The sequence below is a fragment of the Pan troglodytes genome, chromosome 13, assembly GCF_028858775.2.
Source record: "Pan troglodytes isolate AG18354 chromosome 13, NHGRI_mPanTro3-v2.0_pri, whole genome shotgun sequence".
Lineage (NCBI taxonomy): Eukaryota > Metazoa > Chordata > Mammalia > Primates > Hominidae > Pan > Pan troglodytes.
In genome coordinates this window covers 71,508,401-71,569,348 of record NC_072411.2, presented here as the reverse complement: position 1 = coordinate 71,569,348, position 60,948 = coordinate 71,508,401, and the positions used below count along the sequence as shown (strand labels likewise).

At 36.6% G+C, this 60,948-nt stretch overlaps 2 protein-coding genes across 5 annotated transcripts; both read right to left on the bottom strand.

Annotated features, from left to right (window-relative positions):
* Positions 1-1,830: 1,830 nt before the first annotated feature.
* KLHL41 (kelch like family member 41) lies at positions 1,831-18,378 on the bottom strand. Of its 2 annotated transcripts, XM_009443713.5 has the most exons (7): positions 17,178-18,378; positions 13,327-13,484; positions 13,097-13,204; positions 9,667-9,852; positions 7,075-7,221; positions 2,388-2,504; positions 1,831-2,075 (listed from the first exon to the last, which is right to left on the bottom strand). In XM_009443713.5, the coding sequence occupies exons 1-6, from the start codon at positions 18,285-18,287 to the stop codon at positions 2,393-2,395; spliced, it is 1,821 nt and encodes a 606-aa protein (XP_009441988.1). In that variant the 5' UTR covers positions 18,288-18,378; the 3' UTR covers positions 1,831-2,075; positions 2,388-2,392. The 2 variants fall into 2 exon arrangements, with proteins under 2 accessions (XP_009441988.1, XP_001135383.1); XM_001135383.6 differs by having other exon boundaries at positions 1,831-2,504; positions 17,178-18,377.
* Positions 18,379-21,413: 3,035 nt separating this feature from the next.
* On the bottom strand, positions 21,414-46,651 carry BBS5 (Bardet-Biedl syndrome 5). Of its 3 annotated transcripts, XM_515883.7 has the most exons (12): positions 46,531-46,651; positions 43,843-43,925; positions 39,047-39,112; positions 38,291-38,340; positions 38,032-38,159; positions 33,174-33,309; positions 32,344-32,439; positions 28,622-28,684; positions 26,689-26,823; positions 23,126-23,209; positions 21,980-22,003; positions 21,414-21,825 (listed from the first exon to the last, which is right to left on the bottom strand). In XM_515883.7, exons 1-12 carry the CDS (start codon positions 46,587-46,589, stop codon positions 21,724-21,726), a joined length of 1,026 nt encoding a protein of 341 aa, XP_515883.2. In that variant the 5' UTR covers positions 46,590-46,651; the 3' UTR covers positions 21,414-21,723. The 3 variants fall into 3 exon arrangements, with proteins under 3 accessions (XP_515883.2, XP_009441986.1, XP_054535917.1); XM_009443711.5 differs by lacking the exon at positions 28,622-28,684; XM_054679942.2 differs by lacking the exons at positions 43,843-43,925; positions 46,531-46,651 and adding an exon at positions 42,530-42,649.
* Positions 46,652-60,948: the final 14,297 nt, after the last annotated feature.

Genomic DNA, 60,948 nt, shown 5'->3' with positions numbered 1-60,948 from the left:
TGAATTTCCTCATAGTCATATTAGTGGAAATGCTAAATTCAGTGTTTAATTTCCATGAAATGTGTTCTATTTCTCAAGCAAGTGATAACAAGAACTAAACCACTGAATAGGTTAAAATATTTTACTATGCAACTTTAGAATAAAATAATTAGGCTGATGAGGGTTATAAAGGGTTTCCTTTGGATATAAATCATTAAAAATTTAGTCATTATATACTTGTGGTACATGGAAATCTTGATTGAATAACCCTGGTATACTTTCACTAGTTGTTACACATGATCTAACTTTTTACCTGTCACATCTCCTACTCTCTCTAGGCCAGCAGTCCCTAACCTTTTTGCGGAAGACAGTTCTTCCATGGACAGCAGTTGGGGGATGGTATGATTTCAGGATGAAACTGTTCCACCTCAGATCATCAGGCATTAGTTAGATTCTCATAAGGAGCATGCAACTTAGTTCCCTCGCATGTACAGTTCACAATAGGGTTTGTCCCCCTATGAGAATCTAAGGTAGCTGCTGATCTGACAGGAGGTGGAGCTCAAGTGGTAATGCTCACTTGCCTGCCCACTGTTCACCTCTTGCTGTGTGGCCCAGGTGGGGACCCTTGCTCTAGGCTATCTGATTCAAATGGTTTTCTTTATATAGATACTCTTATTTTTTGATTGATGATTTTTCTATCTAAATAACTTAGATTGTTATAAACAAAAGCATTTTTTATTGAGATATAAATCCCATACTATAAAATTCACCCTTTAAAAGTGTATAATTCAGTGGTTTTTAGTATATTTGTGCAACCATCACCCATATCTGATTCCAGAACATCATCATCCTCAAACCCTGGAAGAAGCATTGTTTTTACAACTTAATTTTACATCTATGTAGATTGGCATTCTCTCCCTAAAATTAACCTCAATCCTGATTTTATAGTAAGTACTTCTTACAGTTTTATCACCCAGATGTACATTTCCGAACACCGTTATCCCTGTGGCCCCCTCTTCCTCTACACTTTTGAGTCTGTCTTTATAAGTGCCCCTTCCTCTTCCTAACAGTTTATTTGTTGAAGAACCTGTAGGATTTTCCACTTTGGGAATTTCTTGATTCCATATTCATGCTATAATTAAGAAAAGTATTTTTCAATATAGAAAAGTAATCAGGATTCTACTTTAAATACCCAAAATAAAACTTGTTTCTGTTAAATATATTTCTGTATTTATGGTAGAGAAAAAAAAGTGTATGGACACTTAGATCTGTTCTTTATGCAACTCCTTGACAAATAATCATGAATGTTCCAAATTAGTCCCAAGTCAGGTTTTTCAGAAAATAATATGGGTAAGGATAGAAGTCAAATATATGTCTATGAAAGCTATGTGAGACTCATAAGTTGGTGTGTGGCTAAAAGTGATGATTAATTGATGACTTGCACAGAGTTGAATGTGATGGTTATGAGCAGATTGAGGAGTCAACTTACTATCTGCACTAAGAAGGAACAGTGAATGGAGGATATCACATCCCAGAAAATGAAATAATACAGTCACCTTCCTTGCTGTCAGAAATTTAGCAAATAGGTAGCCCTTTCATGGAGTGTAGCCAAAATTTAAACCAGTGAATACACTTCCTCCTCCACATCACCCACTGACCCCAACTTCTGTCCCAGCAGTTTAAAGAATCAATCCATTTCCTAAGGGTGCTCCCTCACCCTCCTGCCACAGATGCTGTAGTTAATGGCTTGAAGACTGTGATTTACTGGTTTTAAATTAAAATTTTAAAAATTTGATTTGGAAACCACAAATAATACGCCAGTGTCGCAAAAAGAATGGAGAGAAAAGGCCATTTGAATTTGACTACTTTTACTTACAAGAGACTTTTCCCCATCAAACGATTTCCCCATCCATTTATTACACTTCTGAAGTAGGATTTCTGAAGTCATCTTACGGCATGTAATTCTTAGTATAATGCACAGGATTCCTGTCATTTTGAAGCACGAGGAGAGGTTTTTGATATTTTAAACATTTTTTTAGTGTAGATGCACATATTCTCCACTTCCAATTGTAATAGAAAATCAGTGTAAGGATACCCTAATGATGCAAATGAAATGATTAGCAAACAACTCAAATTTAGGAGCCTTCTTTACAATCCATTGAGTGAAACAGATTCACAAAATAATTTGTTCAACTGAAGATTTAATTTATTATTAGAAAATGGTTTTAAACTCTGATCATTACATTGAAGAGTCAATGACTGAGGTTTTGTTACCTACTGCTCATCTCTTAGACAATAACTTCTTGAATAATTTCTACATGAGTGTCTGTACAAGCTTTTAAAAAACAGAATAAATTAAAGCCCCATTCACCAAACAAACCACCTCCCAATCTATTATGTTTTGTCACCTTGTTCACAGTTTAGACAGTTTGAAGAGATTTAAACGTGTTGCTAGGCAACTAGCTCCTGAAGCATAACGTATTTCCTTCAACATCCCAGCCCATTCTTTTTTATCATCTTCATACCTGATGGAGGAAAAAAAAGTAATCAATAAGCAGCTTTAGTTCCATAGGTTTCCCTGTGTTCAGAATACAAATGTGGATCTTTGAAAAAACCCTAGTGGCTCTTACTCAGAAGAAGATGCACCTGCCTGGTAGAACAGAACTTAAATATCTCCCAAATATGCATTGTCTGGATGAGCATGTGCCTGAACTACTGCCACAGTATTTAATCTGGATGCCTAGGCAGTTCAGCATTCTCTGGGAATCAAAGACTGCAGAGAAGAGGAATAAATAGCTAAGCAGTTAAACATTCATTCACCTTTGAATTGATGAAGATGGCTGGTCTCTGAGTCAAAGTAAGCAGACTCTTGCTTAAGAGAAAGAACTGAGGAAGAGCAGGGACTATCGGTAGACTTAATTATGCCTTCAATTGTTCCTATACACTAGTGCCTAGCATGGCACCTGATACACAGCCGTCACTTTATGAAAATTTGTTCCCCTTCCCCTTTATTGTTCTGTTTGAGGACTACTCTTAGACTTTGCACTTGACTTAGGTAAGAACTGGTCTTCATCTCTGAATATTCAAGGTTATAAAGATACAGACAACTTGAATTCCCTTGTACGATGTGTGCTGAACATGTCTGCTCTGCCTGGTGCCTGGAATATTTTCTTTGTGTGGGAAGCTTCTAAATGCCACCTTCTCTCTGAAACCTTTCTCACCTTCCTTAAGCACAGTTTGTTGCTTTCTCTTTCTCATATCATCCTTTATATGGTATTATAGCAATTATCACTCCATTTTAATTCCCCCCCCCCATGTCCTCAAGCCTCAAAGGCATCTGAGGACAAATAATATATTAATATCTCTCCACAAATTGTCAAGACCTGGCACAAGACAACCCCAAATCAGCCAGGTGTGGTGGCTTACGCCTGTGATCCCAGCACTTTGGGAGGCCGAGGGGGGCAGGTCACCTGAGATCAGGAGTTTGAGACCAGCCTGGCCAATATGGCAAAACCCCGTCTCTACTAAAAATATAAAAATTAGCCAGGCATGGTAGTGTGCGCCTGTAATCCTAGCTACTCTGGAGGCCGAGGCAAGAGAATTGCTTGAACCCGGGAGGCGGAGGTTGCAGTGAGTCAAGATTGCACAGCAAGACTCCATCTCAAAAAAAAAAAAAAGATTTACCCCAAATCATTCTGTGATGAATGGAGATTTAAAATAATTATTAAAATTAGCTTGTACCTACATAAGACATGCTCTGACTTAATTTCATCAATGTTCCAAATTAGTTCTCAATAATTGTACCATGCACTGATTTTTATGTAGAGGAAAGCATACAAAAAATATTTTGCTACTAATAAAGGGAATAACCTTAATTACATAAAATTCAGGGCAACAAATTAAGAGATAAATAATAGTTTTAAATGACCTAAAGAAAGTGACCACATTTAAACAATATGAGGTTAAGGTTAAATGAGGTTTAAAAATGTTTGCTTCCTGGCAGTTATATTTACTTTCAGCTTGGTCAGTCCTAAATAATGGAATGATTTCAAGAAAAAAATACAAGAATGGAATTTTTTTTTTTTACATATCATAGTAAGAGGGTCTATGTTGAGAATGTTGTATACTGAGAGTTTTCACCTCTGCATGTGTGATTAGGGAGGTTCACTAGGAAATTGAGGGCAAATAGGCAGCCAGGTTTCTCTAGATCGGCGGCCTTCAACTTTAACACACATCTAAGTCACCTGGAGGGTTTGTGCAAACACAGATCGCTGGCCCTATCACCCCCAGAGTTTCTAATTTAACAGATTTGAAGTGAGACCTGAGAATCTGCCTTTCTGATAAGTACCCAGGTGAGGCTGATGCTGCTTTGGGAACCACTGTAGTAGATTACAGGTTCTCAAACTTAATTGCCAATAGAACCAGCTGGAGATGTTAAAGATACTGATGCCTAGGTCCTACTCTCAGAGATTGAGTTAATTGGTATGAAGGGTGGCCTGGGCATCAGGATTTTTTAAAGCTCCCCAAGTGTTTCTAATATGCAGTAAAGTTTGAGAATCATGCTCCAGATCCTACCCCAAATTAGGAAATACCAGTCTCAAAATAGCCAAGCAGATAGTGATGAATGCCCCCCTCTTCTCTTTACCCAATCCAGTGGTTCCCAAACTTGTCTACACATATAGAAACATCCATGGATCTTTTAAAATTTCCAAAGCCCAGGCCATACTTCAGACCAATTAAATCACAGTCAATATGAGTGGGATAGAGGTGTTAGTATTTTTTGAAGCACCCTGGTGATTCGAATGTGCAGGCAACTTTGGGAACCACTGCTCTAATCGCAAAATAAACCACAATCAGAGAGGATCCCTCTTTTAGGTTCCCTAAACAATGTCAGGGCCACTTTTATAGCAGGAGATTCTGTACTTTCTTTTGCTGCCTATAACTTTTCCCTGCAGGGGCAGCATGACTTTTGATAACCCTTAGGAACCAGGAGGGCTTCAGGGAGGTCCCACTGATTGACAGCACAATGACTTAATATCAGTGTTTCTCAACCCTGGCTGCTGATTAGAATCATCTGGGGCTGGGCTCGGTGGCTGACGTCTGTAATCCCAGCACTGTGGGAGGCTGAGGTGGGTGGATCACCTGAGGTCAGGAGTTCAAGACCAGCCTGGCCAATATGGTGAAACCCCATCTCTACTAAAAATACAAAAATTAGCCGGGCATGGTGGTGCACACCTGTAGTCCCAGCTACTCCAGAGGCTGAGGCAGGAGAATCGCTGGAGATGGAGGTTGCAGTGAGCCGAGATCACATCACTGCACTACAGCCTCGGTGACAGAGTGAGACTCTGTCTCACCAAAAATAAAATAAAATAAAATAAAAAAATAAAAAATAAAAAAATCACTGGGAAGGTTTTAGGAACTAGGGATGCTCAATTCTACCTCCAGAAATTTTGATATAATTGGTCTGTGTTAAGGCCCAGACACTGGTATATTTTAAAAGCATCCCAGATGATTGTAACATACAGCTAAGGTTGAGAATCACTGCCCATTTATATATTTGGTACCTGGCCCTGTTTTCCAAAAAACCCTAACCTTCCCAGCCTTCATTAGTTCATCCTTTTTTCCTACTGCTTCCAGCTTTTCCCCATCTCACTGTCTTGCTAATTCTAGCCTCTTTGCTCCGTGGAAATCTCATTTTTTTTCTCTTTCTCCCTCTTTTTTGGGGGGAGGAGGGAAAGTAGTTAATTTCCTTGCATAGCCACTTTTTTTCTTGCCCTCTACACAGCTAGTTAATATTACAACATGGGGAAATGATGTCTAATGCACAAATCATTGTTTGGTTAAGGTACCAGCTTTTCAGCCTTTTTAGTTCAGCATCTGGGAATAAAGCATCTGCTGGTTAAGGTATAGAACAAATAATATCCACTTTTCACTCTCAGGCTTAGTGGTATGCCTTCACTGATTAAGTATAAATGGCACTCTTCCAAAACTGTACTTATAAACTTAAATGTGCAAACAATTCACCTAAGAATCTTGTTAAAAAATACAGATTCTCATTCAGTAGGGTCTGGGATTCTGTGTTTCTTTTTTCTTTTTTTTTTTCTTTTAAGACTCGCTCTGTTGCTGAGGCTGGAGTGCAGTGGCACGATCTCAGTTCAAAATAAAATAAAAACATACTTTTTTAAAAATAGCCTCACTAAAATGTTCAATTGAGTAACAGTTTCAAGTGTCATACTTAGGAGAACTGCCTGGCACCTCCAGGCAGGTAAAATGGATTGCTATTTTGACTTTTTTCATTTTAAAAAGGCATTTATTAGCTGAATCCTCAAACAATTGGAAAGCTGTTTAAATTAGATTGAAAACAGAACTAATGAAGTAGTGGAAAGCTCAAGAGGTTAAATGTTTCTTTGGGCTGGGTACGTGGCTCACGCCTGTAATCCTAGCACTTTGGGAGATTGAGGCGGGTGGATCACCTGAGGTCAGGAGTTCAAGACCAGCCTGGCCAACATGGCGAAATGCCGTCTCACTAAAAATATAAAAATTAGCTGGGCGTGGTGGCATATGCCTGTAATCCCAGCTACTCGGGAGGCTGAGGCAGGAGAATCACTTGAACCTGGGAGGCCGAGGTTGCAGTGAGCTGAGATCCTGCCATTGTACTCCAGCCTGGGTGACAGAAACTCTGTCTCAAAAAAATAAAAATAAAAAAGTAAAAAACATAAAATTTTTTTTTAGAACTCTGTTTTGTTAGGAAATAAACTACTCTGGAGCAAAGAGGCTTTCACTCTACTGGATGCCTACAGCATTATACTCTTAGAGCTGGAATGAAGCTGAGAGTATCAAAGGTCCAACTCTCATTTTACAGTAAGAAACAGGCCCGCCCAGATAATTTCTTTATCAGGCTCAGAGCTAACTAGAAGTAGATACTTGTTCAAGTAAGTGGCATGTACAAAAGTTCAATTAGGTTTGAAGTGTTTAGTCTACTACCAAGAAGTAGCTTGCATGTTGGGAAAATCTGGCTTATTATTTACTACAAAATAGTTTATCAGTCATCTGATTTAATATGTGATTCTGAAAATTGAAGTGATGAGAACTTACTTCCATATGTCATTGACTTCAGTGGGTGCAAATTCTTTAGACTCCAGTTGAATCATAGCAAAACCACCAATTGCATACAGAGATCCAGCCAGGCTGACCAAACTGATGGAGCTTCTTTCTTGGGGAAATTCGGTCATTACATCCCATCTAGGTATCATTAAAAATATAGTCAATGTAAAACTTAAAGAAATGCCAGATGTACTTACTGAGCAATTATAGGAAATAATAATGTAAAAATTCAAGTAGTGGCCAGGCAGCCAGGCGCGGTGGCTCATGCCTGTAATCCCAGCACTTTGGGAGGCTGAGACGGGTAGATCACCTGAGGTCAGGAGTTTGAGACCAGCCTGACCAACATGGTGAAACCCCACCTCTACCAAAAATACAAAAAATTAGCCAGGCACGGTGGCGCGCACTTGTAACTTCAGCTATTTGGGAGGCTGAGGCAGGAGAATCACTTGAACCTGGGAGGCGGAGGTTGCAGTGAGCTGAGATTGTGCAACTGTACTCCAGCCTGGGCAACAGAGCGAGACTCTATCTAAATAAAAAATAAATATTCAAGTAGCGGCTGGGTTCGGTGGCTCATGCCTGTAATCCCAGCACTTTGGGAGACTGAGGCAGGAGGATTGCTTGAGCCCAAGGAGTATGCGACCAGCCTGGGCAACAAAATGGACTGCCTCCACACACACACACACACACACACACACACACACACACACACACTGAGGCAGGAGGATTGCTTGAGCCCAAGGAGTATGAGACCAGCCTGGGCAACAAAATGGACTGTCTACACACACACACACACACACACACACAGAGCCAGGCCTGGTGGTATGTCCCTATAGTCCCAGCTACTTGGGAGGATCTCTTGAGCCCTTGAGGTCAAGGCTGCGGTGAGCTATGATCGCATTGCTGCATTCCAGCCTGGGTGATAGAGCAAAACCCTGTCTTTAAGGGGGGAAAAAAAAATTCAAGGAGCACAGGCATCTAAAAGTAAATGACTAAGTTTGCTACTAGAAAATATTTGAAAGATGTAACTTCATTAAATATAAAGCCTTCAATATGGCAACCCTAAGGCCAGGCACGGTGGCTCATGCCTGTAATCCTAGCACTTTGGCAGGCCTAGGTGGGTGGATCACCTGAGGTCAGGAGTTCGAGACCAGCCTGACCAACATGGTGAAACCCCATCTCTACTAAAAATACAAAAAATTAGCCGATTTTTTTCTAATTATAAAAATAATATATGTACATTATAGAAAATCTGTACTCCAGCCTGTGTGACACAGTGAGACCCTGTCTCAAAAAAAAAAAAAAAAGTTTGAGAAAATCTGGAAAGTACAGAAAGGTATACAAGCAGATATCTCCATAATCATACCTTACAGACATAATCACAAGCAACAATTTGGTGTAATTTTGTCATCTTTTTAAAAAGCATGTACATTTAAGCTTCCATACATATAAATGAAACTAAGAAGATATTTACAGTTTTTGTGTGTTGCTTCTTAACTTACATCATGAGTGTTTACCCACATTACAGTCTTCAAAAACATTATTTTTAATGATAATTTAAATCGTGTTCCACAAAAGTTCCTTGTAATTTTCAGATACTAAAGTCTGTTTTGTAGTCAGGCATACATGTTTCTAAAAAAAGTAATAATATTTCTCTTTTTTCTTCATTGCTAAACTAGGAATATAAAAGGTACATACTCATCCAGATGTGTGAGCTCAAAAATTTTAAAAAGACCAATTTTATATGAAGAATAGCTGTCAAATATCTTTTCACATTAAGTCAATAAAAGCTTAAAAATGAAATTTTTAATAAAATTATAAACAGCGTAAAGGAATGAAAACTTCGGAAGCATTCATACTTTACAGATATTAATCATTAACAAGTTAAGTGAAGATCTTTTCATAAAGAAACTACATTTAAAATCAAATGATTCCACAGAGACATGTATATCCATCTACACATAGACAATTATTCAGGGCCAGGTGTGCTGGCTCACACCTATAATCCTAGCACTTTGGGAGGCCACCGTGGGAGGATCATTTGAAGCCAGGAGTTAGAGACCAGTATGGACAACATAGTGAGACCCTGTCTGTACCAAAAACAAAAACAAAAACAAAAATTAGCTGGGCATAGTGGTAGTCCTAGCTACTCAGGAGCCTGAGGTGAGAGGATCACCTGAGCCCAGGAGTTTGAGGCAGCAGTGAGCTATGATTGTGCCACTTCACTCCAGCCTGGGTGACAGAGCCAGACCTTGTCTCTTAAAAATAAAAAAATCAAAATTATTCACAAGTATTACCTTTGCATTTCTAAATTCACAAAGTTAATAACAAGGACAAATAGAGCATGACAACACTGACTTAAGGGTCATATGTTCCAGATTACAGACATGTAATGCATCAGAATGTTAGACAAGATTTACATCCAGTAACAACAAAAGAAACCCAGATGAAAATACTTCCTTTGTAATCTGTGGCTCTGTACCCTCCCATCCCCACATCCTAATTAGAAAGATAACTTTTTATCCAAAGTTAACAATTAAAATGTATAGTTGTTCACATGCTATATACTAAGATGTGGCAACTCACTTATTTGTTGTAAGGTCAAAAGCTTCAACTGAAGCTGAAAGACCATCTTCAGTGACACCTCCTGCAATCACAATTTTGCCTTTATGGACTGCTACTCCAAACATGGAACGAGGAATTTTCATTGGAGCCAGATCTTTCCAATCTCCTTTTTTGGGGTTGAAGATAAACACCCTGTTTGTACATTTTCTGTAAACAGAAAAACAAATGTTCCTTTTAGAACCTTCTTTTTTTGACAGCACCTTCACTAATAATTTGGCTTTGCTTGTCATGAAAAATATATAGTAAGGCAGAAGATCAGAAAACTCCAAAGAATTCTTAATTTGAACATATGCCACTAAACAAAGGACAAGCCCAAATGTGGGGACCAAAACTATAACTTAATTATACTATTGGAAGATAGGGTACCTTTACTTCTGGATAGCTGCTTAGAACCCCAGGCACAGCTGATTTTAATCGTATCTACTAAATTCAATTGAAGTTTTTTTACTCTATTTGAGTAAAAAATAAAATCATAAACCTTTTATTGCACCTCAATGACAAATGGTAAGTTTATTTATTATCTGAATATCCTAGGAACGAATCAGTTAACTTAAAAAATAATTAGGTGCAAATATACCTACTTTAAATTTTATATGATAGATCATTTTATTTTATATTAGCACTAACATACCAGTGCATTTTAAGAAATCTGGGACTATGGATTAGACAACAAATCATCTGAGCTGATGAATCATGAGAACAGTTTTACATGCTAAATGCTACCAGAAAGACCTGGACTCATCTGAATTATTATTCACTCTGCCACCCAGGCTGGAGTGCAGTGGTACGATCTTGGCTCACCGCAACCTCCGCATCCAGGGCTCAAGTGATCCTCCCATCTCAACTTCCCAGGTAGCTGGGAACACAGGCATGTGCCATCGCACCCAGCTAGTTTTTTGTATGCTTGGTAGAGACAGGGTTTCGCCATGTTGGCCAGGCTGGTCTCGAATTCCTGAGCTCAAGTGATCCTCCAGCCTCAGCCTCCCAAAGTGCTGGGATTACAGGTGTGAGCCACCATGCCCCGCCCTTAGTATGTTTTTTATGGTTCCTTGAAGTTATCTATAATTTGATGGGAGTTCAGAATTTCAAATAATAATTGATTAACTGGATATATTTGGTGATGAAAAACACCTTAACTTTTTTGTGAGGACAATTTTTTTCTTAATTGTGTAAAAGACCAGTTATCTGGAGTAGAAGCATTTCCTCTAATATTTGACTATTGGTATCATTTGAACACTTCTTGATAAGAACATTATCCAAAATCATGTTCTTCAAATTCATTAGTGGGAACTGGTGCAATTCAGCACTTACTTTTATTTATTTATTTATTTCTGGAGACGGAGTTTTGCTCTTGTTGCCCAGGCTGGAGTGCAGTGGCGCGATATCAGCTCACTGTCTCCCGAGTTCAAGTGATTCTCCTGCCTCAGCCTCTCTAGTAGCTGGGATTACAGGCAAACGCCACCACGCCTGGTTAATTTTGTATTTTTAGTAGAGACGGGGTTTCTCCACGTTGGACAGGCTGGTCTCAAACTCCCGACCTCAGGTGATCTGCCTGCCTTGGTCTCCCAAAGTGCTGGGATTACAGGCATGAGCCACTGCACCCAGCCCAGCACTTACTTTTAGATAATGACTCATTTCAAAGTTCTTGACTTTGACATTTGTCAAGCAGTGTTGTGTTAGTTAATCATATTCTCAAGATTGATATATTCCTACTGACAAGAACTGTATGCTTCTTACTGACATATCAATTTCCTAGTTACTAATGCTGCTTGAAGGAAACAATTTAAATCATTTGGCAGGGTTCCTGTGTTTCCAAAGTCAGAATGCTCTTTAGTAGTGATTTTCCATTCAGTTTACTCAGGAAAAATGCCCAAAATAAGATCTGGCACCAGGTGAGCATATAATATACCTTCCTTTAAATTTGATAGGAATAGCTGGGATTAGGGAGGATATAAAAATTTTAGAATATGTTATCTTTGAATACAGGTAGATGTTTAAAAACCATTGCTTTTTAAAATCGCCTTTTCTGTGCTATATTTACCATTTAAATTGACTAATACCCAATAATCATTAACTCCAGAATAGAGTTCTTGACATCTAACACATTTCTATATTTTACTCTCCTTTCCTGCTTTGCCCTTACAATTCTAAATTTTGGCTCCCTTTTCAGGGTTGGACATCACTATTAATTCAATGGCCTGGGCAAATGATGACAAGCCAAATCAGGTAGATTTTTCAGGGGCAGAATATTAGTTCTCACCATCTAAACTGAAAATGCTTATTTTACTAGACAGGTTATACTGGTTTGACTGTCTCTGAAGCATTCGGAGCTCACTTCTCCTCTCTCTGGGTTATAACATCTCTTTCCTGATTACAGGTTCCTTAAGAATTGACTGGAAATCAAGTTAGGTTTATATATGAAACCTCATCCTGGTTTTCTCACAAGATACTGGGTGCTACTGGGAGCTCAGTTTTGAACAGTTGGAAGCCATTTTGAATATTACCTCTGTCAGGGAGTAAATATGTGGAAGAACACTGCTGAGGAAATAACTGCCTTAATTTTTTGTTTTTATTTTGTCTTTTTTACTTCCCTCTTTTCAATCACCATGCTTTTCTTTCAAACTGACCTATCTAAAGTCCCTCTTATGAATGTAAAGTACAAATCCATGATATTTTTTATGCACAGTTGTCTTAGAAGATATATTTTAAATACTACTTTAAAGATACATTTCAATTTTTATCTACTTATGGCTAAATGAATAAGAAAACCCATTGGTTTTAATGTAGTAAAATGCAATTATAAATCAGTGAAATACAGGACTTGATTATGCTCCTAGATACTGCCTGGACTGTAAGGATGCTTATGATTGGGGTATTAGGCTCATTCCTAGCAGTATGCTGAGTATCTACATGTTTACTTCAGCGACTTGAAATTTTAAGATTTTCCCTCCACAATATGATAGGTGAGAACCATGTCCCATTTTAGTGTGCAGATCCAAAGGAAAAGAGGAAGAGACCGGGCGTGATGGCTCACACCTATAATCCTAGCACTTTGGGAGGCTGAAGCGGGCAGATCACCTGAGGTTGGGAGTTCAAGACCAGCCTGACCAACATGGAGAAACCCTGTCTCTACTAAAAATACAAAATTAGCCAGGCGTGGTGGAGCATGCCTGTAATCCCAGCTACTCAGGAGGCTGAGACAGGAGAATCGCTTGAACCCAGGAGGCGGCGGTTGCAGTGAGCCGAGATCACACCACTGCACTCCCGCCTGGGCAACAAGAGTGAAGCTCCATCTCAAAAAAAAAAAAAAAAAAAAAAAAGAAAAAAGAGGAAGAAACCCTTCTAATAAAAAGTCATTTTGACATAAATCATGAGAGTTCAGGGTACTTACTTGTCATCTGTCTTTCCTCCTAGACAATATATCATCCCTTTATGTGAAATCACATTATGGCCATAGACTTTGATAGGGAGTTTTTTTACTTCGTTCCATTTTGCAGCCCTAAAATTAAACAAGACAGAATTTATATACCTTCAGTAAATTCCAGGTTCTGAAAATATGAATATGTTGTAGGCACGCATACACTTGAATGCTTAGGGAACAGGAATATCATGCCAACTTACACAGGATCATAGCATAATACTGAATCCAGCGAAGCCTCTGTTTGAAGGTCTTTGCCTGCAACTACATAGATTTTATCATCCACCTCTCCCAGACCGAAGAGACACCTGGCTGAAGGCAGAGGTGGAAGTCCAACCCATTCAGATGCTATGCTATCGAGCTGAAAAAAACATATATGAGAGATTGTGGAGCCTGTTAGAAAAAAATTAGAAGTACACCAAAAAAAGTTATACTTTATATGTTGTTTAGAAGTCGAGATAGTCAAATATCTCACAAGTAAATAAAACTACAACCCCAAAGTATCACATTGTAGCTCATAATTACCAAGAAGAATGAGTAAATCTACTTGGCCTACCAGATAAAGATATCAAAATCTTCAAGGCTTCAAGAAAAGAAAAAATAGAATAGAATCACCAGAGGTTAATTACAACTGTGAGGTTTCTTGTCAAATTTTTTCCCATATTGCCTTGTTCAGCTTTGAAACAGGAGATCCTCATACTTTTAGGACACTGGGGAAAGAAAGGTTGTCATAACAAGGAGGGTCACAGAATGTGAATGACCCCTGCGTGCTATATTTAACATGCTCCCCATGCCGGCAGCTGGGACAGCTGGACCTGTCACTCAGTCCACAAACAACTGGGATGTTGGGCAATATCTTTTTTTCTTTCTTTAAAAACATTTTAGGTTCTCTGTGTTTTGCTTTATTATTCCTGATACAGGCAGGCGTTAAAGTGAATTTCCTAGTGTGTTGTTGGGAGTCACTTGAAATACTCTTCTCTTTTTTTAAAAATTTATATTAATAAGTAACTGCTCATTTTTGGTCACCACCACTTCTGCAAGCTTAAGATTTTCCCAAGGAGGAAAATCTCCTTGTGCCCATGCCCTGGGGTAGATGATGGTGGCATCTGTTTCATCACTTACTTTTGGTAATTTAAATATTTTACACTTTGCATTTTAGCACACTAAGGCACAAGAAAACTGTTTTCTGCAAGAGTACAGTTGCAGATTTGTTGTTCTCTCTGGTACCACTTCTAGATTGCAAAAATAAAATGAATAAAACCCAGTTTCACTGGATACTAAGAATAGATGTGCATACAAATGGCTGTGGTATAGACAGGGGTGTCTGTGGAAGCCTATCTATATGTGGTCTAGTAACCTCAGTTAAACAAAGTGCTAATTAAGACTAGATGACATGATAAGTTTAATCTCCACATGTGCATTCTTAGCTTTGCATTCACTAATTTCAACAGCTAGATTTTGATCCCTTATGTTTTCACTTTTGAAAGAAATTCTTTGATCATGAAGGTGGTGTGTAATATAGTAGAAATAATAATGAACATTTATGGGGTTTTGACTGTTGTCATAGTCTTTGAACTAAATGCTTTACACAGGTAACCTCATTTAGTTCTCCAGGATAGGCATTTCTATCATCCCCATTTTACAGATGAGGAAACCGAGGCACAGGAAGATTAAATAATTTTCCCAAATACAGAGAACTTTTAGGTGATATTCAAACTCAAGCCATGTACATTCACAGTTGGTTTTAAAAAATGGAAACAGCAGCCATCATAATCCCATACCTGTGGGCTTAACTCTCATACTGTACAGTACTGCCTACCTTCCCATATTACCTGTTAGAGGGCACTTTCTCTAGCAGATGGAACAGTAGACTACCTACCAGTCTCTTTTATAGAGGAACTATCAAGCTATTTAACTTCTCTGAGTTCAACTTTCCTCATTGTTAAAATTAGGGTTTGGACCTAGATTACTTTAAGACCTGTTCAAAGATTTGATGAATCTATTAATTCAAATTAATGAGTGGGGGAAAAAAACCTCCCTTACCAAGGTAAAAAATTCTCACAATCTATTTACAGCATACAATCAAAGGTCAAATTACTCCTAAATTAATGCATTTTAAATAGATGTGACCAAGCAGAAAAATATAAAACCTGAAATTCTCATGTAAATATTGTCTGATGAGTCACAACCCTCTTTTATGGTGAAGTGTTTTTATCCTGGCATACCGTTCTATTAGTGCCTTTTAAAAGCAGCAAGGCATTTGCAGTGAGAGGGAGCTGACCTTCCAACTTTGTATAACTGTTATTGTTAATGTTCTGTTATACAGAACATTAAGTAGGTTTCTTGAACCAAAAATGAGAAGCTGCGTCAGTAAAAGTAAGGGTTTTATTAGGCTGGAAGAGAAGGACAAAGATTAAACTGAACACTTGAAAGTAAAAAGGACTGTGTTATAGATATATTCAATAAATTAAATATGAAATGAAATTTAAAACTCCAGCAATTTTGGAGAATCATTCCATAGCAACAACTATTCCGTGGATCTGTCATTTGTAGGTATCTACCTATATGTCTGTCATCTGTCTATCTGTGTTTTTATAACATTCTTACTTCCTGGATATATTTATAGCCTTTTTCATTGACTTTGCCACTTTTGAAGTTTATTTGACTTTAAAATTAGGGCTTGGGAAATTTTCTGACCCACATTCAAATACTTATAACATTCTTCACTGGAACTTTGAAAATTAAGAAACATGATTAATATGTATTATCACAACTACATTTTTCAAGATTAGAAAAAGTTGATTAAAGGTATAATAGTATTTTGTGAATGCAAAGTATGTCACACACTTTGAGAGCATACTGTGACTGTGGTATGACATTGTATACTTGCTTATCTTTGGCCTTTCCAAGTAAAGTGCCCATAAGCCCCGGCCATGATTAGCTATGACCTAAACAAACTCTTTTGAGCCAGTTGTAAGCTATAAAGTTTCGGTATTGGCATTATGGAAGACAAAGGTTAAGCCAACTCCTTCATAAACTGATAAAGTATAACACATTGATAATATAAGACAAATTCCTTTCAAACAACTAAGGGTATATTGGTTTAGGAGAATTAATTTTCTTGGAAAATTCTGTGGTTTCACAAAACAGATTGTTAAGTTCTAATAATGTCTAAGTGTATCTCTGATCCAAATAAATGTGATATAATAAAAATTTCTAACTATAATTAATTCAAATTAGCAACTTTTGTGTAGACAGTTTTTCCTAGAAGATAATCCAAAGTGTGTGGAATATGTACACAAGTTTTTTTCATTTTCAACAAAATTATATTTTAGGCAGTAACCATAAATAAGAGATGAAGGGCTACCTCCAAGAACTTCAAATGAAGTTCAGGGAAACTTGGAAGAAGGTAGAAAATCTGACCAATTTAGAGCTGCCAGCAGATGAAGAAGAAAAAGAAATTAAAAAAGAAAATCTGACCAATTATTACTTCTTTATAATGGATAAGAACTTTGATTTAGGGAAACTATTTGGGGAAAGACATTAACTATTTTTAATAGGTAAGAGTATACAAGATTAAATTTAGTTTTTACAGCAGGGGGCGGTGGCTCACACCGGTAATCCCAGCACTTTGGGAAGCCAAATTGGGAGGATTGCTTGAGCCCAGGAGTTCGAGACCAGCCGGGGCAACATAGTGAGAGCCCATCTCTGCTAAGAAAAAATAAATTTAGTTTTTACTAAAATACTGGGCTTTGAGGGATTACAGTCACGATCATCTATAAACAAGGCATTTTTGGTAAAATAGTATAAAGAACATCTTAAGTCATTAAACATGAATTAGAACCTCATTATTCACCAAACTTTTTATTACACATTAACAAAGCAGTCAAATATTTTTCTGTCAACGCTCTGTACAGCAAAAGTGCAAGGGACTGGAATAGGACATCAATTAGAGTAAAATGCAAGCAGCTTGAATAATTCACAAATTGGCTAACTGGATGGTGAGTAACAGCCTTCCCTTTAAGCAACTACATATACAAAAAGTCCTTCTTACCTGGAAGAAGTATGACTGTAGAGGTTGATCCTTATTTTCTTCATCCACATATAGTCCTCCTACCACATATATCTGATTTTGCTGGGTAACAATGCTGGAATGATTTCTGGGAATCTGCTCAGCCAGTGCAGTAAGGTAGCATTCATTTTCCGTGGGGTCATAAGCCACTGCTGCTGTGTCATTAACCAAGAGGATGAGGTCTTTTACAAACATTCCATGCCTGGGAATGTCATTCAGGTAACCAGGAAGTAAATCTTCATCACCAACATCACCATTCACCTCACCAGCCCCAGTCTTCGCGGCATTTTTGCTAGGTTCTGGGAGTTTGCCTGCAAAAGCATCTTTTAGAACTTTGATTTTTTTCTGGAGGTCTGGGTTGCTTTTAATTATATCATCTTTCTCAACATGATCCTTAAAATATTTTTCTGTCATAAGGCGAAAACGGATACAATCAAACACTTCACTAAGGTTTTTAACCCTGTTTTCCTTGTCTGTTCGCACCCATTTCATCACTGCCTCAAATACTGCTTCTTCTTTTTCTACATTTAGGCTGTCATTTGAAATGACTGAGATCAGTTCCTGTGGAGACAGTTGCATAAAGTCCTCTTCCTTACAAATCTGTACAAAGCGATCAGACACAAATTCACGGGCAGAAATGGCGAGTCTCGGGCAGTCAAGAAGAAGTCCTAATCTTAGGATGGCTAGACAGTTACCAGGAGCAAGTCTTTTCTGAAGATAAGAAACGCAGACAGTAAACACTGAGGGGATCTGAAAGCGGCTGGCCAATGCAAAAATATCTTGCACATTTCCGTCATTGAGATCAATACTGGCAGAGTACAGGTATTTGATGATTAAATCAAGTATAGCAGGATCCACATTGTCTAGCACTACCTCCTTTTTTTTCGCCTCATCAATTTCAGATAAAAAGTACTCACGGAAGTAAGGACTACAAGCTGACAAAATCAATCTGTGGCAAGGAAGACTTTTGTCACCTGCTTTTAGGGTGCAATCGATGAATTTTTTCTCATCCAGGAGATCTTTTAGACCATCCTGAAGAAGGGTGGATTGGTAAAGCCGCAGTTCCTCTGCAAGTTCCCGCTGGGAATCCATTCTGTGAGAAACCTGGGTAAGGAAGGGGACACTGAAGGCCTTAGCTCCTTGCAGCACACAGGTCTAGCTGTAAAAAGGCAGATCAGTGTGCTTTGCCCAGCTTGAAGCCTTTGCAATTTAATCCCACTAGCTAAATATAGATACCAACTCTAACAACGGGAATTTAGGAGAGCTGGCTTGGAAAGAAGAGTTGTTCTTGCAGCTGTTATAGATTGAAAGTAACAACTGGAACTTTTAATCACTAGGGAAACAGCTAAGAAACAAGACATTTAAGTGAAGTTGAAAGCTTAAAAATACATAACACATTAGAAGATATACTAATAAAGGCTACTACAAGAAAATGTTTATTGAATTAACAGAAAAATGAATCATAAAAATGAGTCACTCCTCTAAATATGTTCTAGTGTCAAGCTACTTGGCTCTCTGAATTAATGATGCAAAGGTCAAGAATATGAGATGTGTTCATTTGAATACTCATAAGCAAGATCTCATTTCCAATAATTGTTAACATACAAATTTTTACTTTCTACTCAGAACAGTGGGATATAGATATTTCTTTTAGAAGTAGTAAACTTAAAGATGTTTACTTCTGTACTAGTTTTACCAAACCTTTAATGTTGCCATGATAATTGAAAAAAGAAGTGCAGAGGAATTGCTAATTTTCTAAAACATTCCAAATTATTCTTACATGGAAAAACTGTAATTAATATTGAATTAAATTATAAAATTATTTATTCATATCCTGCCTTGTCATACAAATGATCTAATGTGGCAAACGATAATAAGGTAAAATAAAAGCAAAAGGTTAAAAGGAATCACAGAGCCAGAAAAAATAATTAAAAGTCAATCTAGGGAACGAAAAAGTCCACACACATTCAAATAAGATCACAAAAGATAATCTGTAATTTTAAGTATCAAAAATTATCATTCATTAAATAAAACGTGAAAAATAGAACAGATATAACCCCATGAGAACAATGTTATCACTAAACACAGCAAAATCAAGATGAACTCCTACAATGGTCACAGAGAACAGCCCCCCCCTTTTTTTAAAAAGAGTATATAACTGGGGACATAACGTAAGTTGTTGATTATAATAGAATGCCATATTAATTATGGAGGTAGAAGTAATGATTTGAAAGAAAATCGGTCCTTTGTTTATATATAGATGGTATAATATACTTCATTAAATACTTTCATTTATTTATTTATTTTTGAGACAGAGTCTCGCTCTGTAACCCAGGCTGGAGTACAATGGCGCAGTCTCGGCTCACTGCAACTTCTGCCTCCCGGGTTCAAGCAAGTCTCTTGCCTCAGCCTCCCGAGTAACTGGGATTACAGGCACCCGCCACCATGCCTGGCTAATTTTTGTATTTTTAGTAGAGACAGGGTTTCATCATGTTGGCCAGGCTGGTCTCGAACTGCTGACCTCGCGATCCGCCTGCCTCGGCCTCCCAAATTGCTGGGATTACACGTGTGAGCCACCGCACTGGGCCCATTAAATACTTTATTACACAGTCATATTGTCACATTATCTGAACTCAAGTAGGGCTGTAGAAATACTGTAATTTCAAAAGTTGGTATTTTTACACATACCCCCAAAAACAAATCCCATGAAGAGAGGGATTGTGGGAGTGTCTGTTCTTTTCAAATGCTATAGCCTAGGGGTTTCGTGAGTGCTTTATAAGTATTTGTTGAATGAATGAATGCCCCAGATCAAGGAATTATGTATTTTTAAACTTCAAGGTCTCTATCCATGAGTAAAGGCCTTTTCTTTTATTTTACATCACAGTGAAGTCAATGGTACTGTCAGCTGCTAAAACAACAGCTGAAAGAAGAGCTCATTGACTCTTTTTCCATTTATAGATGCCACTAAAGGTTTTAACACACCAGAAAAAACTAACAGCTGCTTCCTTGTTTAAACAATAAATGACTCATTTCTCTCTACATGTAACATCTAACATTTGAAAAGATTAATGAGTCAGATGCAAACATCATATGACATCTGAGATTATTCCTTACTAGTCAGCAATTTTATAGTCTCTTTTGCTTGAAAAAAACAATATTTAAACAATAGTTATGGCAGCATTTTATCTGTGACCAGTACAAATTTTTCATACATTCTTTCCCCTCGTCTTAAAGGTGGTTTATTATAATTCCAACCCTTAAAATGTAGACATCCTTTTCCATTTAAATGAAGAAGCCAATTTGTAGCTTTTGTTGATTTTTAATAAACTTAGGTTAGCACTTGGTTGTACTGTATGTCTATGGTTGTACACAGACTTGCATCTTATTTTAAATGTTTTTACATACTTTTCCCTCTGGAAGAAGAGGGCTCCTTTGGCTAATTTCAATTATTTGAAAAAGATTCCTTACAATGTGTTTTACACGGAAACAGTGGTCAAAAACACCGAATGATCCTAGAGAGGTCAACAAGTCTTACCTAACCAAGAAATGAGAAAAATAATATCCTATTTTTGAAAATTCAAAGAAGTTTCAATAAATACAAAGAGAAAGTTAATAAACAAAGCTATTTTCTTACAAAGTAAATGTATTCTTGCCAAAACTACATTGAAATTCTTACAAAATAGCATCCAAAGCACTTTAAAGGGGGGGGTTGATGTATTCCAGAGTTAGTTGTAATTTTTAGTTTTTACAAAAATGACAGGTTTAAGGATTACAATTTGTATTAGAGTTGGTTTACATTTGGAGCTATGTGATTATTTATTTATTTATTTATTGAGATGGAGTCTTGCTCTGTTGCCCAAGCTGGAGTGCAGTGGTGCGATCCTTGGCTCACTGCAGCCTCCACCTCCCAGGTCCAAGTGATTCTCGTGCCCCTCCCAGGTAGCTGGGACTACAGGTGCCCACCACATGCCCAGCTAATTTTTATATTTTTAGTAGAGACGGGTCTCACCATGTTGGCCAGGCTAGTCTCAAACTTCTGACCTCAAGTGATCTGCCTGCCTCGGCCTCCCAAAGTGCTGAGATTATAGGCACGAGCCACCAGGCCTGGCCAGGAGCCATGGGATATTTAAACCAGATTTTCACAATTAAGAAAGCAGAATTTTGATTATTCCGTAAGAATAGTCTTTTTCTTTTAAATAATACTTTCAAAACGTTAAATGGTGCTGCATAAATTCTTTATTAAACCGAACATGATACAGTCACTTAATATCTGAAAACTAAGACTTTACAGGTATTAAGTACAAAATAAACATTTATAAACTAGGTACATTTTGATTACAATTTTAAATATAATTTTTAGAAAACTGAAGTTTTCTAAATGACTTTTTCCTCAATCATTAAAAAAACTCTTACAAGTTTTAAATATAAAAGCTGTAAATATAAAAACTATTCCATGACTTATGGCAGGTGACTAGTATCTTTAAACTAGAGACATCTTTAATAGAAATCCATCTCAACTCAAGGTCAATCAACTCATTACTTCCCAAAGTCCCTGTAGGGTGAATCCATCCTTCAATTTCTCTATTGCAAGCCCCAGTTCTTCTGAAAATACAGGTTCACGATCTTGTTGCTTTTTGGGAGACAGGAGGATAAGATGGGAATAGAGAAGGTGGGCAAGGAAGAGGAAAAAAACAAAAAAATAGGTTTCACATAAGTTTGTGAATGCTAAATGTTGGAATTTAGAAACTTTTTTCATATACTGTAGGTAAAATAAATGTCCTTACCTTATTGCCATCAGCAAAATAAGCCTGTAAGACAAAGAAAATTCTATTTCACAAACTGGACATATAATATTAGAATAGATCAGTGGGCTAAGGAACTTAATTTGCAGAATGATTTTATAACTAAATGTATTTCACATTCTGTTACTGTGTAATATTTTTTTCACCTATCTCTACAATGCTGGTAGCAGAATTCACTCTGTTCATGTCTACAAGAGTTATACCTTAAGTTGTAAAAAATGTGCTTTGTAATGTATGATTAGCACTGTTAACTTGAAAGGAGATAAAAAAGAATGACTTAACCATCATGTGGCAAGAAACAGGTAAAAAAGAGAAAAAAAGAAAAGAAAAAGAATGACTTAGAAGCTATACAATTTCTTCCCTACATTTGGTTTAGAAGATGATACTGGCAAAACAAAACAAGTACTTCAATGTGTCAGCAAATGCATACAGTTTGAGGCAGTAGTAGTTTATAATTATTTTATACTAATTTCACACCTTTGTTTCAAAGTATTTGTTACCAGACAGGTATTCTAGTCAGATTCATAGCCATAGAATGGAGAAAGCACTATTATTTTGGCTATAAGTTAAATGATACCAATTTGGAAATAGGAAAGCTATTGTTCAAATACATGTCCCTTTCAAAACAAGATCCCTATAAATTAAGAGATGAACATTTCATAAAAATTAAGTATAGATTTTAAATTAATTTAATTAACAATATTTAACATGTTCTATTCACAGTATGAAAAAACTTTAGATATCTAAAATCCTAAAATCCTCTGAATAACTGTGTTTTCAAAGCATTTCTTTCCTTTTTTTTCTTTTTTTATAGAAATGGATTTTTGCCATGTTGGCCAGGCTGGTCTTAAACTCCTATCCTCAAGCGATCCGCCTACCTCGGCCTCCCAAAGTGCCGGGCTTACAGGTGTGAGCCACTGCACCTGGCCTCAAAGTATTTCTGATTTTGGTCATTTAAAAGTTATTGTCACAAAAGAAATCCCTCACTAAAAATATTATCTTCAAACTCAGGTTTAAGACACCATCAAAATCTCAAGTTATATGGTGTTTCACACACACCATTATTTTATTAAACAAGACTGAGATAAAATCCTTAAGAAATTTAATGCTGTCCTTTGTGATGCTCACCACAAAAGCATCCGTGTGACCATCAGAGTCTATTTCTACATCATCTTGAATTTGTTCGACTGTCAGAGCTTCGAGCGGCTGGGGCTGAAAATCAGCAGATGTTAAAATGCATCAGAGACAATATTAAATGTACCATGAGAACTGCAAATACTGTTAAAATAACAATTACAAACTACTAAAGTCTTATAAAAATCACGGTATAATTTGTTATTTTATTAAAAAACTAACAAGTAATAAAACTAATCAATTAAACCTAAACTTTCATATCTGAAGTCAATATCACGAAAAGAACCAGAAAGAGAAATTTACACATACTTAAGATACTCAGATATCTTTAAAGAAAAAACTCTGACTTGACTTTCACATTTCTTTCACACTGTTTAGAAAAACTAAGTTTTGCATAACAGCAAATGTTCAATTTTCCTCAGAATAGTCATTATATAGAATTTGTGAAAAGTAAAAGAACTAATATTTTTATGGAATATTCTAAAGGTAAAGAATAAAATGTAGAACTAACACTTATTTATTTGTTCATTTTTCAAATGTTTGAATATCCCCTTTGTTATATTAGGTACTATGCCAGTACTACCAAGGGTTATAAAATCCTACCCTTACTCACAAAGGGTTTATAATTTACTGAGTAGAGAAAAATATAAGACACAATGACCAATAACTAAATATTATGTTGAACCACAAGAAACTGCCATTTTTTATCAGTCAAAATGATAAAATATCAACACTATTATATGCTTCAACCTACAAAAAGCAGTTATAACAAAGCTGAGGATAGCCTTAGTGTTTCAACCACGCTCAGAGTTGTGTGACTATGTGCAAGTAAATTAACTAAGCCTCAGTCTCCTTAACTGTGGGATAAGGATAATAATAATATGCCTCACAGTATTGTTGGGAAGATTAAATGTGATGGTACATATAAAGTGCTTAGAGCAGTCAATGACAAACAGCAGATGTTTAACACAGTTATCCAACAACTATGAATATTCACTAAGAGGCTATCGTGTGCTAGTTTTGACTGCTGGAGATATAGCCATTAAGCAGACAAAAATCGCTGACTTCAGGGAGATCACTTACAGTGGAGGAGGCTGATTAATTCTGAAAGGAAGGCAGGAAGGAGAGAGAGACTAAAGTAAGCAAGCAGAATAAAGTGATGGGAGTTGCTGTTTTAGAAGAATAGTCAGGGAAGATCCTGAAGAGACGGCATTTGAGTAGGGACTCACATGAGGTGAGACAGTGAGCTATTACAGCTAGCTGCTATTATATACTGGGGTCAAAGAACAGGAGAAGAGAACAAACGAAAATTAGAGAATGCGTAGGGGAACTAACCTATCAAGCATCTCCCATGTGCCAGGCATTTAATGGACATGATCAATAACTTTCTAAGAAAGATTATGTCTGTTTTTCTCTTTTATTTTTTTAAAAGATAAGGTCTTGCTTTAAGAGATAGGTCATTGCTGCAGTGCAATGGCACGATCATAGCTCACTGCAGCCTCAAACTCCTGACCTCAAGCAATCCTCCCATCTCAGCCTCCGGAGTAGTTAAGACTACAGGCCAGCACCACCACACCTGGTTTTTAAAATTTTTTAAAAATTTAGTAGAGACAGGGTGTCACTATGTTGTCTTATTATGTTGAGGCTGGTCTCAAACTCCTGGCCTCACATGATTCTCCCACCTCGGCTGCTCCAAAATGCTGGGATTACAAGCATAAGCCACCGTGGCTAGCCCTATATCAATTTTGAGAAAACTGAAGCTCAGATTTGCCTAGGATCACAAATAAATGATGAAACTGGGATTGAAAGTCATGTTCTAAGGACCATGCTTGTTCTGCAACATTATTCTACAAAGAAGAGTAATAACTAGAAACAGGGAAGAGACTAGTATGACTGAAAGTGTAAAATGAGATAATGGGAAAATGAAGGAATACTTCAAAGTTTTGAGTACAGCTGACTTTGACAGTGCCAAAAACATATAAGTAAACAAATCAATAAATCAGCAGGTTGCTGCTTTTGAGAAAAAGATGAGGAGGCCAGTTCTAGGTATGCCAAGTTTGAGATGCTCATCCAAGTCCTAGTGTATCTTATTGACTTGCATAATTATTTAAATTACTAAGATAAATCTGAAATAAGAAATTCCACTCGTAGCATTTGGGATGCTCATCTATATGAAAATATTCAAGGGTATTTGGAACCATAAGCTGAAAGAATATGTCAAGGTCAGAAGGAAAGATCTACAGTCATCCACAAAAGTACAAGTTGAAGAAGCTGAACGAGCAGGTGATATTACCAAGGAATATACAGAGAAGGCAGAGTGAAAGGGAGACTGCTGAAAGAAGAGCATGTTGGGAAGAAAAAGAAAGGATGGTTCAGATGATGAAATACATACAGTGTATGTAATACAATGTCAGAAACCCAGATGCAAGTTTTAGCTAGAAGGAGAAATATATGGAATTCGACAGGGAGAGAAAAAATTAAGTACAAGGAGCACTACCAGGCAACAAGGGCCTCACTAAAGTCACATGCTGTAGTCCAAGAGCAGAAGAAGAGATATAAGTAATGGCTGTGATATGGCTCAGCATGCCAAGCCCCAGCAGGGGCACCGATTATAAAGTAAACGGCAAGGGCACCAACAATAGAGTGCATAATGAGGGTGCCAGTAAAAGAACAGACAGCAAGGGAGTCTACAATCGAGTGATCAGTGATGGGACCAGGACAGAGAGGACAGCAAGGGCAATGGCAGTGGAGCAAATGGCAAGGGCACCTCTGACAGAATGGACAGTGACTGTCCCAGTGATAGAGCAGACAGTGGGGGGCACCAACAATAGAGGGGACAGCAAGTACATCAGAGCTAGCGCCTCTAGCAAGGGTACTGGTGATAGAGTGGACAGTAAGGACACCTCTAATGGAGTAGGTAGTGAGGACATCACTGATAGACTGGATGATGAGGGTCCCAGCTGGAGAGACAAGTGAAGCCAAAAGAGAGCTCATGTACCTGGAGAGCAGGGAATAGTAGCAGCAACCAGGAAAGAAATCATGAAGAAGACAAAGAGCAGACATGTGGGCAGGATATGCAAAATATTTCATAACTGATATGGCAGAGGTACAGATCAACAGGAATGGATGCAGGCCGTGCTGATGTAGCCTACTCCTGGAGTTGCTATATTGTGGAGTACTAAGGCAGAAGACGGTATTCATGAGGACTATAAGGTTTGTCCATGCTCACAGGGGGCTGAAGTAAAATAAAAATCTGACAGAGTGAGAGACTCAAGTCTGTATCAGAGGAGCATTGCACATGGAAATTTACTCAGCTGGCTGCCCACCTACAAGGGCAGGTATGCGGGGCAGGAATGAATGATGAAGCAGCCAGTTAGAAGACAGGTGGTAGGTACAAATTAGTGATAATCCAGGAGCCGTGCCCACTTGAGCAGAATCTATATATTCACCATTTTAAAAACAGTTCAAAATTAAATGGTGCACAGTGGTATTTACATCTGAATTTTATAGATTGCATAAAGCAATGCAAACTTTATTTCACATACTCAACAAATTACCTTTTCTTCCATCTCATAATCAACTCCAAATATGGGACTGGCAGAATAGACTTTGTGAAGTGAATTGATTTCCTTAACTGATTCTTGTAGTTTTTCCACAGGATCTATTTTAAAGCCAAGAACATATCCACCACTCTACAAGAGAAGAAATAATAAAAAAAAACCCAACAAGTCTGAAGAACAGTATTTATAGTATAAGATAAATTATAGCTCAATTTGTCCTTATTTTAGAGCATAATACGTAAGTTCATTTTTTCAATTAAACTTTTAATTATGAAAAATTTCAAGCATATACAAAAACAGAAGAGCACAAGGGAGCCTCCACGGAGCCATCATCCAGCTTCAAGAAGCAGCAACATGTGGACAACCCTTTTTCATCTGCAACCTCGCCGTCACCTGAACACCACTCCCCCAACGCAGGCTTATTTTGAAGTATATTCAAATATAAGTTCATCTGAAATATCAAAGGTAACCTTTCAAGATTTAAAAAATACACTGTAGACTGTGAAGGCCAAGGGAACTAAGTTTTTCTTGAACTAGGCCTTGAAAAGGAACAGACTACACGAAAAGAAGAAAGGAAATGGGCCATCTGAGGCTATCTCCTTGAAGAATTAGGAAAGAAACTGGGCCATGATACAGTGTTTTGAAAGGAGTGTTAAAAAACTAAGTAGCATACTGTAATAGGTGAGAGTATATGTTCTGGGTTAAGAGCACACGCTCTTATGTTCAAATTCTGGTTCTACCACTAATTCACTAGCTGTAGGATACTTAGAAACTTTCCTTAACCTTTCTTTTTTTTTTTTTTTTTTTTTTTTTGAGACAGAGTCTCGCTCTGTCGCCCAGGCTGGAGTGCAACGGCGCGATCTCAGCTCACTGCAAGCTCCACCTCCCGGGTTCGCGCCATTCTCCTGCCTCAGCCTCTCCGGAGTAGCTGGGACTACAGGCGCCCGCCACCACGCCCGGCTAATTTTTTGTATTTTTAGTAGAGACACGGTTTCACCGTGGTCTCGATCTCCTGACCTCGTGCTCTGCCCGCCTCGGCCTCCCAAAATGCTGGGATTACAAGCATGAGCCACTGCGCCCGGCCTCCTTAACCTTTCTAAGCCTCAATTTTCTAACCATAAAATGGTTATCAAGTTGTCATATAAAATAAGATAAACATATATATGACATTTGGTATAGTTCTTGGAACAGAGTAAATACTCAATAAATGGCAGCTGTAGGCCAGGGGAAAGGAGTAAGCAGACATTCATGTTTAAATTTAGAATGTAGATGATAAGTAATTTTATAAATCACTTTAAAAAATGTATTTAAAATTTTTCTTAGCCAGTGAAACCTACTACCATGAGACCAGCATGTTTTATTTAAATGTATTTCTGCAAAAACCTGGCATAATGGAGCATAACAGGTTATAATTAGCATGTAATCTGTGTGTGAGAATATAAGACCTCAAACTATGTGTGTGTACACAAATATATGTTTGTGTTTCTCAAAGACAGTCTTGGTAAATCAGTCAGACTTGAGATCAAAACTTAGCCCCATCACTTACTAGTTGTGAGATCATGGGCAAGGTTCCTAACTTCTCAAAGCCTCAGTTTCCTTGACTATAAAATGGGGGAAAAATAGTAGCTGTATCGTAGGATTGTGTAAAGATTGAGATAATGCATGAAAAGCCCTCGGCACAATGACTTGATTCTGTCATTAATAATAAGTGATGATCACAAATGATCATGTCTGTCCAACAAAAAAATATAAGCAGGATTCTTCCTCTGGGGACAATTTCTGTATGACTTCAAACACTTCATATATAACTTCATATTAAAGCTAATATTCTTCTCAGATGTAAACTGATTACTATATAAATAAAACCAAAAATCTAGACTGTCACATAGTTTTAAAAATCAAAGATTAATAAAAATATACAAGATCTTACCTGCTGAGAGCTTTCTATGACAAGAGCTAAACCAAATTTTGAATCTCTAATCTTTATTGAACGCTAGATACAAAATGAAAAAGAAAAACATGCAAGTTTTTATTAACTGAATAGTGACTCTTTAGCTCAGTTTTTAAACTTTACACAGTATTTACTTTTCTTAGTCTAAAGAACAGAATTCTCCCTCCTTCCTTCATTAAACTCCCACAGAGATCAAGTAAAAGAAACAAGACTCATACTGAAAATAGGTGGCAAACTTTTAAGAGGCAATACAAGAAAGACATCTCTGAAATATGTACAAAATTCCCTGACTCAAATATTTCTCACTTCCAGGGAGTAAACATTTTTTAAAATTAGAGACAATTAAATTAATTAGGTCTCATTCAGCCACCCAGACCAGACTACAATGGTGTGATCATAGCACACCACAGCCTCAAACTCCTGGGCTAAGGGATCCTCCTCCTGCCTCAGCCTCCTGATTAGCTAGGACTACAGGCATGTGTCACCATGCCCAGCTAATTTTTTCTTTTTTATAGAGATAGGGGTCTCACTATGCTGCCCAGGCTGATCTTGAACTCCTGGCTTCAAGCAATCCTCCTTTCTCGGTCTCCCAAAGTGCTGGGGTTACAGGCATAAGCCACAGTGCCCAGCCTGAACTTTTAAACAAAAGGCTAGCAATCTTTTAGTTTTGGTAAGCCGTGACTTTTGTAGCTCCTAAGCCTAGTTTAGTTTTTTAAAGTCACATGTGCCTTCTGTTTCTTACATCATAGGTGGCTACATTCTTAAAAGAACCTCTATTCTATTTAAGGTTTTTTTTTTTTTTGAGACGGAGTCTCGCTCTGTTGCCCAGGCTGGAGTGCAGTGGTGTGATCTCGGCTCACTGCAAGCTCTGCCTCCCAGGTTCATGCCATTCTCCTGCCTCAGCCTCCCGAGTAGCTAGGACCACAGGCGCCCGCCACCACGCCCGGCCAATTTTTTGTATTTTTAGTAGAGACGGGGTTTCACTGTGTTAGTCAGGATGGTCTGGATCTCCTGACCTCGTGATCCACCCACCTAGGCCTCCCAAAGTGCTGGGATTACAGGCGTGAGCCACCATGCCCATCTGTAGTCTAAGTTTTAAAAATAATTTTAATTATTTAAGTTTAATATAAAATATTTAAGTTTTAAAAATAAGTTTGAATATTTATCACTAGACATCAAGGAAGGTTGGGATAGATTAAGTGTAATTAACATCAACTGGTAAATGTGATGTGAGGAGTAAGCTTGGTTAGTGGAAGATAGGTGGTGAAACCAGTGGCCTGGGAGAAGGGGAGAGTAGAGGCAGAATGGCAGGTAGGGCCTGTAGAAGTGACACAAAATGTACCTGCTGGCAGGGTAGGGGAGAATCACGGAGGACCTAACACTATGACCAGCAGACCAAAAGCCCAGAGAAGGGTAATCTGGCAGGTGATGATGGGATACCATGCTTCTAGACAGACAGGCAACTTTGAGAAAGAGACTGAGAAAAAGAAGAAAGGCTTTGATGATAATTGTTACGAAAACCTGGCCTTTCATCTGGGCTACTTTACACCCCACCAAGAGTATATACAGTCCCAGTTAAGAATCATAGAACACTGGCCAGGGGCGGGGGCTCACACCTATATAGGCTGAGGTGGGCAGATTGCTTAAGTTCAGGAATTTGAGACCAGCCTGGGAAACATGGTGAAGCCCCGTCTCTACAAAAATTACAAAAAAATTAGCCAGGTGTGGCGGTGCACGCCTGTGGTCCCAGCTGTTCAGGAGGCTGAGGAGAGAGGATCACCTGAGCCTGGGAGGCGGCAGTTGCAGTAAGCCAAGACCATGCCACTGTACTCTAGCCTGGGTGACAGAGTGAGACCCCTGTCTAAAAAGGAAAGAAAGAATCACAGAACACTGGCACTCTGGCTTTCAATAGGTAATCTAACCAGGTGTCTGTGGGTGACACAGGCTGGTAAGACAGAAACTGGCAAGAAGCTGATATAAATATCTATAGGAGTGGGGTCAGGCTGAGGTGTAGAGCTGAAGTTAGACTATGACTGCCGCAGTGACAGACTGTGATGATATCAGATTGCAAGTTGTTTGGGCCACTTGAATTAACTCCAGACGCCATATTTGACAACTCTATTCTTAAATAACAAAAAGAACAGAAAGCACAACGTTGTTTACTACTCAGTAATTATTCAGCATAATAGAAGTTAGGTTAGGCAAGCTATAACATGTTAATGTAATGCAATATAAAAAAGCAATAGCAATACAAACACCAATTTGTCAAATACCTATGTAGATTTTGTTACATTGTCCCAGCCTTGATTACAAACTCTTATATTTCTTTTGATAGCCAGAAATAATTTTCTTCCTATGAGATTCTATGGCTTTCTGTTTAATATGTTGCTTTTCTCCAACAGACTGAAAGCCCCTTGATGGCAGGAACTGTATACTGGTTCATGATTTTCATGATTGTATCTCTAGCACTTGGCACAGAGTAGGTACTCAAAATTTGGCATAAAAATGAATGAATTATCAGAAATTTTAAAGAAACTCTGAAATCAAACAATTTAGCCAAAAATAGGGTTGGGAATATTTTGCAAATAATTATTCTTCTCATGGGCCAGGAATTCTTTCCTTAAAAACGGTATTTTCCAGGTATCACATACATTCTGTCTACTCAATAAATATTAATAAAACTCCTTAGTCTTAAGACTATATATCCTACAATAAGGGCAATTATCATAGGATAACCTCATGGGATTTTCATTAACTATTTTTATGTTCCATCTAATTTGTTCTAGAATTCTATAAGTAGTTTCTTTATATAAAACAAAATTATTTAGTGTATTGAAGTTTACAGTTTGTTTCACTGAGTCACTTATTTATCATAGCAGCAGCAGAGTACAAAGAACTATCTTTACCTACTCCCAAAACAAACTGGTCTCAGATATAGTCAGTTCTTATTTTGAATTTTAATAGTTTTTTTTTTTTTTTTTTAAATAGAGAAGGGGTCTAGCTATGTCGCCCATGCTGGTCTCGAACTCCTGACCTCAAGCAATCCTCCCACCTCTGCCTCTCAAAGTACTGAGATTACAAGAATGAGCCACCATGCCCAGCCTGATTTTAACAGTTTTAATTGAACTTAAGCTGAAAGTATTATCACTAAAAATCATCTTGATTCCTTTCACTAAACCTGTGGTATGAATCCAGCTTGTATTACATTCTGTATCTAAATACAATGAAAGCAGTTCATTTGCAGAATTAATAAATTCCTTCTGGCTTTTAAAAGCTTTAGAGCAGAAAATGACAAGAGAGCCAAGAAAAACTGTGGATCAGTGTGCTAAACCTATGCCAAGGAAGCACCACATACCTGCCTCACGAAAAAGTTACAGAACACTTTAATAGCTAAAGCCCTCTGGATGGAATCCAAGAGACACCTTACTCTGTATAACTATTTAAATTTTTAGAATCCAGTATACTTCTCTTCTAATAGCAAGTTGATAATGGTGCTGCTTCTCTGGAATGCAGTACAATTGGATCTTTTCTACATTGAAATATTTCATAGTAAATTATCAGCATCTTTAAAATATGCTCTCAGCTAATAACTGCTACCACTTAAAAAAGGGAGAGAGAACTCATCTAAAAGTCCAATTAACTATTGAACAAAAAATATTTATTTTACATTAAAATAAGGTCATCAAAATGTATGTACTTACAATTTGCAGATATGGTATACTGACATTAAAACTATCATTCATATTTGCATGCCACACAATTCTCACATTGGTAATAAAAAAGGTTCCTAAATTGCCCTGTAAAAAACAGTAATGAGATACAGAAATGATCATTTTTTTGGATACCTATTCTTTATTTTCTAATCACCAGAATAACTTATTACAGCAGCAAATAATACCAAAATTGAGTATCAATGACTTCATCGTTCATTGATGGCAGTACAATTAGATGAGTGACAGCCTGGACTTTGGAGTCAGGCTGCCTAATCATTAAACCATTAGTACCTACCAAGTCTGACCATAGGGAAATTTCTTCTTGATGTATTTTGTCAAATGTAAAATGGAGATCTGATTAAATATCCCATGTAAATCAATCCCAACACAGTGCCTAAATGTTAGACCTTACTAAAATTATTATTCAAAATATTGGATAGGTTAAGGCAAAGGAGTTGTAGCAAGAGAGAGAAACAAAACATATGTAATAACCTCCATGAATCTACATTAGATTGTATTCTTTATAAGGATAGGAGTGGAGTTACTCTGTTCCATAGTTAGATCTTTACCACCTAGCATAGCACCGCAAATTTTTTATTCATTAATTAAGGAGACATTCCAGGATTATCAGATATTTCATTGTATTGAAAGAAAATAAGGATGTTATCATCAACCTAACTTGTACTTATTGAAAAATAATACGCTTTCCTATAATGCTAATTTTAACAATTAGAATTGACTATATAAATCCAATGATGAATGGAAAAATGATTACCAAAACACTGTCCCAAAAGGTTCACTAGCTTTTTCCACAATACCTGATCACTGGATAAATTCCATACTCCATTTATTTTATCATATACATGTTCTTGTGGCAACAGTCTTAGTTGCTTGTTCTGAATTAGTGCACTTCTTAATTTAAAATCACGATACATTTTAGAAGTTTCATAAGCTCTATGAAAAAGAACAAACAAAAGACAACTCAAACTGAAAATGTGATTTTCCTGGGTTATGTTTACTTACTAAAATATGTAGTTGTTAGTATTTATGAACATTACTCAAATAATTATGATACATTTTAATATTTTTATTTCTTTTTAAAAATTGTTCATATAGAGACAAAGTCTCAATACCTTGCCCAAGCCGGACACAAACTCCTGGGCTCAAGTGATACTCCTGGCTCAGCTTCCAGAGTAGCTGGGACTATAGGCATGTGCCACTGTACCCAGCTATATTTTTCTTTTTAATAAGGTCTGGCAATTACAGTTTTTTGTAGAATTTGTCATTTTAGTGTATTATTTACATATTTTATCTCAATAACCTATATTTTTTTTTTTTTGAGATGGAGTCTCACTCTGTCATCAGGCTGGAGTGCAGTGGTGCAATCTTGGCTCACTGCAACCTCTGCCTCCCAGGTTCAAGTGATTCTCCTGCCTCAGCCTCCTGAGTAGCTGGGACTATAGGCGCGCGACACCATGCCTGGCTAGTTTTTGTATTTTTAGTAGACACAGGGTTTCACCATGTTGGCCAAGATGGCCTCAATCTCTTGACCTCGTGATCTGCCCGCCTCGGCCTCCCAAAGTGCTGGGATTACAGGCGTGAGCCGCCACGCCCAGCCCCTATTTTTTAATACACATGGAAATTGTTTTTTCTATCAAAATGCTACCTTTTCTTCCTTTCCTTGCTTTTCAAAGGACATAAACAGGCGTCCGATTATTAATACTTTTTCTCGGCCGGGCACAGTGGTTCATACCTGTAATCCCAGCACTTTGGGAGGCCGAGGTGGGCAGATCACTTGAAGTCTGGAGTTTGAGAGCAGCCTGGCTAATATGGTGAAACCCTGTCTCTACTAAAAATACAAGAATTAGCCGGGCGTGGTGGTGTGCACTTGTAGTCTCATCTACTTGGGAGGCTGAGGCAGAAGAATTGCTGGAAACCAGGAGGCGGACATTGCAGTGAGCTGAGATTGCGCCACTGCACTCCAGCCTGGGCCACAGAGCGAGACTCTGTCTCAAAACAAAAACAATTACTTTTTCTCACTGCAACCTGAAAACATGCTCATATCTACCTCTATACAGAAAACTAGAATGAATCTGTACTGATTCCAAAAGGGACCCTAAGGGGAAAAGTGGGAAAGAGGAAGAGAAGGACAGGGAGGGAGAGGGGGAGAAATAGGGAGGAAAAAGGACAGGGGGAGGGAGAGAAAGAGAATTAAATCCTTATAATTTTTTCAATGTCTATTGATAATAAATACAGAAACCCTGATTAACTTTTGATTAATTTTAATATTTCATATAAAACAGGCTAAGTTACCTATTTAACAAAAGTAAAGTTTTCTTAGCTTTAATAACAACAGATTCATATATTCATTGTTGAACTTCTAATTTTTATTTTAATCTTTTAATATATAAATTGTGAAAGAGCAGAATTTTAGCACTCTGCTTGTAAATGTTAATTTTCTTTAGTGCTGTTATCATCAATACTTAACCAGTGGAAGAAACAGAAACTATTTATGCTATAAATTATTTTGGGGGGGAAGCACATAGTGTTTTTAATACTATTAAAGAAAAGCAGCTTCTGTTCCCTTCATATTCCATTTAGAACTTTTCATTTCACAGTACTTCTCTCAGTGAAATAAAGAGCTAAGGTTTAGGTATATGCCCAAGAGAACTGAAAACATATGTTGACACAAAACTTACACACAAATGTTCATAGTAACATTATTCATAATAGCTAAAAAGTAAAAAACCCAAATGTCCATCAACTCATGAATGGATAAACAAAATGTGGTATGCCCATACAATGGAATATTCTTTAGCTACAAAAAGGAATGAACTACTACTACTACTGATACATGCTACAACATGAATGGACCTTGAACACACTGAGTAAGTGAAAGAGGTCAGACATAAAAGGCCACATATTATATGATTCCATGTAAATAAAATTTCCAGAACAGGCAAATCCATACAGACACAAAGTAAGTTAGAGGTTATCAGGGGCTGTGGAGTGGAGGGAATGGGAAATGACTGCTATGGGTAAGGGATTTATTTTGGGAGTGATGAAAATATTCTGGAATTGGATCTTGGCAATAGTTGAACAGTATTGTGAATATACTAAAACTATTGAACTGTATACTTTAAAATCGTAAATTTTGTTATGTAAAATTTTATGTGAATTATATCTCAATTAAAAAATTAAGCCATTATATAGACTAAAACATCAATAAAATTAAAAATCAAATAACAAACTAGGAAACTAAAAATAATATTTGCAATATATATGACAGCTAAGGGTATAATTAAGAAATTTAGCTTCCTGCTCGGTGCGGTGGCTCACGCCTGTAATCCCAGCACTTCGGAAGGCCAAGGTGGGCAGATCACAAGGTCAGGAGATCGAGACCATCCTGACTAACACAGTGAAACCCCGTCTCTATAACACAGTGAAACCCAACTCTACTAAAAATACAAAAAATTAGCTGGGCGTGGTGGCAGGCGCCTGTAGTCCCAGCTACTCGGGAGGCTGAGGCAGGAGAATGGCGTGAACCCGGGAGGCGGAGCTTGCAGTGTGCCGATCATCGCGCCACTGCACTCCAGCCTGGGCGACAAAGCGAGACTCCGTCTCAAAAAGAAAAAAAAATGCACATTTCATTGGCTGGGCCCAGTGGCTCACACCTGTAATCCCGGCCCTTTGGGAGGCTGAGGCGGGCAGATACGAGGTCAGGAGATCGAGACCATACTGGCTAACATGGTGAAACCCCGTCTCCACTAAAAATACAAAAAATTAGCCAGGCGTGGTTGTGGGCACCTGTAGGGAGGCTGAGGCAGGAGAATGGTGGGTGAACTTGGGAGGTGGAGCTTGCAGTGAGCTGAGATAGCAGCTGCACCCCAGCCTGGGCAACAGAGCAAGACTCTGTCTCTTAAAAAAAAAAAAAAAAAAAAAAGGAAATTTATGAGAAGCCAAAAAATACAAAAAATATATGAAAAATGTCAACCTCACTGGTAAATACAAGTTAAACAATTATATACACACATACATACACATACATATGTGTCTATATCCTGTCATCTTAGCAAAGCTTAAAAAAAATCATAGCACTTAGGGCTGGTTTAAAAAAGAAAAAAAGCCGAGGTAGTAAAAAGAGAAGAATTTAGTAAACAACAAGAAGAAAAAATATAAAAACAAAACAGCCTGGGTGAAGTGGCTCACATGTGTAATCCCAGCACTCTGGGAGGCTGAGGCAGGAGAATCACTTGAGCCCAGGAGTTGGAAACCAGCTTGGACAACAAAGTGAGACCCCGTCTCTAAAAAAAAAAAAACGTTTTTTTTTTGAGACAGAGTCTTGCTCTGTTGCCCAGGCTGGAGTGCAGTGCTGCGATCTCAGCTCACTGCAACCTCCATCTCCCTGGTTCAAGTAACTTTCCTGCCTCAGCCTCCAGAGTAGCTGGGATTACAGTCATGCACCACCATGCTCAGCTAATTTTTTTGTATTTTTAGTAGAGGCAGGGTTTCACCACATTGGCCAGGCTGGTCTTGAACTCCTGACCTCAAATGATCCACCCGCCTCAGCCTCCCAAAGTGTTGGGATTACAGGCGTGCGCCACCACGTCTGGCTCTACAAAAACATTTTAAAAATTAGCAGGACATGGTGGTGCACGCCTGTAGTTCTAGCTACTCAGGAGGCTAGGACAGGAAGATCATTTGAGCTCAGGAGTTTGAGGCTTCAGTGAGTTATGACTGCACCACTATACTCCAGCCTGGGTGACAAAGCAGGACCCTACCTCTATTTAAACATAAATAAATAAAAAAAGGCCACACACCTAAAACAAACCAAAACACCAATAAAACTCTTCAGGGAAAACACTCAAACATGCCTTCTACCTACTAGAAAAATAACCTTTTAAATTAATTAATTATGCAACTTGTTTAGCTATATTGAATGAATTATTTATTTCACTTTACCTACCTTGGTAGCTAATTTAATCTGGTCGTCAGTAGAAATTTTTAATGAATCTTCAGTAGTTTTATGTGTTTTATAAATACCTTCAAAGTGTTTATTAAATAATAAAACATGTTCTTCTCAACATCTTCCTGATATTTACAATAGAGCTTGGAGGAAGACAGTACCACACTTCTAAGCTTTATTCTCTAAAACAGGGGTCCCGAACCCCCTGGCCACAGATAGATGGGTACTGGTCAGTGGCCTGTTAGGAACCAGGCTGCCCAGCAGGAGGTGAGTGGTTGGGGGGTGAGTGAGCAAGCAAAGCTGAGCTCTGCCTCCTGTCAGATCAGCAGCATTAGATTTTCATAGGAATGCAAACCCTACTGTGAATTGCACATGCGAGGGATCTAGACTGTGCCCTCCTTATGAGAATTTAATGCCTGATGATCTGTCATTGTCTCCCATCACCCCAGATGGGACCATATAGTTGCAGGAAAACAAGCTCAGGGCTCCCACTGATTCTACATTATGGTGAGTATATAATAATAATAGAAATAAAGTGCACAATAAATGTAATACACTTGAATCATCTTGAAACCATACCCTCACTCAATTCGTGGAAAAACTGTCTTCCATGAAACTGGTCCCTGGTGCCAAAAAGGTTGGGGACTGTTGCAGTCTAAAACCATAGAGTAAACAAAAAATATTCAATAATCCATAAAGTATTACTATACCTGTGTACTGCCATCACAGAAGTAAAAAGTCTAGGGCTTCCAGGAACCAAATTTGTAAATATAAATTCAAAACGAGTACTGTTACATTTTGTTAGTATATAAAGAGCTTCAGTTTGGCCTCGTAATTTCTGTAAGGACAAATTTATTTAAAAGTTCAGATTTTAAGAGCAATTTCTCCTTTATAGTGAAAACAAACATCAATCTCAAATATCTAGTTTCTTTACTATATATATATTGCAATAAGATTTTTTAGACTTACAGAGTTAGCAGTCCTTGTTGTAATATTCAATATGCAATTGTAACCGACAGCTAAAATCCAAAAGCAAAGAATGTAAAGAGCATGATATGGTACACTGAGAAAAAATACTTTTCTAAAAAAAAATATATACAGAACTTTTAACAGTTTAAAAAATTAAACATATATAGAAATAAACTTTTAAAAGTTTTAAAGAAATAACTATAATTAAATAATTAAAAAAACTAGAGGGTCAATTCTGTCTCCTTGAACAAACAAAAATATAACACAGGAAAAAGGAAGTCTTTTTCCTTTAGTATTTTTTTAGGAAAAAAGTATTAGGCTTTTTTCCTAAAGCCTCTGCAGCATTATTTACTGAAAGTTTTGGCACTACTACTAAAAAAGAACAAGTCTAGCTGGATAATCTAAAATACTTTAACAAAATAAGTGAAACAAAATTTAACACAATGAAAAGATTTTACTTTTATTAGAGCTTCTTCCTTCTTTGGGATTAATCAAAACGGGATGATAGCATGTTCTCAAAAATAATCAAAAAACAAGAACCAAGGTTAAAGCCCTAATCTTCTATATGTCCAAGACACAAAATGGACAAACCAAAATAATAATGGATAATTTTTTTTGCATTATGATGTCTAGGATTTCTGAAGGTTTTTTATTTTTATTAATATTTCTACATACTTCTTTGGTATCAAAGGAACCATGCAAATTCACCTGACAAAGGATTTTTTTTCTTCAGACTTATCTAACAAAGATACTTACAAACATTGACTCTTGATAACGCCAAAGAGTGCCAGAGAATTCTTAAATTTGTTACCAAGAGTCTACCTAAAAGCACACAGACAAAAATTAGGTTAACTTAAATAAGAACCCATTTTTGCAGCACTGAATGAGATGGATATGGAACTTCTGGCCCAGTATTAGAAGCAACACTCAGATATTTTTCATATATTAACTGAAAATATTGTGCATATCCAATCTATATAAGGTATACAATATATGATTCAGAATCCCAGAGAAACAAAATTTGACAGTTATATAAGGGATACAGATGTTCTCTGACAATAGCTTTGCTCTAACTCAAACTGACTGAGGAAAGAATTGTGTACTAGTTTTTTTGTCTTGGTAGAAGTTGTTCTGGGTCCCAGCAAGTCATATGTGTACAACTGAGAATGAATATAGGATAATTACACAGCTATTCACTGAAATCACACTTTTCAAAGAACTCTCACATACACACTAATCCTTTCTATATGAGTACTTTCTTAGCAGTTCTCATTTAAATGAACCATATATTTATACATACAGTTTTGCTGTGAGCAAACTATTTTGTTCCTAAGAAGTTACGGTCAGGCTGAAGTCTATTTAAGGCTTTATACTTTTTGATCTTAGCATCAGACTGATGTTCATACACTGAAATACAAAGTTAGATACTTCATTTCTCAAAATGTGTCCTGTACAATAGTGATCTCTTACTGATGCTCCAAGAAAAAAACAATAAATTTGAGAATGGTATACTAGGTGTATTAGAGATGAACAATACAATCAGCATATTATCATAGCTTTGAGATATTCTGAAATAATAAGACTCACTTTGTTTAAACACATTATTTCACCAACAAATTACAACCATAAAATTATTTTTATGAGTAATCTATAGCCAGCCAGGTCATACTATTTCTGAAAACCTCTATAATGTCTAAAATCAGAGAAACTAGGTCTGTACGAATACTGGAGTGAAAAGTGGATAGCAAACGTGGCTCTAAAAAAAGATGAAAGCATTCTCAAGGGAGATTGTGGAAAATTACAGCATATCTTTGACAAATAATAAGTAATCCAGCATGGCTGGAGTGTAAAGTTCACACAAGATCATAGAAGACTAGGTATAGCATCCTTCAGTCATTGGTCCAACGGAAAACAGATGGCACACTCAAGTTAGGATAACTGAGGTTTATTTACAAAAGAGGGAGCAGCAGTTCATGAAATCTGGAAGAAACAAGAGTCCTATGGAGCTGACTGCTTTGAGAGGAGAGACACAGCCAACCCTTCACTGGGAAGGAACCAGGGCAATAAATACCCAGACCTCAAACTCCTGCCTCCCTTTGATCTTCTGCCATGGCTCTTCCAACTGGAAGCCAGAGTATATAAGGAACCCTTAGATGTACTCTATACAAGTCATCTTTCCAGGGCAAGGGGAAAAGGGTGGAGAAGAATGCTGGACCTGGATGGACAAATGGGAGACAGCAGCACAGGCGATAAAAGTTGTCTTTGGACATACTAGAAGTTCTTTAATGTTAGACAAAGAAATTCAGACTTAGATCTATTAGCAATGGAGGCAGTAGAGTTGGGGGTGGGGTTTAGGATTGGAATTGGGGAGGACTAAAAATCTTTGAGAAGAGAATAATATGACCCTCCCAGTTTAGAAATCAATGTAGGCAGTTAGGTTCATCACCTAGCTACGTGACCTTGGAAAAGTAAACTAACCTCTCTATTCCTCAGTTTCCTCATTTGAAAATAAATATGACTGCATCTACTTTAAACTTTTTGTTTTACTGTTTTTATTATTGTTAAATGAGATTATATTTATATAAAAGATTCAGAACAGTGACTGTCAATAAACATTCCCCAAATAACAGCTATTTAAAAAATAATCCTTTGCAAACTCATTTTTGACTTTTTTTGGTTTTTATATAGATATACCTGTTTTCCTTACGCCATTTTACCTAGGCAACATTTTATCTTTACAAGTGGGCTATGGGCTCAGGACATCTATTGATTCTTTTATATTTTTCTGTCAGTCCCAGGAGAAATTATGGAGTGGGAAGGGTTTGCCATATAAAACCACCAACCACCTCTGTTTGCCTTTTTCTTTGCTCTTGGTATATCTCCTACAATCTCTAGGATTTTTAACGCTACCTCTTTTCTGCTGAAGAACCCCAGCCTATGGCTCCAAACCCAGTGTTCCAGACATGGACTTTTGTCTCTACCCTGCCTAATACCAAAGTATAGTTGTCCCTGTTTCTACTAATCTCCCAAACACTGAAATATGGCTGTCCCTTTTATTCTCACACAGCTATTTAATATAATATTTTAATTCTTTACAAACTCATTTCTATGACTTACTTTCTGATTATAGATACATTGGTTATATTTTCCTTATGCCATTTTACACCTAAGCAGCATTTTATCTCTATAACTGGGCTATGAGCTATGGGCAGTGTGCAAAGTTAATCTGATAATTTCAAGTCAGGGTACTAACAGTTGAAAATGGATTAAATATGCTAATCTTCTGGGATATAGTTTTAACATAAGGGGCTCTTGAACTTGGCAATATCTTAACTTGGTCATTTTCAAACTGCTGAAAGGGAGGGGAGGGAGATGGCTAGAAGGCAGGATTCCCCTTCCATTTTTTAACTCCTTAATGACCAGAAGCGCTGCGTACTCCTGTAAAATTTCAAAAGGTTTTTGAGGTCTGTGCACACACACACACAGTTATTTCTATTTTAATTTTGAGACAGGGTCTTGCACTGTCACCCAGGCTGGAGTGCAGTGGCATGAACGTGGCTTACTGCAGCCTCAACCTTCTGGGCTCAAGTGATCCTCCCACCTCAGCCTCCCCAGTAGCTGGGGCCACAGGTGCACAACACCACACATGGCTAATTCTTTTTATTTTCTGTAGAGACAGGGTCTTGTTATATTGCCCAGGCTGGTCTCTAACTTCTGGCCTTAAGCAGTCCTCCCACCTTGGCCTCCCAAAGTACTGGAATTATAGGCAAGAGCCATTGCAGTTGGCCTATTTTTATTAATAGTAGGATTTCAGGCACTGGAGACTTCTGGTCAGGGAAGCTTTCTGCCCTTCCTACTCTAAAGTATTAGTATAGGATTCTGCACTCAATGAATATCTGAGGAATCGAAAAATGTTTTATGAAGAGTTCCTGCCAATCTGTATGAGACTTTCTATTGGCTTTCTCAAGTTAATTCTGAGTTTGTCAAGATACAGCCATCTTGATAGTTTGGATTATTATTCCACCCTCAAAAGCACAAACTAAGACTTTTCGTTTGTTGCCAGATCTTCATACTCCACCCTCATCTGAGCCTGACGTACACCAGGAAGCATTTCAGAAGTGTGATCTAAGCATTACTTTAAGGATGGGCCCTAGCCACTAAAAGGATCTGCCTGTAGGTGGTGGCAAGTAGGCAGCAGGCCCCTTTCTAAGCCTTTCTTCTGAGGGGAACTTCCCTCACCTCTATCTCCATTATTTCCTCTGGTGTCTTCAACCGAACCTAAACAATCAATAAAGACATCGCCAGATCTTGTTTTCATTTGCCTAAAATGAATATAAAGGTCTGAATTTTATAGCTACCACTAAACCTACTTGCCGTCTATTAGGGACATATTTACCATCTAATATGTCTCTATTAAGAGACATATGTACATTAGCCAGGAGCAGTGGCTCATGCCTGTAATCTCAGCACTTTGGGAGGCCGAGACAGGTGGGTCACTTGAAGTCAGGAGTTAGAGACATATGTACATAAAAGAGCCACCAGCATAAATAATACTGTACCAAAAGTTCATGCATTTAAAAATAAGGTCTCTGAGGGGAACCAATCTCAGAGAAGCAGGCTTACAACAGGGCCTGCTGCCTACATGCCACCTCAGAGCAGGTCAGAAGAAAGTCTCAGGAAGCAAGCAGCCACTCAAAGGGCTACAGTAAGCATATTCTGCTAATAAGGTTTACTGTTCCTTCTCTATGAGTTATTGATTCCCCCTTTCCTGAATGAAGTCTGCTCTATTTCCCCTCTTACCCCTTTCCAATAAGAGGTTTACATCCCTCCCTCCTAAACTTCTTCTCCCACTAAAACATATTCTGGATACATTAAGCTGTCATTCCACATCTATTTTTTTTCCTTGGAAGTAATGATGCTTTCAAGACCTACTGGTCACTGGCTCCACAGATAGCTGCTATGGGCAGCCTGGACTTTTAAAAGTTCCAACCTTAGGGAGATTTGGTTTGTGAGGGGCTCTAGGGTCCAGCTGTGCTGGTCCTCGGTGACAGTCAGAGAAGACTCAGGATTTTCTAGTACTTGACCTACAAATAGATTTCACAGTGCAGGACTAAATTTGCTCTCCACATATCCATGTCTAGGTGACAACCATAGGTGATTGATGGTGCATTACTCCTGAATTTTTGAAAAGGAAGCATGGCTCCAGGTACTACAGCTATGACCTACTTATATTCCACTACCTCATATCCTTTTTTGGGAAGACAGATCTAACGGTCAGAACTAATGCCCCTTGCAAACAGGTCTACTTGAGTTTTAACAGCTACAATGGATAAAGGTGATGTTAGAACCAGGACTTACTGAAGGACCAAACTACATGTTTAATACCTATCCTTTCTTCTGTTTAAATCTGAGAAAAGTCTTATGTGAATTTAACTCTCCTATTCTCACAATTACACTGACAAATGATGCTGTTTCATATATTCTCTAGCTAATATGATTCAACATTTGTGAATTAAACCAGGAATATAAAATACATTTAAAAATATACTCACCTCTATCTCCATTATTTCCTTTGGTGTCTTCAATGGAATCTAAACAATCAATAAGGACTTCTCCAGGTCTTGTTTTCATTTGCCTAAAGTGAATATAAAGGTTTGAATTTTATAGCTACAACTATACCTGCTTACAATCTATTTAGGGAGAAAAGAGACATATGTACATAAAACAGCTAACAGCATAAATAATACTGTACCAGATGTTCATGCATTTAGAAATAAGGTCTTCAAGAACTTCAAGAACCTGAAGATCAGTGGGGCCTGGAGTGACCAGGGCCATCTGGAGTAAGCCAGATTGGTAGGAGGTGTTGAATTTTGAAAAATAAAAGGAAAAGAAAAGAGAGTCCATGATTAAAGACCAGGAATAAGAAATGGTAAGGACATGGGAGAAGGCTGGCCAAACTTGGAAAGAAGGACCATATTGGGACGTAGTGAGAGAAATATTGTTGGATAACTAAGGAGGAACCAGACTATGGAGAACTCAGAATGCCAGTCTGATAGGTTTAGGCCTTATCCTGTGCACAGGAGAGAACCTCCAGAGGTTTCCGAGTAGAGGAAAGGACATCAGGAAATTATAGAAGGAATGGTTAAAGAAGAGCTGTATGAAAAGCATCTTTGGAATTTGACAAATAGATACAGGTGACAAAAGGAAATAAGAGCAGCTTGCTGACAGACAGAATACATTCTACAGTGTCCAAAAAAAAAAAAAACCTAGCAAAATATCTAAAAGAGCCTTCTAATACACTCTTCATAAAGCCAACTCAACTACCTATTAAAAATACAGATATGACCATATCATTTCCCGGCTTAAAAGCTTTCTATATCCTCCTGCTGCCTAGAAGTTGAAGTCCAAAATCCTGAGCTAAAAATGTTACAACCTGGCTAATTTATCTATTTGTACTTCCAACCTCTCTCTGCAGCAGACCCTGCCTTTAGCTAATGAGGTTACAGCTCTAAGACTGCTTCTAACGCTAAATTCTTTTCTTCTTTTCTAGAATACTCTCCTCCTGTCTACCCTGACAAGGCTCTGCCCATTCTTCAGGGAACAACTCAAATACTATGAATATTTATTCTTCTTCAAGGACTTCACCAGGTAGAATAAATTGTTCTGTTTCTGTGAGTCTCAGCTTTTCGCTCATTTTTTCAGAATGGTATTTACCACATTTATTACAGTGGTTGTCTGTATGTATCTCCTGCACTAGAACGGGGGGATATGAATTTCATTTCCTATTATTTTCTGTCTCTAGCTATCGGCCCAGTAACTAGCACGTAATAAAACATTGATAAATGTTTACTAATGTTACTGAAACGGACTTTTGTTTGGATTAAGAACCCTACAAGAATGACAGAAAATGTCGCCGGGCGCAGTGGCTCACGCCTGTAATCCCAGCACTTTGGGAGGCCGAGGCGGGCGGATCACCTGAGGTCAGGAGTTCGAGACCAGCCTCAGCATGGAGAAACCCCGTCTCTACTAAAAATACAAAATTAGCCAGGCGTGTTGGTGCATGCCTGTAATCCCAGCTACTCAGGAGGCTGAGGCAGGAGAATTGCTTGAACCTGGGAGGCGGAGGTCGCAGTGAGCCGAGATCGCGCCATTGCACTCCAGCCTGGGCAACAAGAGCGAAACTCTGTCTCAAAAAAAAAAAAAAAAAAAAAAAAAAAAAAGAATGACAGAAAATGTCATAGAAAGTGCGCAATATGTTACTACAGTCCGTAATTTTACGAATTCCTTTCTCTTTCATCTTCTTGAAGGGTCTAACGTGTTAGCATTAGATATCTAGCTATACTTAACCTGAGAAATGTATCAATATTTCATTTTTCCATCTAAGGAGGTGAGGTCCATGATAAGGAACGATTCCATCTAAGGAGGGGAGGTCCATGATAAGGAACGATAAGAAGTAGCTAAGAAGCTCCATGCCATTAATCCAGGAATCTTAGCTTTAGCGTTTCTCAACACTTAGTATCCCAACCGGCATTTCCCGCCCTGGATTTTGGAGCAGGAGGTTTCTAACCACTTTTTCTTTACTATACTTTCCAAAAACATGGTTTCTATTTAATGTATGATAATTTCCAAAAACAGGTTGCAAAAGAAGACTCCTTCTTGTTGGTGATTGATATGAATAACTAGATGAAAGCTTACCAAGGACATAAAGTTTGCGTGGTTAGTAATTTTTGAAGACTGCCTACTCCCACCTCCCTTATTTTACAGCCATGAAGATTCTAGCTTGAATGATGAAGACATCTGCCCAAGGGCCCACACTGTGGGTCGATATTACACATCTACTTTTAGAACCCTAGTTTCCTGAGCCCCTGACCTACGTTCCTTCCATGAAACTGAAATCCCAAGCTCACGTGGGTGTATACGGGACGCTAAGCCCCGGGTGGCCCCGGTCGTGCTCAGGTTCACATTCCTGATCCGTCCCGCGGGCCAGGATGGGGGAACCGGAGGTCGCATGGGACCAAAACTGTGTAATGCCGATGCGCTCTTGCCGCGGCGCCGGCCTCGAGAGGGCCACAGTGGCCCAACCAGCCTGGGGTCTCTCGAGGCGCGGACGACCGGCGCAAGCCTCCCACCCTCACCAGGGCCGCGAGCTGCGGGGGTGCAGTCTCCGCCCGCGGGTCCCTAACGCGCACGGCGGCGCCCTCTACAGGGTTGAAGATCCCTCGGGAATCTTGGAAACTCACTGCGCGGACAGGTCGAAGCGGACATCCCGATCCTCCCAAAGCGCATCCAGCACCGACATGGTGAACAAGGCCCGTGGCAGGACCTCTCCACAGCCGTGGAGGCCCAGCCGCGTCTCTCTGGCTCCAAGGCAACGGGCCGCCTCTGTCACGACGTCTACGGCGGGCGCCGAGACTCAAGCTTCCGCGAGAGTGCGCGCGCGTCGCCCAGCTCTTTCGCGTCGTTAAGCCGATTTGAGATGCGAGGCAGGATTTAGGAGTCTCTGAGAAGCCCAGCTGTGTCCGCCGAGGGGAGCGTGCCTGACCTCTGGGCGACCTTCCTTGCTTCCAGACATCCTTTAGCCATTTTACCCCTCTCCTTATTTCTCTTCACCGTCAAGAGATTCAGGTTTTTAGCCGGGCATGGTGACTTCTGCCTGTAATCCCTGCACTTTGGGTGGCCGAGGCTGGAGGATCACTTGAGGCCAGGAATTCGAGACTAGCCTGGGCAACATAGCGAAACTTCATCCCTACAAACACAAACAAACAAACAAAACCAACCCAAAATTAGCCAGGGGTGGTGGTGCACGCCTGCAGTCTCAACTACTCGGGAGGCTGAGGCGGGAGGATCTCTTGAACCCAAGAGGTGGAGGCTGCGGGGAGCTATGATCGTGCCTCTGCCCTCCAGCCTAGGTGATAGAGATATAGGATCAACAGGTTCGTATGCCTGCTGTGCAGTAACAAACCCATTACATGAAGACAGCGGAGTTTGCAGCAGGGAAAGAGTTTAATGATTGCAGGGCACCTAGCAAAGAGATGGGAAGAGATCCTCGAATCTATCTTCCCAAGAGTTCTGGGCTGAGGTTTTTAAGAGGATCACAGAGGGCAAGGGGCTGGAAAATTGGGGTCCTTGATTGGTCGGAGTAAGGGAGATGAAATCATCAGGATAGGGAACCTGCATTCTTTGCTGAATCAGTTTCTCATGGGTTCCTCAGACCAGCTGGCATCAGTGGGATCCTTCAGGCCAGCTGAGGCAGTAGTTTCATTGGTATGCAGGATCTGAAAGACTATCTCAAAGAGAAAACTGAGTATTTCATAATGTTCAAGTTGTTCTCTATAGAGCAATAGAAGGGAACTATAATCTTGTGACACGGTCTGCATGATTCTAGGACAATAGGCACCAAACAACTGTGAGCAAGCAGGTCAGAGAGGAAGCTGACCTCATGATTAATGCCGAATTGGCTGCAAGCTTGGTTTATTTTTGTCCCCTCCCCCACACTTTCTTCCCTGATTACTTTTATAAAGTTTATTGGGATGGTTTTAGAATGAGGAAAAAAGAAATTTAGAGTTAAAACTTCAAATTCCTTACCTGGGCCTAGCTCAATGTGGCCCTGCCTACGTCTGCAACCTCAAACCACCCTCACTTCTGGCTGCTCTCTTGCCAGACAGGGCTCAGAGACTTTGGAGGGCCCCCTTCCTTTGCCTGGAACACTGTTTCCCCAGACCTCTGCATAGGCCTGCTCTTTGTCACTGAAATCTCTGCTTGGGCTGGGCGCTGTGGCTCAGGCCTGTAATCCCAGCACTTTGGGAGGCCGAGGTGGGCGGATCACCTGAGGTCAGGAGTTCGAGACCAGCCTGGCCAACATGGTGAAACCCCATCTCTACTAAAAACCCCAAATTACCTGGGCACGGTGGTGGACGCCTGTAATCCCAGCTACTCGGGAGCCTGAGGCAGGAGAATCACTTGAACCTGGGAGGCGGAGTTTGCAGTGAGCCGAGATCACACCATTGCACTCCAGCCTGGGCAACAAGAGCGAAACTCTGGCTCCAAAAAAAAGTCAAATCAAATCAAATCAAATCACATCTCAGCTCACATGTCAACTCCAGCAGTCCCTGATCCTTCTGCCCCACCTGCTGTGAACAACCTGAGGACAGACACCTGATCTATCTAGTTGACTGCTTTGAACAATACCCAGCACAGAGTAGGACCCAGTAAATACTTCTTGAATAAATCAAAGTCCCTTTTCTCAATGCATGACAATTATTTAAATTAGTGGTTCACAAAGACTGATCTGGATCCCCACAGGGGGCCCACAAGGTCAAACTATATTCATAATAATGTGAAGACATAATTTGCCTTTTTAACTCCCATTCACGTATAGTGGAGTTTTCCAGAGGCTATATGATTTTGTTGTTGTTGTTGTTGTTGTTGTCTTACAGGGTCTCATTCACCCAGGCTGAAGTACAGTGGCACGATCACAGCTCACTGTAATCTGAAGCTCCTGGGCTTAAATGATACTCCCGCCTCAGCCTCCCGAGTAGCTGGGACTATGAGCATAGTCCTGGCTAATTTTTTATTTCATTTTATTTTATTTGTAGAGACAGGGTCTCTCTGTGTTTCCCTGGCTGGTCTCAAACTCATAGCCTCAAGTGATCCTCCTGCTTTAGCCTCCCAAAGCACTAGGATTATAGGTAAGAGCCACCATACCCAGGCATGATGATTGAATGTGGAAGCAGGTATGAGAATCCTGGTGCCTTTTACTAAACCAGGCATTAAAAAAAATTGCAAAAATGTAAAGCAATGTTCTCACAAATTGTCTGGAAAATATAATTATTTTTTTAAAATGCTATATATGTTAATACATAATAAGTGATTGTTACTTTTGAATGAATGAGTTTTAAAACACTCAGTATTAACAGATATAATGTATGTTAACAAAAGCTCTTTTAGGTCCTCAATAATGTTTTTAAGAGGATAGTGGGGTCCCAAAACCAAAAGTTTGATAACTGCAGCTTTGAATTATTATTTAGAGCTCCTATAGGTCAGGCTATATGCCAAATACTAGGGATACTAATGTGAAAGGCCATGAGGTGTTTTTCTCAGATTGAAGAGGGTGATGGAGACAAAGGAACGTGAGTGTACACACATTAAGGTGGACTCCAATGAGTCATGCCCTTGTATAATCTCTTCCCCATGAGTGTGGTTGGAACCTGTGAACTTGCTTCTAGTCAATAGATTATATCAAAGGTGATGAAATGTCATTCCCACGACTGTTATGTTATAAAAGACTTGGTCTCAGCCAACTGGGGTAAGAAAGACCCTCCCACTTGCCTTGAAGAAGCCAGCTGCTAGGCTAGGTGTGGTGGGTCATGCCTGTAATCCCAACACTTTGGGAGGGCAAGGCAGGTGGATCACCTGAGGTCAGGAGTTCAAGACCAGCCTGGCCAACATGGTGAAACCCTGTCTCCTCTAAAAATACAAAAATTACCCAGGTGTGGTGGCAGGCGCCTGTAATCCCAGCTACTCAGGAGGCTGAGACAGGATAATTGCTTGAACATGGGAGGTGAAGGTTGCAGTGAGTGGAGATTGCACCATTGCACTCCAGCCTGGGTGACAAGAGTGAAACTCCGTCTCAAAAAAAAAAAAAAAAAAAGAAAAAGAAAAAGAAGCCAGCTGCTATGTTATGAATTAGTACCAGAGACCTTTGTCCTACAGGTCCAAAGAACTGAAATTTGCCAACAATCTGAATGAGCCTGGAAGTGGATCTTTCCCAGGTTGAGCTTCTGATGAGGCTGTAGCCTTAGGAAATATCTGAATTGCAGCCTGGTGAGACCCTGAAGCAGAGAACCCAGGTAAGCTGTGCCTTGACTTCTGGCCTACAGAAATGATAAGATAATAACTGTTTTGTTTTAAGCTGCTAAATTTGTGGTAATTTATTATGGAGCAATAAAACACTAATACAAATGCGGGCCAGATGTACTGGTGTGCACCTGTAGTCCCAGGTACTTGGGAGGCTGAGTCAGGAGGATCACTTGAGCACAGGAGTTTGAGGCTGCAGTCAGCTATTGATTGCACCACCACAATCCAGCCTGGGTGACAGAGAGAGACCCTGTCTTTAGGGAGGACAAATTGTAGAATTGGCTTTGGAACTTGTGAGCAAGCAGGAGCTTTTAGAGCTAGCAAAATCCTATTGGTAGGAAGCAGGCTGATAGATTAATCAAACATGTGCTACCTTCCATGAAAAAGCAAGGATGACTCACAATGGAACCAAGAGCCCAAAGGGTAGGTTGGAAGTCAAGGAAGATTATTCCCAGATCTTAAAACTTAATCAATAAAAATCCAACATTTGACCAGATGAATGACAGAATTGTTATATACCAGTAACTCATTTTTACCTTCCGTTTCCTTATTCCCTTTCCCCATTTTTGTATTGGTATGTCTGTAACTGTTATTCTATGTCAGTCCCACCGTTGTGTGATGGAGTGTTGGGAGCAGACTTGTCTCTAGTTTCACAAGTCCACAGAAAGGAATTGTGCTTTGAAGAACTGAGCTTAATGGATCACACCCAGCCTCATCTTCACCAGATATAGATAATTCAGATGATGAGAGTTTGGACTTTGAGCTGATGCTGTAAGAAAATGGGGGAAACCTTGGGAGGGAGGAAGTTTTTTCCCCTTTGGAAGGAACACAAATTGTTGGAGGCCAAGGGGCCTACTGTGGTAGGCAGAATTCTACATAGCCCCTAAGATTCTTGCTTTCCTGGTGTACATGCCTTATATAATCCCCTCTTCTTGAGTGCAGAAGAATCTACGAATGTGATAGGATATCAGTCCTCCGATTAGGTAATGTTATATGACAGGTGAAATAGTTTTGCAGATATGATTAATGTCCTTTAAAGTAATCAAAAGAGAGATTATCCTTGCTGGCCTGATGTTACCAGGTGAGCCTTTAAAACAGAGTCTCCTGCTGGCTTTGATGAAATAGAAGCCACGTTGTGAGAGAGCCACATGGCTAGGAACTGAGAGTGGCCTCTAGAAGCTGAGAGACAGCAAGAAAACGGAAACTCCAGTCATTTACCCACAAGGAACCGAATTCTGCCAGCAACCTGAATGGGTTTAATGACATCATGTTCTTGGCTGAATTTTGACTTTGGGTGAGACCTTGAGCAGAGACCCAGTATGCACTCCTGACCCACAAAAACTGTGAGGTGATATATTTGTGTATTTTAAACTTCTAAGATTGTGATAATTTACTGTGCAGCAGCATTAACATACTGGCATCACAGTAGAATCTTTGAAATGACTGGGGGAAGACAATGACAACCTATTTTTCATCAATATGCATATAACTGACTTTCACATACTTAGAAAAAAATGAATATACTTGGATGGGTGAGGTGGCTCATGCCTGTAATCCCAGCACTTTGAGAGGCCGAGGTGGGTGGATCATCTGAGGTCAGGAGTTCAAGACCAGCCTGGCCAACATGGCAAACCCCTGTCTCTACTAAAAATAATAATAAAAAAAATTTAGTCAGGCGTGGTGGCGCTTGCCTGTAATTCCAGCTACTTTGGAAGCTGAGGCACAAGAATCATTTGAACCTGGGAGACAGAGGTTGCAGAGCCGAGATCGTGTCACTGCACTCCAGCCAGGGTGAAAGGGCGAGCTTCTGTCTCAAAATAAATAAATACATAAACTTTATTTTTTAGGTAAGTGTTAGGTTTACATAAAAATTGAGTAGAAAGTACAGAGTCCCATGTATCCCCTCCCCTACCCCAGCTTCTCCTCTATGATTAGCATCTTGCATCTTGCAATGTGTGGTACATTTTTTATAGTTGATGAACTGATATAGGTAAGTTATTAACTAAGATCCATAGTTTGCATTAGGGTTCACATTTTTCTCTCTTACAGTCTATGGATTTTGACAAATACATGATGACATGACTTGTGTCCACCATCACTGCATTGTACAGAATAGTTTCATCGTCTTAAAATATCCCCTATGCCCCACCTATTCATCCCTGCCTTCTGCCCCCTAGACTTCCGGAAACCACAGATCTTTTTACTGCCTCCGTATTTTGCCTTCTACAGAATGTCATGTGGTTGGAATCCTATAGTATGTTGCTTTTCCAGATGGGCTCCTTTCACTTAGTGATATGCATTTAAGGTTCTTCCATGTCTTTTCAAGGCTTGATAGCACATTTCTTTTTTAAAAAATTCATCTCTTATTTTAGATTTGGGGGTACATGTGTAGGTTTGTTACAAGGATATATTGTGTGATGCTGAGGTTTGGGGTACAATTGAACCCATCACTTGGGCACTGAGCATGGTACCCATTGGTAGGTTTTCAACTCTCCCCTCACCAAGTACCTTTGCTGAGGTATAATTTACATACAATAAAATGTACCTATTTTAAGTGTACACTTTGATGAGTTTTGACAAGTGTATGCCTCTATGTAATCAATCCCATAATCAAGATATAGAACAGTTCTGTCACCCCAAAAACTTTCCTCGTGTTCCTCTGCAGTCAGTTCTAGGCCCCAGAAAACCACTTGTTTGCTTGTTATTAATATCACTATAGATTTTTTTCATATTTTAAATTGTGTTAAAACATATATAACATAAATTTGCCATACCATAGTTTTGAGTGTTTTAGAATTTCATATAAGTGGTATAATAAATTGTGTACTGTATGTATTGTTTTGTATCTGACTTCTTTCATTTGGCAAGTTTTTGACATCTATACATATCGTTATGTGTATCAGTAGTTCATTTCTTTTTATTGCTGTCTTGTATTGTATTGTATGGATATACCACAATTTGTTTCATCTTTTGGACATTTGGGTTGTTTCCCGTTTTCTGCTGGAGCTTGCCAAGGACATTCATACAAAACTTGATAAAATTATAAAATTGCCAAGAACATGAATGCATAAGTCTTTGTGGGATATAGATTTTCATTTCTTTTGAGTAAATACCTACAAGTGAAATTGCTGGGTCATGTGATAGGTATATATTTAACTTGTTAAAAACTACCAACTGTATTCCCAGTATCTCGCACAGCATCTGGGACCTGATGGAATATCAACAAATATTTGTTGAATTAGTGAATAAATAAATGACTTACGTGGACTCATGAAGAAAGAATTTCAACAAGCAATTGGAGGATATTTGTTAAAAAAATTACTTCCCAAATTCTGCTTTGTTGTTAAGTGTTTAGTAACACTTTGCTCCTATCTCAGAACAATATTGGGGCTCCAAAAATAAAAAGCTGTGGCATTATGCAGATCATTTAAACCTAATAAATGATCACTTTAAATCATCTGAATATTTTGGTTGAAAATGGGTGGGAGATACAGTTTGATGGATGACATAAGGCTCAGTGTTTGATAGATCAGTAGGGTGACTATAGTTTACAATAACCCATTGTATATTTATTCTTCTTTTTTTAAAATAGAGATAGGGTCTTGCTATGTTGTGCAGGTTGGTCTTGAACTTCTGGCCTCAAGTGATCCTCCCACCTCAGCCTCCCAAAGAGCTGGGATTATAGACATGAGGCACCATGCCTGGCCTATTGTATATTTCAACAGCTAAAAGTAAAGAATTTGGGTGGTTCTAACACAAAGAAAAGACAAATATTTAAGGTCATGGATATCCCAATTACACTGATTTGGTCTCTACAAATAAAACAAACTTGTTTCTTAAGATGTCTTGGGTCAATATATATAATATGTGTAAGGCAAAATTTTTACTTTCAAATTTCAAGGAAAACTACATTTTTTAATATCATTGAACAGCATGGTTCATTTAAATACTTCTGGAGATATTTACTGAAGGTCAGCTACATGCCTGGTTCTGTGCTCAATGTTGGAGTAATGCTCCTGAACAAACCAGACATGGCATCTGCCCTCATGGAGTCTATATCTCAGTGAAAGACAGTGCATAGTCTGGATAGCCGAGAAGCACAATCAAGTCAAAACAAGAATAAAAGCTGGTTATTAGCCTTATATCACTGAGTCATTTCTTCTTCTCCTTACTGCATCCATCTCCTTTAAAAAATGATCACCCTTGACAACACATATGGATGAGGGCTTAAAAAAAATAGAAAAAGAAAAACAAACTAAAAATGATATCTTCTGTATTAATGTTGAGAGTTCATAGATAATAGTAACAACCTTTCCTCCAGTGTGTCAGCTTTCACCTTTCATTGGGTTCCCACAATATGTTGGATGCCCCAGTAATTGCTGTTCTTTCTTCCAAGCAGACATGCCTTATTAGAAGACATTCAGTAAGCCAAAATCTATTTTACAACCTTAAGACTAAAAATAATCTACAGTCTAGTGTTTATATAACATAAAATGCCCTTTGGTGCAAATATTTTGCTCTTTGTTCAATAACTTGGCAGTCAACGTTGACTGAAATATATTTCTTTTTTCTAGTTTTATTGAAATATAATTGGTATACAAAAAACTGCACATAATGTATACAATTTGGTGAGTTTGGACATATGTATACACTTTTGTTACCAACATCACATCCAAGCAAATAAACATATCCATCACTTCCAAAAGTTTCCTTGTGTCCCTTTGTAGTTTTTGTTTGTTTTTATTTTTTTTGTGGTGAGAACACTTAACAAGAGATCTATTTTTTTTTTTTTCGAATCAGGATCTCTCTGTGTTGTCCAAGCTAGTTTTGAACTCCTGGGCTCAAGTGATCCTCCTATCTCAGCCTCCTAAGTAGCTGGGACTACAGGCATGTGCCACCATGCCCAGCTCTAATGCACAATACCTTATTAACTATAAACACTATGTTGTACTGCACATCTCTGGAACTAGCTCATCTTGTTTAACTATAACTTTATACCCATTGAACAACTCCCTGTATGTTCTTCCTCACAGCCCTTGGTAACTACCATTCTATTGTCTGCCTCTATAGTCCATATAGTCCATGTTTGATTATTTTAGATGCCTTATGTAAGAGAAATCATGCAGTATTTGTCATTCTGTAACTTATTTCACTTAGCATAATGTCTTCCAGGTCCATCATGTTGTTGCAAATGGCAGGATTTTTTTCTTTTTTAGGGCTGAATAATATTTCATTGTATGTACAGTCATGTGCCACATAACAATGTTTTGGTCAACCACAGACTGCATATATGACTGGTCCCATAAGATTATATCATATTTTTACTGTATCTTTTCTATGTTTAGTTGTATAAATACTTACAATTGCCTACATTATTTAGTACAGTCACATGCTGTACAGGTTTTTAATCCAGGAGCAATAGGCTATACCATTTACCCTAGATACATAGGAAGATTGTACTATCTAGGTTTGTGTAAGTATACTCTATGATGTTCACATGACAAAATCGCCTCATAATGCACTTCTCAAAATGTATCTCCATTAAGTGCCGTATGACTGTATATACATTTTCTTTGTTCATCTGTTGATGAACAATTGGGTTGTTGCCATATCTTGGCTATTGTGAATAATGCTGCAATGAACATGGGAATGCAAATACCTCTTCAAGATCCTGATTTCAATTCTTTTGAATATATACCAGAAGTGGGATTGCTGGATCATACGGCAGCTCTATTTTTTAATTTTTTGAGGACCCTCCATACTGTTTTTCATAGAGGCTGCACCATTTTACGTTTCCACCAACAGAGTACAAGGGTTTCAATTTCTCCACAACCTCACCAACACTCATCAGCTTTTGTTTTTTGAAATGTATTTCTATCTAAAGACAAAATTATTGCATTTAGGAACAACTTTCCAAGCCTAACTTTAGAAACTTGATACTAAACAAAAAGCCTTTAAAGGGAGAAGTAGTTATTTTAAGCTATTCCAAGCGTTTGATCTGAACCTTACCTCTGACCTATTCCTTAACTTCTATGTGAAGACAATCAATAAATACATGCCACAAGTTCCTGAGTAGTGCTTATTGCAAATTGTTTTAAAATACAAAAAGGAGCTAATAGGGAGTTTAATGTGACCATACAAATTTTTATTTTAAAATATTTAATCTGTTTACTGAATTGTTGAATTTATTGAATCGTTTGTTCTTTTATTAAAAACAAAGACTTTCTTACTATAAAGAAGTTGTGGAATCCATTTAAAGACTTCAAGCTTAGGCAGAATGAAATGAAATGTTATGGTTTATGTACAAGATGTTCTATGGGGGTGTGTTCCTGGATATCATAGAGATCGTATCAATGAGAAATGTTTTATTTACTGAAAAGGAATGCAATACACACAAAATTCTCAACCTGTGACTAAATTGATCAGCAATTAATATATGCTGTTAAGAATTGTGTCCCATGCTGTAAAAGCATGTTCATTTTCTTAATGTGCCATATCCAAAGCAATGTATTCTTGCTTGGGTAGATTGAGATGTTATTTAGTATAAAAGGTTGGCAGTGGCACAAGGGAAGGATGGAGAAGAGAGAAAGGCTCTGTGCTTATCACCTCCTATCTTCCTATTAAGATCCCCATTTCTCATTATAGTAGCTGCAGTCCCTGTATTTTGATGCTACTAGTAATGGGATAACTAGGCCTTTTCTCTTCTCAATGTCAACAGTCCCATTGACAACAATCCCATTGACTTCCAATCTGGTAAACTGGAAACAAACCAATGACTCCTAGTTTCATTTGTCATACTTCAGTGACCTTAATCTTTGAAAGTTTCATTTCTTTTTATAATTATCATTATTGGCTGGGCGCAGTGGCTCATGTCTGTAATCCCAGCACTTTGGGAGGCTGAGGTGGGCGGATCACTTGAGGTCAGGAGTTCGAGACCAGCCTGGCCAATATAGTGAAACTTCATCTCTACTAAAAATACAAAAATTAGCCAAGCATGGTGGTGTGTGCCTGTAATCCCAGCTACTGGGGAGTCTGAGGCAGGAGAACTGCTTGAACCTGGGAGGTAGAGGTTGCATTGAGTGGAGAGAGTGCCACTGCCCTCCAGCCTGGGTAACAGAGCAAGACTCCATCTAAAAAATATATATATATAAAAAATATATATAATTATATATTTATATATAATTATATATATAAATATATGATATATAAAATATATATATAAAAAATATATTTATATATATAATATATAAAATTTCTATATAAATATATAAAAATAATATATATTATGTTTTATATCTATTTATATATTATATATAATTTTATATATAAATATAATATATAAATATAAATATATATTAAACATAAATATATTAATATATGAATATATATTAAACATAAATATATTAATATATATAAATATATATTAAACATAAATATATTAATATATATAAATATATATTAAACATAAATATATTAATATATAAATATATATTAAACATAAATATATTAATATATAAATATATATTAAACATAAATATATTAATATATGAAACATAAATATATTAATATATAAATATATATCAAACATAAATATATTAATATATAAATATATATTAAACATAAACATATTAATATATAAATATATATTAAACATAAACATATTAATATATATCAATATATATTAAACATAAATATATTAATATATATCTATATATTAAACATAAATATATTAATATATATCTATATATTAAACATAAATATATTAATCTATAAATATATATTAAACATAAATATATTAATCTATAAATATATATTAAACATAAATATATTAATCTATAAATATATATTAAACATAAATATATTAATATATAAATATATATTAAACATAAATATATTAATATATAAATATATATTAAACATAAATATATTAATATATAAATATATATTAAACATAAATATATTAATATATAAATATATATTAAACATAAATATATTAATATATAAATATATATTAAACATAAATATATTAATATATAAATATATATTAAACATAAATATATTAATATATAAATATATATTAAACATAAATATATTAATATATAAATATATATTAAACATAAATATATTAATATATAAATATATATTAAACATAAATATATTAATGTATATAAACATATATTAAACATAAATATATTAATGTATATAAACATATATTAAACATAAATATATTAATGTATATAAACATATATTAAACATAAATATATTAATGTATATAAACATATATTAAACATAAATATATTAATGTATATAAACATATATTACACATAAATATATTAATGTATATAAACATATATTACACATAAATATATTAATGTATGAACATATATTACACATAAATATATTAATATATGAACATATATTACACATAAATATATTAATATATGAACATATATTACACATAAATATATTAATATATGAACATATATTACACATAAATATATTAATATATGAAATATATATTACATATAAATATATTGATATATGAAATATATATTACATATAAATATATTGATATATGAAATATATATTACATATAAATATATTGATATAAAAATATATATTACATATAAATATATTGATATATAAAATATATATTACATATAAATATATTGATATATAAAATATATATTACATATCAATATATTGATATATAAAATATATATTACATATCAATATATTGGTATATAAAATATATATTACATATCAATATATTGGTATATAAATATATATTACATATCAATATATTGATATAGAAATATATATTACATATCAATATATTGATATAGAAATATATATTACATATCAATATATTGATATAGAATATATATTACATATCAATATATTGATATGAAATATATATTACATATCAATATATTGATATAGAAATATATATTACATATCAATATATTGATATAGAAATATATATTACATATCAATATATTGATATGAAATATATATTACATATCAATATATTGATATAGAAATATATATTACATATCAATATATTGATTAGAAATATATATTACATATCAATATATTGATATAGAAATATATATTACATATCAATATATTGATATAGAAATATATATTACATATCAATATATTGATATAGAAATATATATTACATATCAATATATTGATATAGAAATATATCTTACATATCAATATATTGATATATAAATATATCTTACATATCAATATATTGATATATAAATATATATTACATATAAATATATTGATATATAAATATATTACATATAAATATATTGATATATAAATATATATTACATATAAATATATTGATATATAAATATATATTACATATAAATATATTGGTATATAAATATATATTACATATAAATATATTGGTATATAAATATATATTACATATAAATAGATTGATATATAAATATATATTACATATAAATAGATTGATATATAAATATATATTACATTTAAATAGATTGATATATAAATATATATTAAATATAAATATATTCATATATAAATATTATTAAATATAAATATATTGATTTATAAATATATTATATATCAATATATTGATATATAATATATATATCAATAGATTGATATATAATATATATATCAATAGATTGATATATATATATATCAATAGATTGATATATATATAATATATCAATATATTGATATATAAATTATATATCAATATATTGATATATAATATATATTAAATATCAATATATTCATATATAATATATTAAATATAAATATATTATGTATAATATATAATATAGAAATATATTATATATAATATAATTAAATATAATATATGAATATATAATATATATTAAATATAAATATATTTATATATAAATATATTCATATATTATATATTATATATAATATATATTATATATAATATATATTATATATAAATATATTTATATATAAATATATTTATATATAATATATATTATATATAAATATATTATATATAATATATTTATCTATTATATATATAAATATATATTAAATATAAATATATATTTAATATAAATATATATTAAATATAAATATATCTTTATGTATAATATATATTATATATAAATATATATTTATATATAACATATTGATATATATAATATATAATATATCAATATATATTGATATATAATATATGTTATATATCAATATATGTTGATATATAATATATGTTATATATAAATATATAAAATATATTAAATATAAATATATATAAATATATATTAAATTTAAATATATAGATAAATATATATTAAATACAAATATATATAAATATATATTAAATATAAATATATATAAATATATATTAAATATAAATATATAAAAATATATAGTAAATATAAATATTTATAAATATATATTAAATATAAAAATATATAAATATATATTAAATATAAATATATAAATATATATTAAATATAAATATATATTTATATATAAATATATTATATATAAATATATATTAAATATGAATATATATTTATATATAATATGTATTTATATATAAATATATATTCATATTTAATATATAAAATATAAATATATATTTATATATAAATATATATTAAATATAAATATATATTTATATATAAATATATATTAAATATAAATATATATTTATATATAAATATATATTAAATATAAATATATATATATATAAATATATATTAAATATAAATGTATATTTAAATATAAATATATATTTATATATAAATATA

Excerpts from the sequence above, each read along its gene's own strand:
- KLHL41 (XM_009443713.5), bottom strand. The coding sequence starts at position 18,287 with ATGGATTCCCAGCGGGAACTTGCAGAGGAACTGCGGCTTTACCAATCC. Across the intron at positions 13,485-17,177 it reads TACAGTCATACTTCTTCCAG|CTCGATAGCATAGCATCTGA; the intron begins GTAAGAAGGACT and ends TGTTTTTTTCAG. Across the intron at positions 9,853-13,096 it reads GGAGGAAAGACAGATGACAA|AAAATGTACAAACAGGGTGT; the intron begins GTAAGTACCCTG and ends TTCTGTTTACAG.
- BBS5 (XM_515883.7), bottom strand. The coding sequence starts at position 46,589 with ATGTCGGTGCTGGATGCGCTTTGGGAGGATCGGGATGTCCGCTTCGAC. Across the intron at positions 38,341-39,046 it reads GTTATCAAGAGTCAATGTTT|CTGTCGGTTACAATTGCATA; the intron begins GTAAGTATCTTT and ends TTTGGATTTTAG. Across the intron at positions 33,310-38,031 it reads TCTGTGATGGCAGTACACAG|AGCTTATGAAACTTCTAAAA; the intron begins GTATAGTAATAC and ends TCTTTTTCATAG.